General features: G+C 41.5%; 1 protein-coding gene across 1 annotated transcript; it reads right to left on the reverse strand.

The window, feature by feature from the left end:
* Positions 1-11,874: 11,874 nt before the first annotated feature.
* On the reverse strand, positions 11,875-44,417 carry Hs3st1 (heparan sulfate-glucosamine 3-sulfotransferase 1). Its single transcript, XM_055624009.1, has 2 exons — positions 44,198-44,417; positions 11,875-13,211 (listed from the first exon to the last, which is right to left on the reverse strand). The coding sequence occupies exon 2, from the start codon at positions 13,104-13,106 to the stop codon at positions 12,171-12,173; it is 936 nt and encodes a 311-aa protein (XP_055479984.1). The 5' UTR covers positions 13,107-13,211; positions 44,198-44,417; the 3' UTR covers positions 11,875-12,170.
* Positions 44,418-72,089: the final 27,672 nt, after the last annotated feature.

Raw genomic sequence — 72,089 nt, forward strand, 5'->3', positions numbered from 1 at the left:
TTAACAGTTTATTAAAAAATGTACAATTCGGGAACAAAGAAAGGAATGACATCCACGCCAGGAAACTTACACATACTTCCAGCAAGTCCTTGCCAGTGACTCTACATTTTCACCAACACAGAACCTTTCTGGATTCTGTCTGTTTGGATCAATTCTTCTGAATGTTATAGTATTTTTGCATAGGAGGCTCAGGTAATTAAATTGCAGGTCATGATGATTCAGTCTTCACTGCCTGTTATTTGTACCCTAGAAGATCAAGAGAGTGGTAGTGGAAGGAAATTCAAACCTTCTAGTGACAAGGCTGGCCCCTCTGGCAACTGTCTTCCATCCTATCATTGTCCAGTGCAAAGTCTTTTCTTTCTTTTTTTCCTTTTTTTAATATCATTTTTTTAATTTATTACAACTTATTCACTGTGTATCCCAGATGTAGCCCCACCCTCAACCTCTCCCAATCCTGCCTTCCCTTCCTCCCTGACCTCCTCCTATGCACCTTCCCTAGTCCACTGATAGTGGAGGACCTCCTCTTCTTCCATCTGGCCCTAGCCTATCAGGTCTCATCAGAACTGTCTTTCATAGTTTTCCTCTGTAGCCTGGTAAGGCTGCTCCCCTCTCAGGGGGAAGTGATCAAAGAGCCAGCCACTGAGTTCATGTCAGAGACAGCCCCTGTTCCCCATACTAGAGAACCTATTTGGAGACTCAGCTTCCACAGGTCCAGAGTTTTTGGTTCTGCTGTTCTCCTTGTGGAGCTACAGACCCTTCCAGGTCTTTATATCTCCCCCTTGTTTCATAGATTGCTTGCACTCTGCCCAAAGTTTGGCTATGAGTTTCAGCATCTGCTTTAATACCCTGCTAAGTAGAGTCTTTTAGAGGCCCTCTGTGGTAGGCCCCTGTTCCTTGTGTTCACCTTCTTCCAATGTCTATCCCATTTGCTTTCTGAATGAAGATTGAGCATCTTACCCAGGGTCCTCTTTCTTGCTTAGCTTCTTTAAGCCTACAGATTTTAGTATGATTATCCCATATTATATCTTTAATATCCACAATTGAGTATATACCATGTGTGTCTTTCTTCTTCTGGGATAGCTCACTCAGGATGATCTTTTCTAGTTCAAATTTCATGATTTCCTTGTTTAATTGGTGAAGAATATTCCATTGTGTAAATGTACCACAGTTTCTGTATCCATTCTTCAGCTGAAGGACAACTGGGTTGTTTCCAGATTCTGTCTTTTATGAATAAAGCTGCTATGTACATGCTTGAGGACCATTCCTGTGGCCAAAAGAGCAACTGGAAAACATTTCTCCAAAGAAAATGAGGTTTTCGTTTGTTTGTTTGTTTCTTGCTTTATTTGCTGATAATAATTATAAATATATAAATGTCTATTAACTTTTTGAGTTTTTTTGTATGTATATTTGTGTGTGGTTGCATAGTCACATGCATGTGGGCATATGTATGTATACACAAGCAAAGTCTTTTCATTAACACACACTAAAATATGACTTGTTATGGATAACTGAAGACTTCTTTTTTATTATTGATAGTGCTTAGGAAATCCAAGAGCTTAGAAGTTATTAGTCAAGGAGATAGAGAGAGAGAAGAAAAAAAGAAAATCTGGGCACAGGGGTGTTTTCTGAGACTGATACTCCAGTCAAGTACGATTCATGGAGATAACCTAGAACCACTACACAGATATAGCCTGTGGCAGCTCAGTGTCCAAGTGGGTTCCCTAGTAATGGAAACAGGGACTGTCTCTGACATGAACTCAGTGGCCTGCTCTTTGATCACCTCCCCCCCACCCCCAAGGAAGGTGTAGCCTTACCAGGCCACAGAGGAAGATAATGCAATGAGTCTTGGACAGACCTGATAGGCTAGGATTAGATGGAAGGGGGGGTGGACCTCCCCAGTGGACTGGGGGAAGGGTATGGGAGGAGAAGAGGGAAGGAAGGTGGGACTGGGTGGGGACAAGGGAGGGGCCTGCTGCTGGGATGCAGGGTGAATAAACTGTAATTAATAAAACAATAAATAATTTTTTAAAAAGAAGTTATTAGTCAAGAATGGTATAAAACCAAAATACAGTATTTTCTGACTATATCACAAATATCCAGAACCTTAATTCAGTCCTGGTGAATATTCATATTTAGAGGCACAGAATATTTTAAAAATAAGAATATAAGTGAACTGGTGTTGATGTTTAGGGTGTTGCAATGGTGGCTAAAGGAATGTTGTATTGCTAGTTTCAAATGCCTGCTTAAGTACTATTTGAATGTTTCCATGAAAAGTATGTTAAAATAATAAATGTTTAAATGACAGATGTACCTGTTTGCCTGAATGTTCTCCTAATTCCCATTCAACAGACTGGCAGATTGACTCCCTAAAACGCTTAGTCTAACTTTCCGAGTAGCTCCCACATCTTATGTCTTTATGTCAACATTTAAAACCTACAGATTTTTGTGGTTGTTTGTTTCTGAGAATATTAACAGATAAACAAAAGAAAAATATAAATTACTGATAAACTGGATACTTGAAGTGCAAATCAGAATTAGGTAGTTTTTAATTGTGTGGAAAATGTAAATTGCTACTAAAATAGAACTTCCAAATCGGGGAGCTGGAAATAGAACCTGCCATGCATTCTCTTTTGAATGTCTTACACACACAGCTTTTAATATCCAGTGTTAAAAGTCTCAACAACACTTTTTAGTGTATGACAAATTGTCTAAGAGTTGGGGTAGGTCTGCCAGGCTGTGTGCTTCCATATAGCACTGTTTGCCAAGTGGATCTCAGCCTGTAATTTGTTTTAAGTGTGTCTTTTCTTCAAATGGTTCAATGGAATCACACAAAAAGCAACACAATAAACAAGCCTGCATTCTACTTATGGCATTAATGGATTTTTATAAAATCACTTAATCACCATCAATATCATCAACAAATTAGATTGAAAAGAGTCAAATGACTGAGGCCAGAATAGCTGAAATTACATAGAAGGTACAAGAACTTAAAATAACATACATTAGTATAATGGACTTTGATATCATGAAATCTTAAACCTATATGAATCTCCCCCTGGAAGCACGGAAATGATCCCTTTAAGAGGGTGTGCTGTCCACTTTGTTCTTAAAGAATACATAGTAGGCTGAAAAGCAGCTAGTCTCTACAGGTGGAACGCCATGAACCACAGCTCCTATCATTTGGTTCCTTATGTGGTCTTTTCCCATAAGGAATACCAGCTGGTATTTCTAGAACATTAGAGTGAGACTACACTTATATTTTATTACCTGATAACTTTCAATTTCTCCTTTGGAACTTTCTAGAGAAAGCCAACCATATGAATTATCTACCTACTATTCTTGTCCTGTGATGTTATGAACAACCCAAGTTGGTGATGCAAAAAAAAAGGGGAGAAGAGAGAGAGAGAGTTGGGGGAGAGGGTGGTGGACCATTCATCCCTACTTAGGATTCATACATGTGATTCAATACATCGTATGGACAATTCATTCAATTCAGGCCTCCAGTGTTTTCTTTGATAGCCAACATTCCGATTACACATTAGGCTTTGCCAAGTCAGGCTTGAACAACTATGCTCTTCTAACCTCCAGGGTCTATGAGATTGAAGATTTGTCACTGAACCAGCAATGCTGGGACATTTTGTTACAGAGATGTGAATAACAAGTAAACTAGGACTGACTTATATCCCCTCCACTTCCAAAAACACTACTAATTAAAGAACACAGCTTTACCTGGAAGCCTCTAGCTTTTTGTAGAGATATGGATAAAGTACTGTCTTCGTTAAGCAGTATAGGGCTTTTACTAGGAAGTGATTGATAAAATTTTAAAAAAATCTATACATACATAGCATGTTTGAAAAAAATGGAAGGATATAAACACAGATATTGGCAATTACAATAGTTTGTGAATACTCAAAAATGAAGACTCTGGTTATTATACAATGTACATGTATATGTTTGGTAACAAGAAGAAAAAGATCATGGATTTTGTTTGTTTTGAAAGTTGATAGAGAAAAGTGAGCACAAGCCATTTGAATGGACTAGAAAAAATGGACTCAAGTCTTTGCATTAACATAAAGGCAAGCACATTACTAGATACATAGCAGGTTAAACCAGCACAGTGTAGTTGACTCAGGCGACCAAGCCTGCCCTGGGATGATCTCCCCAGAAGAAAACTAGATTTCAACCAGAATATTTTCTAAGCAATCTCTTCTTCCATGCTCAACAGTGTTGGAAAAACTGAGATATTTGCAAATATTCCTGCTGGATGGATCTAGAAATAATCTTAGCTACTGCTAGTCACAGTGTCCTTTGATTTGTCATCTTCTCAGAGGCCTGACATGCATAACTGGCAAAGCTAAGAGGGTCTACCTCCTTCTCTTTGATTTCCTCCCTCTCTCTTACCTTTGCCATACAGAGTAGCCCACTTAAGATAATTAATCACACATGTTGTTTTCAAATGCTACTAAAAGGTGAGGGGCGGTTGCTAAACAAGTTATATACACCAAGACGTGTGTATGTTGGGACCATTCTGGAATTCCTTCTGCCAGAGACTTCTGGGTGGTGTTTTCCCTGAGTTCCTTCCTGATCTGCCTTTGAAGTCTTTGCACTTGCTCTTGCCATTGGAAAATCTCTCTATTCCTCTTTGAAATGGAGAGTAGCCCAGAGGACTAGAATGCTAGAGATCACTCAGGCGAGAGTTCTAGAAGCCAAGTGTGCTATAGACTACCAAAAGGAGACTTCCTGGTGTGGAAGAATCTTCTCAGGGGATAATTATGGAGGCCAAATGTGTTAGTAACCACCCAGGGCAAAGTTCTGGCTCTCTCTTACTAGACTGGACTCTGGGCTAATGCTATCATTGTCCTTTGGTTTCTTCATGCATAAACAAGGTTAATAGCCACAAAAGGCCCATCATTTGCTGTGAAGACTGGAGAATAATTCACCAAATGCTTATGAAATTATGAGCTTAAAAGTACTCATTATTTATGTATTATGCACAGCAACTGTGGAAAAGGCATTATATCTCCTACTGGAAATTCAGAGAGATTAAGATCTTTGCCCAAGTTCAAATATCTATGACCAAAGCTTCTCTAAACCTCGAAATTTGGGACAGGGAGATGGCCACATGGTGGAAGGAGAGAGCTGATGCCGCACAAGTTGTCTTCTGACCACCACACATGAACTGTAGCATTGCATCCTCATACACACAGTAAATAAATGAATAAGAAAATCCATGAATAAGTAAACATTAAACAATTAAATCCAGCTGTTTGAAATTTAAGGAACAGTCATCTGTAGAAAAAAACGGGGAGAATCTACAGTATGTAGGTCCAGGAAGTATAAATGTCAATATTCAGTTTGAAGGCCTAGGAAAATTCAAATATTCAAGAAGATGCTGCAGCATAAATAAAGCAGCGTGGAGGGAAACTGGGCAGCAGGAAGATTTGTTTAGTTAATAAACATTTGAGGTTCCAATGTCAAGTATTGTACTATTTTCTGGCTCTATCTTAATAAGCAAACACATGGAACTTAGTTTGATTATTTCCCCAGGGGTTTTCAGGGATCAAATAAAACACCATATTGTTAAGTACCTAGCAATTCCTGAACCAAAGAAAGCACTCCTAGGGGGAGGCCACACTGTGAGGCTGGGGTATGATGGAGAGCATTTTCAAATTAGATTGACAACTAGACAAGATTTATCATCCAATCCATAAACAAGTACTTTTTGTCTACCTCCTACCTGGCAGACACAGTGCAAAGTGCCACAAGGTTACAGTCAAGAGCAAGACTCACCTTGTATTGACCCTGAGAGGAACATTTCCAGGAGAAATACTGTAGAAATAGTGTGCTGTGGAGCAGAAGTAAAACAGAGCAACACAGTTTTATCTGTGGGTTCCACAAAAATTTCTTAAACAAAACCTGAAGCTTCATATTGATGCATTGATAATATTTTTTTTTCCTGAGGTGGGGGTCTCCCTATTTAGACCATATTGGCTTTGAACTAGAAATCCTCTTGCCTCAAACTCACAACCATTGGGCTTATAGGTGTGGGCCAACATGCCTAGCTGCATGGATAAGGTTTTGATGATAGTCTAATAATCCAAAGAAAAGTTTACTTGGTAACAGTTTCATCTATCATGGCATTTAACCCTACGTGCTAGTCAATAACATAGACTTGTTTTCTACTCGTTACTGAACTAGAAAAGTGACATCTAAAAGTTAGGCATATTATCTATCTTGTAGACACAGAACAAGACATGAATGTAGGTTTGCTATCTGACACTAGGTGTCCTAGAAGCAAAGGTCGAGATAAGATCCATTCACGGATGGGGCTACACACGAAATCACCACAATAATGGGAGGGTAAAACTATGGGGAAAAGCAAACTGGCACATGCTTTAGAATGCCAGACCCAGGCTGATGTCAAGAAGTGCTATGAGCAGAAATTATACTACCAAGTAGCCTGTGCAGAGGCAAGGAAGCTGAATGGTTTCACCGCCCAGTGAAGTGGAAGTTTCTGATTTCTTTGGAAACTCATTTGTGTCCTGTGACTATGTTTTTTGTTTGGGTCCCCCAAGTGTGGGATGCAGGAATGTTTTTCCTCTTTGGAAAACAGTCCCCATTAAGAGGCTTATGATGTTGGTCTGCTGAAACCTCCCTTGTGCAAGGATTGCCCTTTTTGTGAGCTACAAAACATCCTGGTGTGGACTCTGAGAAGAGTCCAGACAGTAAGTCAACAATTTCTGCATCTCTATGCTTTTACATCACAGGGTTCACATCCTTTGCTGGTCTTCCCAGAGAGTAATGCTCCAGAGAACTTCTCCAACTGCTTTGGGGGGGCTTGCTGTTTCTGTGGAATTGTGGCTTTTGGGTGGAGTCTAGCCCTTTCTACTAACTTATTCCACTGCTATTGATGCTTGTTGCTGTTTGACTAGAGTCCTAAGGATTGAGTTTGGTAATCCCACTAAGGACCCATCTACCCTAATCAACAGTAAGTAAAGAGATCGACAGACTCTTTCTCTATTTATCTCCTATCTAAGGTTGGGGGAGGGGGTGTTGAGAAGGATGTAAAGATGTTAAGAACGTTAAATAAAGTAGGTGTTTGAAAAATATAAGCTTTCAGCCCAGTTCATTCCCTTCTTATCACGCCAGTCAATCTGATGTGACTCCCTCCTCCTGAGAAAGGGGGCATCACTTCACAGCCATTTCTGGGTAACATGGCTATTGCTAAGATAAGACTTGAAGAACATTGTGTGTGTGTGTCTGTATGTGTGTTTGTGTGTGTGTGTGTGTGTGTGTGTGTGTGTGTGTGTGTGTGGCTATTAGTAGTCTGCCTTTTTGAGAGATGGAAGATGGAGGAGCTTTGGTAAATCGGATCTGCCTGAGACAGTAAGAGCAATGACTAGTCTCGTAGCTCGATAGTGGGGGACAGAACAAAAACAGTGAGTTTTTGCTGACCGTGTTAAAATCAGTTCCTTCCTGTCTCCTAAATTCTGAAGCTGTTCACGCTAAGCCCTAGGTATGCCCTGATCTGATGGTCTTCGTACTTCATCTCATTGACTTTCCTCCCAAGCTGAATAAAGTATCAGCCTGTTTTCACCAAAGAGGAAATTAAGGTTCTGAGAATTTGAACGGAAGGCCACATGGCCAAATTAGGTTTACACCCAGGTCTCTTGACTATAATTGCATTTTCTTTCTTTTTACCTAACTGTGGAATTTGAGGAAAGGAGTAATCTTGGTATCAGTGTGACTGGAAGACCTGGTGCTACTTCTTATATGAGTACACTACAGCCAAGCAACTGATGAGATGATGTGTTATGGATCCTCTGTGCTATTGAGAGAAACTTGTTCTGGCCTTTATCTCGTGCTCGCTGATATATTTGTTTTTTAGCTTCTGCCAGTTACAACACTCTTTAGAACATCCTTCATGTGCAGTTCTATGAAAGGCAACTTTCCAGATTGCCTGTGTCCAACCTCATACCCTATAACTTCCCTTTTAGATGTTGCCTTCTTGACTGAGGCCTGCGCATTATTTTTTCCCCATTTATTCATGGGGATAGGTGTAAATTGACCAGACTGAAGACACTAGAAAAAACAAACATGCAAATGAAATAAATGACCTTTTCTGTTATTACAGACAAACCCTTTAATCTCTGCTCTTGAGTTTCTTCTTATGGGAAACTAGAGCACTATTTCCTACTTATTATAGTTTTTATGTAGGTTGGAAAGAACATATTTAAGATACCAAGAACCTAGCAAGAATGCACTAATAATGCTTATTCTTCTGCAATCAATAAACCTGCACAGAAGTCAAAGACACATGGGAGTTGTGAGGGTTTCAACACCTCTACCATGGAAACCTGCTACCAGGGCTACAAGTGGCTGACAGGTCCTGGTTGCTTACTGTGTTTAATCCATGCTACACACTTGTTAGACATGACTTTTCCCTATACTCTTCCCATCTCCTTTCTCTTCTCCAACACCACTTTCTGATCCAAGACATGTCCTTATGTGGACAGCTCCCTTTGGTAACATCAATGGCTTTCATTTTCTGCCTCTCGGGCATTTCCTCCACAAAGCCTTCCTGAAAAAGGGCAGGGTCTATGTGACCCTTCAATTAAATGGTTTTGGTCGTAGCTCTAGTGAAACCTTTAGGAAATATTTTTTTTTCTTTCTTCCAAGAAAATGATTGGCAATCAGGAAGATCTCATACCTTATTCTTCATTCATCCTATTCATATTGGGCTATTGGATTCCTTCCAAAGATGTGGCTGAATTGATGACAAATGGTGGGACATATTGTTCTTTTCAGTCTGTGCACAGTTCAAGGCCACTTTTCTTTGTTTCTTATTAAAACTGCAAACACTTAATTCTTGGGGCTTTTTACATTCTTAAAGAATTAACACTATGCTTGCTAAATAATAGGAAGTCAAGAAAATATAGTGACCTTTGTTCTCACATCTATATGCAACAGACATGATGGGCACTGACCTATTCTACCCTCTCTGTGTCCTCTGCTGAGGATAGAAAGAACATCAACTAGGTTCAGAGGTATATCAGAATTTTGTTGTTGTTGTTGTTGTTGTTTTCTAAACTAACCAATTTATAGGCTCTTAGCTGATAGTCACATAGCATCAACAGGATTTCAACACTGTTTAATTCCTGAAGGAAGAAAAAGTGATGCTATTCTTACTTTGGAATGGCAAATGAGGCATGAGTCCAACCCCACGGGAGATAGTTTGCTCAGTGAATCTCAGCTGCTTCTCTTGAGCTCTCAAATGGCTATGGGCAGAGCTGGGTTTAGAATGTACACCTATAGTCAGGGAACTTCCTTGTTAATAGGATTGGCATTCAGCATGGTCAGGAGTGACCAAATAATATTTGGCTCCTGCCTCACTGCATTTTGTTCTGACAGGAATGACTATGAGTCTATTTTGTTGTCCCCTGAAGGTAGCAGGGCTTGGATAAGGTCTAAATATCTAAGGAAAAGTAGGAAGTGATGTTTGTTTGTTTATTTGTTTTTGCTTCTTAGAATGTACTGATGACCCATTAGAGTTTTATTTTAAATAAGAAAATATCACTGTAACTCCTGACATCTTTTCTGGTGGTATGTGCAGGAATAGGATTTGCTGAGTCGGTACTTTGTGCTCTGAGTAAAACAATGAATTGAATTTACATCCACCGATCATTTACACTGTATTACCCCATTCCATTAGCTATGCTAGTTATAAGAGCTCAAGCTTACCCTTGGTGCCAGTTCTGACTTTCCTCCTTTCTAACCAGCACACCTGGATGCAACAGATTACACGCCAACCATATCAGCTCTACCCAAGCGTCTTCTTGGACACCAAAGATCCTCACTTGAGATTTCCTTTAGCCACTCCATTCCTCGGCAGGTTTGGAAACTTGATTTAATCTTTCTGGTCCCTCTTATTCTTCAGGTTGAATATCATAGAAGACACAAGGACACACTTCAGAGGGAAGCACTCTGCATATCACAGTCTACGGAAATCTGCCTTTAATATTTCTGTTTCTCTTTTGGAGGAGACAGTGGCTGAATGACAATCCTAATGGGTTTTGAAGAGGAGTGCATCCTCTTTGCTGTCAGGGTCTAGCAAGAAATGGGGTGTGGGCCAAGATAAAGTCAGACCAGGCTGAGCCTGCTAAACACAACTATGGTGACTCATTTTCCTAAGAAGATTGCTAAGAAAAATATTGGTTTCCCCTTGCCCTTCCTCTGGCTCAAACACAGATCTTTGAGTGGAAGACTTTTGACACCAGGAAAAACATGTCAGGTTAAGTCTGAAAAACACGACCTCTGAGTTTGAGCTTTCCTTTAGAGTTCACATAGAGCTGGGAGGAAGTAAATAAAGAAATAGCGGATCACTTGTGCTTTTGCTGCAACTGGACTCCAAGCCTGATAGCCAATGTGACCTTCTCTTGTGTTTTGGGGTCTATTTTCTATTCTTTGAACTTGTCAGAGCAACCCCTTTATCTTGAATTTGCTCAGAGGAAGTTCCAGAGTGCTCTTAGATAGAGAAGCTAATCAATGATGTCTATTTGTGTTTCATTCCTTCAAAACAAACTGTCAGGAAATGGATTTGTTCTTCTGGCTTCCATTCTCTCCCACTGTAATGATAGCACTTTACTTTCTTATGGAAAATATCTAGTCTATTTAATTGTATGAGGATGATTGACAGCGGCCAGGCATGGGGGCACAAGCTTTTAATCACAGCACTTGGGGAAGTAGAGACAGGTGGCAGAGGCAGATCTCTGTGATTCAAGACCAGCCTGGTCCACAAAGTGAGTGTAGGATGACCAAGACTACACAGAGAAACCCTGTCTCAAAAAACAAAACGTAAGAAAACAAAAAACAAACAAAAAACACCATAAAAAATAGAAAAGGACGATTGACATTTATATTTGACAATGCAGAGGATTACAGCTGGATTTTGTGACCAGCCTCTGCTATGTGGCACTTCTAGGGAGAAGTGAAACCCCCATTTAAGTGCACAGGTGCACAGGTTTCGGTTGTGATTTATTTTTTGAAATTTTAACTTTAGTCCTTAGGAATTTTAGTTTTCTTTTCCTTTTAGGACTCTAAAGTTGGAGCTGATTTTGATGCATACCATCTTGATATTTCTATGAGTATGAAATAGAAGGCCATAAGTGCATAACGATATTTCAGAAAACAAATTCCTGAGAGAGCAGGAATTCCTTACTCTTCTCTTCATAAAAGCTACAGTATGGACACACACACAAAGAGACCTTGCATAATTAAGACTTCTCTCAATTAGCTTTTCAGAGGCCAATTGCCCCCAAAGGCAAAGTTTATCGCCCAAGATCATTCTGAAATCCAAGGATGTAATCTTGTTTATTATGGGTTTTGCTCATTGCTGAGACCAGAGGTATCTGCAAATATCCTCTGAGACAAAATTGGATCTTAGAGAACCACTTTCCAGTTATCATACCCGTTTCCATCCTCAGCACCATCTTCTTCACTTAAAATTCACATGACTTAAATCTACATGCTGGCTGTCAAGGGTTAAATGTATACGCAGCTGGCAATGGTCAAACCCATGCACAGGCTACAGGGGTTAAACCCACAGGCGGGCTGACTCAAGAATGTATACAACTGCCACTTCCAAAAATAATAGACTCTCAGCGAGGAGGAAGTTTAAAGTGCAAGGAAAATCCAAATCTGACGACCACAGCAAGACATTAAATTTAAAAGAACAAAACCAGAAAGGAGAGGAGAGGTCGATAATAACAATATTTTTTTTAAGCAGAAAAAGAATATAGATTTGACAAGGAGGGTGCAAACAGAGAGCTATTTTGAATTGGAGGCAGGTTAATTATATTAAAAAAAAAAGACGTCTCCAGAAAAAAATCTTTTTTTTTTCAGTGCAATAGTTAAGTTCCTTCATATTATAGAGACATATACACAATGTTAACAACCATGAAAAAACAATACAAAACGCCCTCCGTTTAACAAGTAGAAAAATATAACTACTATATATGGCAACTGTGAATCTAATACTGTACAGAAGTCATTTGTGGGTTTTACAAATAAATTATAGCTTAAATGTCTTTTTAAAATTTTCTCCTCCCCCCCACTTCAGATGTACACCAGAAGTTACAACAGGAAAAGTTCCGAGACTAACTGACGGCAAATTAATGCCAGTCAAATGTTCTGCCTACTAGCTCAAAGAATTTCTTATTTGGCTCATGAAAATATTCGTGCAGTTTATCCAGTAGCTTGGGATCCACTTGGGGGTGCGCCCGGCCTTTGGACTCGTGTAAGCAGCGGTCCTTGCCACTGTCCCGCAGGCAGTAGAAGCCCTTGGTTTTGTTAAAGTAGAAGTTCGAGGCGTTGATCTGCGGTGACAGCTTCAGGAACCTTTCGACCTTCTGGATCTCAGGGAAAGGGTCTCTGATGAGGCGGTCACCATCCACGATGTGGATGTGGCCCAGTGGGAAAAAACGCAGCCAGTTCAGCATGTGTGCGTGGTACAGGCTGCGGTTGAGAGCCTTGTAGTCCAAGTTGAGCCGGCTGTCCCGCATTAGGAGATCCTCGATGGGTCGGTAGGGCTTGTGCTTCTGAAGGTGGTTGTACAACACCTGGGTATAGTCGGACAGCACGCGCTCCGATGGGTCTCTCAGGATGAGCAGCAGGCGGATGGCAGGGTTCATGCTGTGGATTCTCTCAGGCACTTTGGGCGAAGTGAAATAGGCAGGAGTCTTCTCCACCGTGAGCTGATGCGGGGAGGAGAAAGGCATCTGGGTGAGGTACCAGCCCAGGCCTTGGCTATAATGTTCCTCCCAGTCAAAAAAATGGACCTCATTCTCAGCTGCGGCCACATCAGGATGGAGGCTGAGCATCTCTAGCAGCGCGCGGGTACCACCCTTTCGTACCCCGATGATGATGGTCTGTGGTAGCTGCTGTGTGGAACCATTGGCTGCTGCACCTTCTCGGGTGTCCTCCGGCAGGCTACCCACCTTCCTCAGAAGTTCCTGCTGTCTGGGGCCCGGGCCAGGAACAGCCGGGTGGGAAGGCACGAGCTGGGGCTGGGCCACCAGCAGCACCGCACCGAGGAGCAGCAAGGTCATGCTGTACACCTCAGGAACTTCACAGAGCCTCACGCCCCTGGATCATGAAGTGCGGCAGGGATGCCTCCTGATTACTGGAACATGAGTATATCCAGTTTCCAATTACTAGGGAGGAAAGAAATAAACTGTTAACCCCAAGCAAACATGGAAGTAATCAATAGTCAGTGAGTCCTGCCTTCACCTCATCCAAACTATCTCTTTATTCTATAAAGGAGGGGTAGCAGACATTTTCTGTAAAAGGCCAGAACATAAATATTTTAGGCTTTGTGGGACATATGGTTTCCATGGCAACTCAGATTCCAACTGCACTTTATAGAAGTGAAGCAGCCAGCGACAATAGACAGAGGCAAGGGTGTGGCTCTGTTTAAATAAAACTTTGTTATGGACACAAAAGTTTTGTTGTCAAATAATTCCCATGTAGTATTAAAAATTACTCTCTGTTTTAAGATTTAGCTCAGCTTTAAGTCTTCATGTGTGTGCATGTGTGTGTGTGTGTGTGTGTGTGTGTGTGTGTGTGTGTGTTGAGCTCATGAGTGCAGGAGTCAGCAGAAACAGAGGCCTATGATGCCCTTCAGGTTAGAATTGCAGGCAGTTGGGAGCCACCCTGCAGTGTTAGGAAGTGAATTCAGGACTTCTGCAAGAGCATTACGTGCTCTTGATTGCCCAGCTATCTTTCTAAGTCTTTTCCATATTAATTGTTACTTTTCAAATAATCTGTATATTTGGTTGTGCAGTTGGGAAAGGGAAAAGGAAAGGGGGCTTTCCCGATTAGTTGTTGACTACCAGACCCTGGTAAAAAGAGCAGAAGTAGAAACAGCCTTTAGACTCCAGAAAGCAACTGAGAAATCTCTCGCTCCTGTCAGCCTCTGAAAGAGGCTCTGGTGATAGAGAAGCAGGTTGACATCTGTACCCCACATCTCTCACCAGGGGTTTCTATTCCTGGGGTGGATAGGCCTACGTGGAGGAGTATATGAGTAGTTCAGTGCTACCCCCAGCATCAGACTCTGGGTGCCGCCTCATCTTGGACAATGTGCTTCCCAGCTTTGGGTCTGGGCAACAGTATACAGGCCTATGTGACACTATGGTGAACCTATCTCTGCCTCACATATTTATCCCTGTAGCTACGCCCTTGCAATAAGAACAGATCTGGTCAGCCACAGGACTGTGTTGGAGGAAGGACAACCACCCTGGCTCATGGGCAAGAACCAACGGTAATGGTTCAGTCACTGGGTTTGGGGGGTGGTGGTTTGTTGAGTTAGGCAAAAGCCATTATGTGTACACTGACTGCAGGCCGCAGGATGCTGACACAGGCTGGGGATGTATGGTAGGTTGATATTATATGGAGAGATGTTTACTCATTTGCCTAAAACATTTGGAAAGTCTTAGTATCAGAAAGACACTGAAATGTGCTTAATGGGATTAAAAACACAACATTACTGGAAGAGCACAAAGCTTTCTTGGGCACAAAGCAATATTTCTTATAAGCTGGCAGAGCTCATGTCACCACAACCACACAGTATGGCATAGAGAATGAGGGCTACCGTCACCATCAATTTACAGTTGACAGTCTTAAAATGTAAGGACATAAAAAAGTCATAATTCATTTCAAAACTCAGGGCCCGAATTAAAAGCTCTAAATGGAGACCTTTATGCTAAGAAATTTTCTCCCTTCATTCCTCTACTTCTCTGATCTGCATCACCTGTCGGGATAAAGTTCTTCTGGGCCATCAACTGCTATCCTAGATGTAGGCACTCAAATGTATGACAAGCCATGGATGCTGCTCTGAAGAGTGGAAACAAGGAGCCATGTTTGTAATTCTCCCACAAAGAAGTAGAGGCGCTAACTTGTTTTGGTCATTCCCAAAAGGTTGGAGAAGTCCCAGCATGAGTATTATTGGGTTTCTCCAGTCAGTGAAATGTTTGGCTCTTCTTTACACCAAGCTTATCATGTACTTGACCAGAATGCATGGCCAAAGAGCAAATCCAGGGCTTCCAATTTTGTGGTCATGCTAGTTGATCTGTTTCCCTCAGACACCAAGTTATGTAGTTTGAAAAGTGTATATTAAAAACATGAGCACTGGCCTCTTCGGGAGGATAGATCAGAAGTTAAAAGTTCTTGCGTCTCTTCCAGAGGACCCAGTTTCATTTCTAGCACCAGCTGCTAGAAATGCAGTGCAACTCCACTTCCATGGCATCTGAAGCCCTCTTCTGATTTCTGCAGTCACCAGACACTCTTGTGGTGTACATACATACGTATACAAACAAACATTCATAAACATACATTGACAACTAAAAAAGTAAACTAAAACCAAAGCAAAAATCTTGACCATTGAAGCAGACAGAAGGCTCTACAGAACCAAACACACAAGAAGATGGATGTATGGGCCATGGAACACTGCAATAAGAGACTTGAGGTCAGTGAGGCAGGCCTTGGGGGAAAAGTGTTAGTGGTAGGTGTGACTAAGCAGTGTGGGTTGGGTTGGTTTGGCAAAGAGGGTTAATGCAATGTGATAAGATTGCTTTTCTCAATGAAAGAATTCAGGAAGCTTCACCAAAATTTTGTTTTCTTCTCCACTGTTCAACTGGATGGAGCCAATGAGCTATTTATTCCTGCCTGTAACACATTTGAAGGTGGTATGCACAAAAGGTCAGGGTGGAAGAGTGAAGCACAGGTGAGGCACGGAGGGCACTAACTCTGACATGCTAGAGTGTCTTGCTGTGTGTGGTGGCAACTGCTGGCATCTTTAGAGCTCTGCCTTTAGATTCAGGACTGAGGAACAGCTAACATTCACTGCTCATGTAGCAGAAGTACAGGCTTCAGCTGAATTCTGTATTATTTGGCTGCTCATGCTTTGTCTCTGTTTTAGTTTGAAGCAATTTGGTCGCCACAGAACAGGCCTGAGAGTTCTTCTTAACAGAGAATTACCAGCAGAAAGCAGAGAAAGCACTAAACACAGTTTGTCTGAAACGTTAACAGCAGGTAAAACAGGCCAATTGGTTATCCAAAACCAAATGGTTAGCCCTGAAAACAAGCAAACAGACAAACAAAGCAACAATAACATTATATAGACTGGACAGGTTATATTTAGGGACATATAAATATAAATATATATATTTTATATATGATTATTTACATGTATATACATATATACATAAGAATACAACAACAATTAATGGAAAAAGAGACCATGAATTTGAAAGAGAGCAAGGTTTTAGAAGGAGAAAATAGAAAGGAGAATTGATGTAATTATAACAACAAAAATAAAAGAAAAATGGATGCTTAGGCATTCAAAAACTCCTTGCTTATTTCTGCTTTCTAAGAATGAACTTATTTATGTCTAGATATTTTTCATTCTATAGATATTGGTGGTTTACAGGTAAAACTGACTGCATACACAACACACACACATACTATATATATATCATATATTTATTACATGTTATATATTATATGGTATATATGGTATATGTTTATGATGTACACATACATATATGCATAAATATATAAAGTGCATACGTTTATAGCTATGGATATGTATATCTAAAATGTATACATATATATTTGTGCACATTACATATATAAATATATGGAATATCACGGGGCTATGTTAACTCATTTATGTATATAACAGATATGCACATGATAGCCTTAAGTTTCTTGTGCTTTAGTATTTCAGACCACCATTGGCACAACCAAAATTACTTGGTCCTAGCAGCCTTGCTAGGCCACAGAGGAAGACTTTGCAGCCAGTCCTGAAGACACCTGATTAACCAGTATCAGATGTAAGGGGAGGAGGTTCTCCCTTATCAGTGGACTTGGAAAGGGGCAGGGAAGAGATGGGGGGGTGGGATTGGGAGGGAAAGAGAGAGTGGGACACAGTAGGGATACAAAGTTAACAAACTGTAACTAATGTTAAAAAAATAAAAATTAAAAAAAAGAAGATCAAAAGACATTTCTACAAGACAAAAAAAAATATATTACTTGGTCCTTTACTCACAGGAAAGAGAAACATGTACAAGTTCACGTAAACCTGAAAACAGTCTCTGGGCCATCCTGACCTTGACAATGGGTTTTCATACAACAAGGAAAAAAGTCCTTCAGTCTTTGCCTTTCATTTCACACATGAGGAGAGCCTGAGATGAGTTGGCTATAGCCAGATGAAAACGCTGGACTGAAACTTTCAGCCGCTGAGTTCCAGTCTAGTGGCCTGGGTGTTATTGTAATTGTCTCCCAAACAGGTGATCTTGATATATAACAATGATAGTGCTGGGGTAGGTGTTACAAAACAAAGACCCAGTGCAATACATTCAGCTATGACAACCCCTCAGCTCCCAATTCTAGATGTCAAATACACACAGTACATTAGGCATTGTGTTAAACTCATTTATTGCTTTTAGGCAGTAGATAGTCAATAGGATCTGTGCAGCCTTTGGGCCAGAAGCCCTGACTCTAGTTTTGAGTTTAGTCAAAGTGATTTTGCCACTTTGTCTCAGTCTGATCATCTGTGAAATAAGATTCTACCAAATGATATTTTTGGAACATGAATGAAGAAGTGTGTACCAGAGAGAATTACCTACCAGAAATGAGCCATTTTTGAACTTTAAATTTTCCTAGAAGCCACATGAGAGAAATCCATTTTACATGACTCAATGTATACAGAGTGTCATTGTTCCAGAATAAAATCATGAAATGAAATTAATTAGCAATTTTTCAGTATTTTGCAATAAGCCTTGATTAGTCAGTGTGTGTGTTTCTGACAACAGCAGTTCATTTGCAGGCCCTGTGTAGCTGAGGACAACTGAGGTGGGGAAGGACAGAGGCCTGTGAAAGCTGTAGTTCTCCACTTGACACCTTCATAGAGAGGTACCCTCCCCACTCACAGAGGAAAAGTTCTTGTGCAGGAAAGGAAGAAGACAGGCAAGCCTGAACTTGCAGGTGACATAAATACATTCATATTCTATCTGTTGATAACTTCATTATTCTCCCACAGGAAGTAAACCAGGCGACCTTGAACACAGAGGGTTATCTGAATGCTTGGAGCTGTCAAGGGCACAGACGCAGACTGTTCCACAGCACCTGGACCTAAGGCCAGGCACCCTGGCAAGCGCATTGACAGCAGCCCCAGCTTCCATTGGCACCAGACTCTGGGCTGGCAGCTTCATACATAGCGTGCCTGCAGTCTTGGTGATGAGCCCTCAAGACAGGTATCATTGCTGTTGGAAAGCTGGGCTTGAAGGAATCAGGGGCTCATCAGGAAAAAGCGAGCAGGGCTAGCATTCAAATGGAGTCTGAGCAAAGAGACCCAAGGCCTTGCTGTGCCTCTCACTACCTCACAGTGCCTGGGATTAGTGTGGGTTCTGGGAATCAAACCTGGGTGCTTGGAAAGAGCAGGAAGTGCTCTTAATCACTGAGCTACTGGCTTTCCAGCTCCTTGGTTGGATTCTTAACCAAAACATGTGTATCTAACAGGCCTTTTGGTTTGAGGTCCTTTTGTGTAGTCATACCTCAAATGGAGGACAAAATTTCTATGAAGACTCAGACTGCCGAGGATGACCAAATCAACCCTCATCTTTTATAGATGGATTATGAGTTCCAAGAGGGAAGTCATCCACTTCTCCTTTAATCAGACCATTTTTCTGTGTGCTGAGATTACAAACTAAGACTCAGAAACCTACAAGTCTCTTTGTCCTCTGCTCCTGCCCCGATCCCCTGACAGTGCTGAATACCACGTATGAGAAGCCAAGAGTCCACAGCTCTCCCAGATGGTGGCCTCCATTGTCCTTTGAATTCAGTCCAAATTGTGCAGGCTGGGACACCCTTAGCATGGGATCTATACACCTCTTGGGCTTCAGTTTCTTACTTTTGCCAAACTCTAACTACACTAGCTTCTTTATTGCTCATAGACCATCCAGTTCATCCTCGCTTTGCGCTTGGCAGTCACAGATTCCCGTTTGCAGAATACTGCATGCCAGGCTTTGTGAAGCTGTTCCATTCTTGCTGTTCAGATTTTATCTCAAATGCCAGCATTCCCTCAATGGTTTTCACTTTATCTCATTTTAAAGTCACCGTCCATTGTACCAAATCACATATGCCATCCACCTCTCCACCCCGTCATGCATACCACTGAGTCTCTTGGCAGTGACTTGTCTTCCTCAGATGCTCGCTCCAGATAATAGCATTATTTCTGGCACATTGTAGGGGGCAGAGACCTATTTACTCCATGAACTTGTCAAATGCAGGGGCCAATAAGGCCAATGGCTATAAGTTACTGTGAACAGATTTTAATTTAGCAAAAAGTGAAACTTAACAGCCTATTCTTTGGAAAGACTGCCAAAATGCAACGTCTTTTCCTAGAGAGCCAAGAGGAAGCCAGATGTTGAAGGGGGGCTTCATATTCTTCCATGATGAGGCAAGCTCACCCAGGAGTCTAGAAAACATATTAATTAAAAAGCAGGGGTAGCTATGAAATACCCTTCAGAATTTTCTCCTTAAGTTTTCTTATTACATAATTCACATTATGACTCAGACTCCAAATATAATTAACTCTAATACACCCTTGCAGTCTCGCCAGTAGGACATATTCACCATCAGAGAAAATAAGCGGAATATTTAATGTGAGAAACAGTGAGGCCCATGTGCCTCCATCTTCACGATACCTTCACAGTCCTGCCACCTAACATGAGCACACAACTTGTTCAAAGCAAGCATTTCCTCTAGGGTGAAACACTTTGGAATTTAACAAAAGAGAGGGGGGAATTAACATTGTGAAAATGGCCATCCTGCCAAAAGCAATCTACAGATTCAATGCAATTCCCATCAAAATACCAACTCAATTCTTTACAGACCTTGAAAAAAAGATTCTCAGCTTCATATGGAGAAACAAAAAACCCAGAATCACCAAAACAATCCTGTACAACAACAGATCATCTGGAGGTATCTCTATCTCCGATCTCAAGTTGTACTACAGAGCAATAGTAATAAAAACTGCATGGTATTGGCATAAAAACAGAAAGGAGGATCAATGGAACCTCATAGAAGACCCAGAAATAAACCCACATGCCTATGAATACTTGACTTTTGACAAAGAAGCCAAAACCATTCAATGGAAAAAAGACAGCATCTTCAACAAATGGTGCTGGTCCAACTGGATGTCCACATGCAGAAAAATGAAAATAGAGCTATATTTATCACCCTGCACAAAACTAAAGTCCAAGTGGATCAAAGACCTCAACATAAAACCAGATACTCTAAATCTGTTAGAAGAAAAAGTGGGGAACAGCCTAGAACTCATTGACACAGGAGACAACTTCCTGAACAGAACACCAACAGCACAGGCTCTAAGAGCAACAATCAATAAATGGGACCTCATGAAACTGAAAAGCTTCTGTAAAGCAAAGGACACTGTCATCAAAACAAAACGCCTGCCTACAGATTGGGAAAGAATCATCACCAACCCTTTATCTGACAGAGGACTAATATCGAGTATATACAAAGAACTAAAGAAGCTGAAAAGCAGCAAAGCAAGTAATCCAATTAAAAAATGGGGAACAGAGCTAAACAGAGAATTCTCGACAGAGGAATATCGAATGGCAGAGAAACACTTAAAGAAATGCTCATCCTCATTAGCCATCAGGGAAATGCAAATCAAAATGACCCTGAGATATCACCTTACACCCATCAGAATGGCCAAGATGAAAAACTCAAGGGACAACACATGCTGGAGAGGTTGTGGAGAAAAATGCTCATCCTCATTAGCCATCAGGGAAATGCAAATCAAAACAACCCTGAGATTTCACCTTACACCCATCAGAATGGCCAAGATGAAAAACTCAAGGGACAACACATGCTGGAGAGGTTGTGGAGAAAGGGGAACCCTCCTCCACTGCTGGTGGGAATGTAAACTGATACAACCACTCTGGAAATCTATCTGGTGCTTTCTAAGACAATTAGGAATAGTGCTTCCTCAAGACCCAGCTATACCACTGCTAGGTATATACCCAAAGTTTGCTCAAGTACACAAAAGGGATATTTGCTCAACCATGTTTATAGCAGCTTTATTTGTAATAGCCAGAACCTGGAAACAACACAGATGTCCATCAACGGAGAAATGGGTACAGAAATTGTGGTATTTTTACACAATGGAATACTATTCAGCAATCAAAAAGGAGGAAATCATGAAATTTGCAGGCAAATGGTGGGATCTATAAAAGATCATCCTGAGTGAAATATCCCAGAAGGAGAAAGACAAACACGGTATATATTCACTTATATAGACCTATAAGATATGATAAACATAATGAAATCTATATACCTAAAAAAGATAATCAAGAGAGCGGCCATGGGGTAAGATTATCAATCCTCGTTTAGAAAGACAGATGGGATGTGCATTGAACATATGACAGGAGTCTACTGAGCGCATTTGAAAGACTCTAACTAGCATGTTTTCAAAGCAAAGACTCATGACCAAACCTTTGGCAGAGTACAGGGAATCATAAGAAAGAAGGGGAGTTAGTCTGATGAGGAAAGGATAGGAGCTCCACAAGGACCAAATATATCTGGGCACAGGGTCTTTTCTGAGACTGACATGCAACCAAGGACCATGTATGAATATAACCTAGAACGTCTGCTCAGATGTTGCCTGTGGTAGCTCAGTAACCAATTGGTTTCCCATAGTGAGGGGAACAAGGACTATTTCTAACAGGAACTCAATGACTGGCTCTTTGGCCTCCCCACCCCCCAAGGGAGGAGCAGTCCTGTTAGGCCACAGAGGAGAGCTTTGCAGCCAGTCCTGAAGATACCTGATAAAACAGGATCAGATGAATGGGGAGGAGGTCCCCCCTATCAGTGGACTTGGCAAGGGGCACAGTGGAAATGAGGAAGGGAGGGAGGGACTGGGAGGGAAGGAGGGAGGGAGGGACTGGGAGGGGAGGAGGGATCGGGACACCGCTGGGATACAGAGTTAATAAAATGTAACTGATAAGAAAAAAATAAAATTCAAAGAAAAAGGGGGGGGGGAAGAGGTTATTTGCTAAGCAACCTCTGTGTGCCAGACAGCAGGCATCTAAGCAGAGAGTGGTTGTTCTCATCTCATTTCATAGTTTTAAGCAATGAATGGGTGTTAGAGAATGATGAAAAAGCAAGGAATCTCTGGTTATTAGACAGGTCCAAATAAGAATCCTTGTAGGTGAGTAGTCCTTGGAAAGCGTATTATCTTTTAAGGACTAGTGTACCACCCCTCTGCTCTCTAGGAAGATATATGGGACCATGGCTATCAGGGAGTAGGTGTTGTGGCAGACAGATGAGAGGGGCCCTGAGAAAGCAGCATTAAGATTGACGTGTGAAAGAAACCAGGTAGCAGGAAATGGCTGGGACTACTTCTTGAACTAGGGCAGATGGAATTAGCAGAATATGTCTGAGAGAAGCCTGAGATTCACAAACACGTGACAGAGGCAAGTCTTATGTGGAAAACTAGTAAAGGGCCATGAGCCTCAAATCCCATGCCCAGTTCCTTAGTCTTAAACACAGGACTCAGAACACTTTGCTGAGTGGCCTGAGTCTCAGAGCCAATCCAATACAAATTCTACAAAATGGGCCTAAGTCCACTGTGTATGTGGCCGATCAGTATTAAATCATTACTCTTGCTAAAGATACAACACAGTGAGTGTCTAGCAAGCAGTAGGTCCTCAACAAACATCAGTGTCTTGCTTCTCTCTCCATGGCACTTATGGAAGTATGTCATTAAGGTTGAACAATTCCTTCAAGGCCATAGAAAGAGGAAGCAATAAATTAAACTGCAGGGTCCTTCCCCAAAGCCCTCATGTTGTTGTCCTCAACCTTGGACAGGAAGCTTCTCTGCTGACAGTAGAAGCACATGCCAGGAAGAGGCAGAAACTCCTAAAAAAGCCAGAGAAGATGGGAGAAGGCACTGACTCTAATAAACTGCTGTGCAAAAACTGCTTCTTTCAAGTCTCCCATGGTGATGAGTGATTTAATTTTCTAGAATGTACTGAAACCTGAGTGGAGACAGTTTGAACAGCAGAACTGTCATTTTTTTTTTTTTAATGCAACTAAACTGGGCAATTGAAAGCATCAGGTTATTTGTTCATCCTGAAGAATCAAAAATGTCTTCACTTTTATCTTTGCAAAATGATTTAAAAGTCTGTTGCTGTGGTGTCAAATTTCCATCCTTGGCACGACGTCTTGGAAGGCAAGGAATAGGAAACAGATTCAGTCTGTGCCTGTCAGCATGTGAAAGGACATGGGTATTTCAAGACCTCCATAAATATTTATTTTCTTGAAATTTCCTTTACATGACACTCTTCAGCCAACATTGACATTCAGTTTTGTTTGGAATTATGATAATTGCTGTGAGGTAGGATGAAGTAAGAAGGGTTCAGGGTAGAAAGGACCAAAGGACAGCTCACATAATGCTAATAAGTGTTCTCAGAGTACATTTACTGTCTCAGGAAAACAAGTAAAAGTGGGCCCAAGTTCCCTTCAAAGTGATTCATACTCTTGGAATCCAGTTCCTCTGTGAGCTCTCTGAGTTTCCTGGAATCCTCCATAATTCTGGAAGGTTCCAAATCTACAAAAGTTTACCTGGATAATGAACACTGCTGGAGAGGACTGTGGTGGGGGTAGAGGATATCTTGGCAAGGACAGGAAGGCATCATGCTGCCCTTCCAGGATCAGAGAATCCTATTTCCCTCCACAGTGTCGTGGAAGACAAGAAACACAACAGCTTCCTCCCCTCAAGGTAGAAGACCAGAACACAAGGACCCTGAGGAGGTGTTAGAAGGAAGTGACTGAAGCTTTTCGCCCAGCAGTCCATGCTGTCCATCACAATCTATCTGAAGTACTACGGATGTCCAAGTGGAGTCTACATGGCAACCTTTTGGGGTCTAGTAAATGAGGAAAACGGTCCTTTAAAAGTTCGGGGAAGGTACGAATTTTTAGATCCTTAAATTCTCAGGGACGCTGTCTTACTGACAAGTCCATGGAACAGGCCTGGAATCTTAATGACCACTACAATTCTCACTGCTTTGGCCTGTGAAGGGGCTGTCCTTTGTTTCCCATTTTCTTTTCACTGGAATGAACATAGCTTGTTTTTAAACCCAGGATTAAGAACAATCCTGGTGGACAACAAAGAGAAATAAGTCTGGCCACAGAGGTGGAGTTATCCGAGAAAGAAGATAACAAAAAGTTGGAATTAACAAAAGATTTCCAGCCAAAGCTTAGGTTCCTCTCTAAATTCTGTAATTTAAAACCTGCAGGAAAGGCCTGAAACCCTGAAACTCTCAAGAGCTTTAACCTTATATTTGTATTGTAAGGATTAAATAAAACAGTATGGATGGGGCTCTTAGGACACTGTTTTATTGCATAGTTCATATGGCCAGCCTTCAAATCACTGTAGCTATTTTTATCCCTAAAAATGCTGCATGGTATAAATAGGACCTGGGGATGACAATTAGTCAAATGCATTTTCTCGTGAGCCAAACTGCTGCAGTGACTCAACCAGACAGAAGCTCAAGGAAGAAAGGACAGTGTGACAAAGAGATAGGATCAGGCTCTGTTTTTGAGGGCAGCACAGAGTAGGGCCTTGTTAAGACCCCGTCTGCCCCCAACAAGAGTGGAACAGCATGGGCCAGTTGCTGCAGCCCTGGAGAAGGAAGGGAGGCAGTGTTCCTTCTCAGTGTGCTTCGTGTGCCGTTGTTGGGCACAGAAGGCAGCAATGACCTAAATAAATCCTTCATTAGACACAGAAACACACTGGCATAGGCAGCACACAGCAGAGCCGTGTGACAGGAGGGCGGACAGGGCCTTTTCTATTACCATGTAGCTGAGTGGAAATAGGGCCCTGCCAGCAGATTGGGGACTGGAACTGGATGATGCTGCAGTACTCTTGCTGCAGCTGTAACTCAACCTCAGACAGCTGCTTTCTGAGCTGCAGGAACCTTCCTGGGTAGGCCAAAGGCTCATTCATCATGCCACATGTGGCGAGCACTCAAGAGTGCTGTGTAATTTCCCAGAAATGCCAAGACACAAGCAGTATGGGAGGCACAATGGCCATGTACCAAGATGCTTACCTGTCATCATATGTCACCATCTCACAGAAAGATAAACTGAGATAGACAAAGAACAAGAACTCCAAAGTCATGCACAAAGAAGCTATAAAGGGTAGGGCAGCCTGGCATTCACAAACCCCATGTCTGTGAACACAGACTACACTATGTATCTGTGCCTATATGGTGTTGGGCAAGAGAGACCAGAGAAGTTTACAGATATAAACAAATATGTGTAAAGCAAAGCAAATTCTTCCTCCACTGAGACAACGGTCAGAAGTGGTTGTGTCTCGTTTCTTAAGCCATCTTTAAAGGAATGAACATCCACATCTTTTCAATATTTATACTTTGAAGCACTGTTGCTCAATATGATTGTACTTGCAGTTCAGAGTCTTTGAGGAGTGATTTGGTTTAGGTGAGATAATACAGTTGGGGTCCCAATCTGAAATGACAGATGTCCTTTAGAGGAGAGGAGACGAAGAGTTCTCTCTGTGTTCAGTGTGTGTAAGACAAGGAAGAAGGAAGCTGTCTGTAGGCCAGGAAGAAAGACATAAAGAACCAAGTCCTTCAGCACTTCATCTTGAGGTCTCATTCCCCAGGATGGTGAGCAATCAATGGCTGCCTGTTCATAGCATCTGCTTGGAGCAGCCTCACTAGCACACAAGTCCTCAGGGGCATGATGGCAGAACTAAGCTCTTTGCTGGAAGCCCTTCTGCTGTGTAAGCACAGGACTGTCTACTGGATCCAGGCATGTGACCTCACAGAGGAAGTCAGCTGGCGATTAGGGGCTGTGGCAAGCAAGCTGTGCACATGGCCTGTCTAAAGAGGTAGCTGCTTCAACTCTGGCAGATATCATTCAAGTCCAGGAACTGGAATGACCTGATGCTCGGGTCATTTTTCCAGACTTGACTATGGGTTTTTACGTGAGATACCCTGGGTTTTTATTAATGTAATACATGAATATTTGTTGTCAAATCAGGAGAAGGTAAAAAAAAAAAAAAGATGGAGAGCAAAGGAAACCTGTACATTCTGATGCCTAAGATCCACAGTTTGCCTTCAGGTGCACTCTCGCTGTTATGCAGTGGCTTCTGTAAGGTTTCTGAGCATGCACAGAAGTCTGGAGGCACAGAACAATCAACTCATTGTGCTTAAAGAGTTACATCTAACATAAAAGTTACACATAAAGGGCTAATAGCAAAGTTTCTTAGTGAACAGGAAGGGCGTCATGTAAATAAGAGGCTCAGATGAGAGAGAATTGGAGAGAGGCAGAGAATTCCTGAAAGGGAGGTGATGCCTAGGCTCAGTGATGGGGGAGACATGGGGTTTCCTTTGCAGAATCCTTAACAGGGCATCCACTCTAGGTTGTTTGGAGCAGAAAACGGAGGTAGGCATGTGTAAGCTCTCACCTAGCGTTTGCTGTGGAGCTCACATGCTTTTGTTGAGTATTGATAGAGATGAAGCTTCAGGAGTTTGGAGATTCACAGTGTCCCCAAGAGGAGAACAATCACTACATTCTGATTTTTAATTCCTGCAAGGTCACTTTATCGAATAGATTCCAACTTAAGGAATATTACTGAAAATTCTTGGAAATTTCTGCTCTGAGATTATATATATATATATGTATGTGTGTGTATGTATATATGTACATATGTAATTACAAGCATATATATGTACACACACACACACACACACACACACACGGGTGCTTGATTTATCGTAGACATTTAAAAACAAGTATTTAGGCCAGGCATGGTGACACATGTCTGAACTCCTAATTTTTAGGAAACAAAGGCAGAAGGACTGGACTGCATAGTGAGATCCTACCTCAAAAACATGTAAGAAAGTGAAAACTGTGTATTTTATATGCATGCTTCTACACTGACAGTAGAGCTTCCCCGACACATGCCTACAAATCAAAACTACCATAAGTCAGAAAAACACCGAATACATATAGCCTATAGAATATCCCGGCTGAGCAGCAACGTACACCACAGTATGTTGGCAGTTTCCCTGGTGACCTCACCTGAGTGTGAGGTAGAGCAGAGAGCTGCCTAACATCCCAAGAGAGAATGGTGCCAAGCATTGTTGGCTCAGGAACAACAATTTCTGCTGAGTGCATATCGCATTCTCAGCATAGTAAAATTGAAAAAATCCTATGTTAACAACACAACTTAGCTATATTGCCAACTACCATGACTGAACCAGAGAGGGAACAATGCCACGGACACAACTATATGCTGGAGAGATTGCTCTGTGCATGAAACACTTGGCATGCAAGTTGACCTCTTTGAATCCCGAGAACCCATGGAAACCTTTGCGTTGTCATGTGCAGACTAGTGCTCTAACAGTGCAATGGGAGGAAGACTTCGAAGGAGCTCAAAGGCTAGGTGGCCTGGCATACACAACTATGAACAACAACAGAGGAGAGAGAGAGAGAGAGAGAGAGAGAGAGAGAGAGACCCTGTCTGAAACAAGGGGGAAGACAAGATTCTACACCTTAGGCGGTGCGCTGACCTCAGCATACTTCTTTTGGCATGTGTAGAACTGAACACATCTGCATGTGTGCCCACACACAGAGACATCACATACATACATATCATAGACACAAATGAATTCACAGTAAAAGAGAGACAGAGTCAGACACAGATACACACAGAGCGAGAGCAAAACCAAGCAAAACAGAAAGAGAAAGAGAGAGAGAGAGCGAGCTTTTTAAAGACACAACCGTATCCATGAGGAACTCAAGATGGAAGTTGGAATTAAAATAACCAAGGCCTAGCATTACAGCAGGCACAGATTTCATAGTGACCGTATCGTTTTTTTCTGAATAAATCTGTGGCAATTAGTGGAACAACATTCTTTGACCTCTCTTCCTACGTATATATATATATATACACACACACACACACACACACTCACACACACACACACACACACACACACACACACACACACACATAAACAAACACAAACCATGAATCATGAATCATACTTTAAAAAACAACAAAATTTAAATGCCATTTAAGTTCAATATGCCTTTGTTATGATTATCAATCTGGGTGCTACAAAATTAGATAGTTCCTCAATTTTCTCTGATTCGGACTTCAATTTATCCATAATGAATCTACTGTAAACAAAGGACACCTGTTTTGTTATCTTGCTCATCTAAAAGCCATATCATTTATCCACAGATGATGTTTTTGACGTAACTGTTGGAGGCCTCTTATTATTTCTTACTATAATTTCAATATCTTCAGATCAAGTATGATGGCACCTGTCAAGAAAGATCATTAGGATTCTTGTCTTTCATTCTTTCAGAATGCGAATACAAAATGACTGACTTGTGCTTTGTACATTTAAACTATTATTTATTTTTACTTAGACAAGGCATTTGAAACATATTGGCATTAACAGGAAACTTTTTTAGAAATAAGGTGGATGAATCCTGGCACTCACAGTGGGAAGGTTTGGGAGTTAAGAGTTTGTCTTTGAAACCCAGCTCCACAGACTTTCTTCTGTTTAGCCCAGAAAATCCTGTGATCTGTGTGCCTCGTTTTCTTATCTGAGATGTGAAGATTGTAACAGTACCGACTTTGTAGGATTGTCTGAGAACCAAAGGAAGTGTGAGTATAGAAAGGACTAAAGAGGGGCCCTGGCATAGAGAAAACCCTCATGAAATGTCAGCCATTGTCACTCTCTGACTTGTGCCTTCCATTGTAGCAGATAAAGGCTCTATTCAGGTGGTCTACGTAACTAACCTAGATAATCTCAGACACGTACAACAGGTCTCCACAACATTTCCTTTGCTTGAAAGGGCCAGTACATGGAAATGAAGCCATGTTAAGCTACTGTTGGGAGCTGGGGCTTAGTCCAGCATTGTGCTATGACTTCTTTGTGACCTTGTTCAAAACTTGGAAATATTCTAGACCTCATTCAAACAGGGAAGTAATTAAGACACAGATTCTGACCATTTAACACACACCGTAAAAGAGAAACATTCAGAAAATTAAGACATATTTTCATGTATCACAATAATTTCCCCAGATTCCAAACAGGATGATGAGTTAGCCATAAAGCCTTTTCACCATCCATCAGCCTAACACACACGGCTCAAATGCAGCAACACATACCAAATTTCCAAGCTGCTAAGGTGTTTTGGTGAAAAAAAATGTGGGGATACAACACCATTTTTAATAGGAAAACCTACTGTTTTCAGATCACAGCTTACACTTATTCAATTAATATTAATTGGACCAAAGATATGGTCTAGAAGAGATCAAATAGACTGGAGAACTGTCTCTAAGTGATGCCTAGTTATTTCAAGGATGAAGAAAGTTAGGACAGCAGTGGTATTATACCGTTATAACAGGTTGTATTTCAATATCTCTCTCCAAGAACACACTGCAAAGAAACTGGACAGAGGACTAATCCCTTTCACAATGAAAGGCAAAAGACCAGAGGTGATAAGAAATTAGCAACCGAAAGAAGTTTTCAGTGTGTTCCTTGGAGAAGATACTGAAGATCACTTAGTGTCTGATGAGAATCAGAACAAAGGTCAGCACGTTTGACTGAAGTCCAGGCTACAGCACAGGGATGAGGAAATGTGAAAATAAAGTAAGGTATACTAGGCGCTTCATGTTTAACTCCAGGCTCGGGTCTGTCTCCTCGGAGGCTATCCTTTTCCATCAGGACCTCCACTTTCCATTCAGAAAGTTTACCCTACTGTCATGCTTGGGTGGATATCAGAATTAAATGAACTATCATAAGCATCATATTAACTTTCTTGATACAAGGAAGACTTTCAATAAACAGGAACTTGGTAAGATAACAGGAATTTGCTGTCATAACCTAGACAAAAGCAATAATAATTTGGATTTTAAAAGAACCATATTCTATCTCTTTAAATAATTGTCCTAAGTTTGAGAGGAAATTTCACCATTCCAAACACTAACATTTGGCAAGACGAAAAGCTTTTTTCCAAAAATAAAAAGGATCATTTCTTAGTGTTAGTTACAGATGAAACAATAACAGAAATAAAGATAGGCATAATAGAGAACACAAAGGCTTCTAGCATGGTATTTATGAAGGACAGCTATTAAGAGACAATTTGTTGTTATCAGAGAACCTTAAAAACTACCCAGGTAAGGAAAGGGAGAAGGTGACAATAATCTCACACACTGATCTGCCTAACCCTGCTGGGCCCAACCCTAGTGGGCTTTGCAACTAGATTCCTACCAAGTGGCCAGATGTCAACCCAAGGTCTTTACACAACTTCTTTTGCAACAAGCGTGATGAAGTTTAGACTGTGAATGGGATCAGGATGAGCTGGCTCAACCTGCAAGACTCAAAAATAATGGTCTACTACTGGGAGCAGGAACGTTGGAGCCCAGGGAGAGCTGTTTCACAGAAAGGCTCTGCTGAGTGAGCCCAACCAAAGACAGAGCACTGGGAACAATGACCTTGACCACAGAAGGAACATCTGCAAAGGGTGCATTAACTCCCTTAGGAGGCAAAGGGCAGCTGTGCGTCTGAACTCAGGAAGTGTGAAGTAACATATGAGCTTGCCCTCAAAGCTGATGTTTCTATTTATAATAAATGAGCTTTGAGTTCATAATAATAGTACTTTCACTTTCCAACTACAAGGACCACATCCTTCCCTTGAACCTTGAGCAACAGAGCCATCTACTTACATTTCATTTTCTACTGCCTTGTTGCACCTGTACTCAGGGCAAGGCATCAATCAACAAGCAGAATTGGTTGAACTGTTGTCTGGGACCCAAGTCCTCAGGGACGTAGTCAAGTCAGCAGTGGTCATAACCATGTCACCTGGACGAGCAGTGCTTTTTCAGCACAGGAGAGGTGCCCTTGCTTAGTCAAGCTGCCCAAGCTTGAGATGAGCACCTACTTCTCGGCATCTCTTCCTTGAGTTGCTTGTTTCATGAAGGCTGGTGGCAGGCCTCTGCACACTCAAGTCTTTCAGATATCCTGAAAGAGAGCAGCTACTGTTTCAAGCAGAGCAGGAAAGCCTGCTTGAAAAGCCTGAAGGGAAAGTGAACACAGTGCAATGAAGCACACACAAGATGGCTCCTAAATTCACAGGCCCTTTCTGCCACCCGAGACCTTCATGTAGATAACGGATATTCCCTATTCTCCAAGTGGGAAATAATTTGCCATGGGATGAGGAGGCTGTGTATCAGGAGATCATCCAGAAAGAACTAAGAATGAGCCAGTGTAAACCTGATGAGAAAAAGGCACAGAGGCACCAGCCAGGAAGAAGTGTGCACCCAATCTGGGGATATTCATGCCACTCATCTATGTGAGGGAAGGCACAGGGCTCACCTCATCAGATTACAGAGAACAGAATGGTGAGAAATTTCAGTAGGCATACTGGCTGCCCAACTTGCAAGCTCATTAATACTTTCACTTTTTAAAAGAAAAGCGGAACAAGAAGAGAGAGCATTTACACACCTCCTATATGCATTAAATGCTCCAACTAATTAAATGGACTGTCATTAAAATCACCATTAAATGCATCATTGAACTTAATCTTGAAGACTGAAAAGGGGGGTGGAAGGGTCTCTGGTGTTTTCATTCAACAGTTATTATGTGTCAACAATAGTCTGTTGGGCTTTGGGGAACTCTAGGCAAATTCTCGAATCTCTGTAACTTCATCCCCTGAAATAGATTTAATATTAAATAAATGAGCAAAGAGAATTGTATAATTAAAATTATGAGGAAGAGTGAGATGATTTACCTGCTCAAGGTGACATCTGTTCTGAAACCTTCTGTTGTGGAATGAAATCACGTCTATGTCTAAGAATTCAACACCACAGTCCCTTGGATTCCCCATTGCACTGGGGGACAGGGAGGTTTCTGTTTATCGCTGAGTTTTGCAATGATTGTCCAAGACATCAGGAGAGACTAACAGAGAAAAATGTTGCAAACTGCAAACGGCTGCAAATGTTACGGAGCCAGAGGAGGGAAAGAGAGGAAAGCAGGAGGATAAAAGATCTGTATTTCAGCTGAAGATAGCAATAAAAAAGAAGTTATGAAATTCAGCCTGATCAATCACTGACTGCCGTGGATAAACACAGCTGTAATAGTTGCTTAAAGTAAGAGGGATCGATTCAGGGTTGCCATAGCCAATTAATTTTCTGCTTTCATTGTTCCAAGTACCTCTGTGCCTCAGTTTCCTATTATATTTGTGCATATACACAGACATATACACACATACATACACATAGACATACACACGTACACATACACACACCCACACACACACCCACACACACACACACACACACATACCCACACACACACCTATTTACCTTTGGGCTAATTTTTGGTTGCTAGGAACGATTGGGACAATCTAGAGGTTTTTCAGGTTTCTCTTCTTGCTTAAAGGACAAAAGCCCCCTCCCACCCCCCAGTCAATAATTTCTTACTTTAGAGAAACATAGTGAGAGCACTTGTGTGAGGGACACTGTGACCTTTCATTAAGCTGGTGAGGGGCACCAACCCACAAAAACGGGCAATCTGCTATACTCAATCAAGATGGCATTCTTGATCTGACTTTCAATCAAAATCTGCCGTTCCAAAAATCAGAAACTAATGAGGAGTATTAGGTGCCACGATATTGATCCTGTCTATGTGCCAGGCTTTGTAACAGATGCTCTACATACGTTACAAATAAGGTAACTTGTGAAATAGAAAACATTTTACAGATAAAACAATGAAGGCTTTTAAAAGCAAAAGCACTTCCCAAATATGAAATACAATGGAAAACCCCTTCTTTCCTGGTCGTCGATATTTTCTTGTGCTCAGGGTCACTGTGAACTCCGACTACTCTCAGAAGAGAGCTTTAGCCCTGTGTGTGGTCTTACTTCCCAGGAAGATTGATAAAGGATGGATCTGGTATTCCCTTGAAGAGATCATTCACACAAGGCATGTAGATGGGGCTTACAGTGGCAGGAGGAGAGAGAATTCTCCCAGAACCCCCATTCCCAGGGAGGACAGACCAGACAGGATGCCACTCTGAAAGGCTTTTCCAAGGGTTACTTCAAAAACTGAAAATTGAAAGTTTAACCGGAAGAGAAGCCCACCTCACCAGAGGACCAGCAGAGGCACAGTGGCTGGTCCCTCCACAAGGTGGCACTCAGTGCCCTTGTCTTTTCATCTGCAACTTGATGCTGCATCAGGATCCCCAGCTTCTCTCCTGCTTGATGATTACAGCTTTTTATACCTTCCCTTCCATATCAAGAGCATTACTTTGGGATCCTGAGCTTTAGCCTAAACGCCTGCGTGGGGATGAAAGCAGGGTTTGCTGAGGACAGTCCTGCCACATGTTACCAGATTCCCTGCCCTTGAACTCTGTTTGTCTGCTCCTATTGGCTTTTCTCTTGTCTCACCTTCTTTTCTCTCCCTTTGTTCTCTGCTCCTTCCTGTCTCCACTTTTCTCTTGCACAACATATGCTCTTGGTCTTCTCTTGTCCTCATCCTATACTATTTCATCATTGCTGTTTCACATGGGTAAGATAAGTTAAGACTGGTAAAACAAAAGGCTGAGACACTGCTCTATTAATATATTGTATGAGCTTTAGTTCTTGGCCTCCATGATACATCATTCAATTTCCTACCCAGGGAAATTGTCATCATATGCTGTCAGATTCATGTGACACTATCTGACAAGCACTGAATATCTCTTGACATAGTTTATTTGGTTAACTTTGCACTAAACAACTGTCTCTTAAATATTCAAGCATGCCCGTTTTCCAGATGGGAAGACTGAGGCTTAACATCATGTGGTGCAACTTACCTTCTATGGTATGGTTTATACATAGAAAAGTAAACGTCAACCAGATCCAACTGGCTGGGTAACTGAATGCCATTCTACCCATATTTTTCTAGACAATATTCTATAGAAACACATTATTAGAAAGTTCGTGTTACACAAGGAATTAATACTCTATGCAACAGAATAAATTATTTTATCTTAAGCAAGGAAACTTTAAAAAATTGCCTTAGAAACTAAATGTGCAACAACTCCTTGCAGATCTGATTCCCTATCAAGTGCCTGCCTGATCAGACACACTCACATCTATTTTCACAACATGCTCCAACAATCTTTGTGGCATCTCCACTCAGTCCAACCAAGCCCAGTACATCTGAAAGGCCTCTACTGGGCTGCCAAGCTTTGCAATCATCTGATGGAAGAAGAGTTTCAGGGGTGAGCTTGTAAAGTGCTATACATCTGGAATCAGCGGAACCCCATGGATATCTAACCTTTCTTTCGTTATTAATTTTTCTATTTGACAATGGCATACGTGTCTATAAAGAATTGTAAATGATATGCTCCTTATCTCCCTCTCAGCTGTATAGAGCAGCATCCACCATCTCAACCCTAGTTTCCTGACTTTTGGTTTGATTTTGTGACTTAGTTGGTTTAACCAGGTTCATCAGTGTGGCCACTGGATTGGAACCAGGTACTGGAGCCTGCTGAGGTCACCGGTGGGGATTCAAATAAAGAAAATGATTCCCTCCACTCCCTAAATCTATCAGCCAAATAGATCAACAGTGAAGGACAGGGCCCTCTGAGTCCCTCCTCCATTCAAGCTCCACTTGTGTTGACCCAGTGTAGGTATCTTCAGCTACTGTTAGGCCACGATCACAATGGGTATATCTCAGTAAAAGATAATGTGTCACAGCCCTATTCGTTTCCTCCTAATGTTCCCTTTGCCTCATAGAGGTTGGTAGAAATTATTTAAGAGGTAAACCCTCATCTTATCTGTCACTTATTCTCAGCACCTGATGTAGCTATGAACCTCTGCGTTCACTGGCAGGAGAGGATTAACATCTATGGTTATACACATAAAGGTTTAGATGGAAGCTTCACACTGGCAGTTTAGCTGAGCAACAGTATTTGGTTCCATTATGTCACATTATCTCCCATGCCATGGGTTTTTGATCAGGTTTACTGTACACAAGGCATGGATTCTCTCTCATGAGGCAAGTCTCAAGTCCACCCAGAGAACACCAGTTGATTACACCCATTCCAGTGGTGACACTGTCACACAAGTAGATACATCTTGCCTGGCAGGCTGGTTTTACAGCAGGATCATAGCTGTCTAAGGCCATTGGCTGACACCTTCCTCCTCACACTTCCCCAGGAGCCTGTCCAGCACCTTCCAGAACCATGAAAGCTAGCTTGCAGAAGGGATGATACTTCCATTTCTATTCCAGCTTGACTTCTCTGAGTTATACACCCAAGGGACATGGTGTCTTTAGCAACCTTGCCTTACTCTCCGGTTCTGGCCGGGGACCATGAAAATGATAAGATCTGGTACCGGATTGTGGATCCTTTACCAACAACTCATAAGGACATATCCTATCCCTGACTCAGGGCTCTTTTTTTAATAACCCATGACTTCTAGGGGCAACATTTTCAGCTATGCTGAGTATCTCCCTTCAAACAGTTTATTAAAAAAAATAAATTTCATATTTTAATTTGGTTACAAGGTAACCAAATTTTCTATTTTTTGTTAATTTTTTATTAATTACACTTTATTCATTTTGTATCCCCCCATAAGCCCCTCCCTCCGCCCCTCCTGATCCCACCCTCCCTCCCCTTTCTGCATGCATGCCACTCCCCAAGTCCACTGATAGGGGAGGTTCTCCTCTTCTTTCTGATCTTAGTCTATCAGTTCTCATCAAAAGTGGCTGCATTGTCCTCTACTGAGGCCTGATAAGGCTGCTCCCCCATGCTTTCATCTGGTTAACCCTCCTACCTACTGCCTTGTCTTTCCTATTCCCTCATACCTTCTTGCTTAAATTTTCCCTCTATTTCCCTCTACTTTCACATTGCCTATGTTTTACTATCCTCCTCTCCTTTATGCCATAATCCTCCCAATGGCCTCTTTCTAGTTTCCTGGGTTCTCCCTGTATTGCTAGCTAAACACACAGAATTAGGGATTCTAATACTAGGTCTACAGAGATGAGCTTGGAGAGATATTTGCATTTAGTAAGGCCCCATCTTGATGGACTCAGTACCCCTCTGGAACCTCACAGGTTGAAATTCCTTCTCCCACTGATGGCTAAGAAAGGCCTGGCTTATGATATCATGTTCTTAAAGAAAGAACATGTGTCTCAGTTACTAAATACATTCCAGGTCTGTCTCCCTCTTTTTAGCAGGTAAATAAGATCTCCTAGGCTAGGCTGCTCTTTGCTTAGCTTACCAGAGAAAACAACATTTCTTTTTCATCTTGGACCAGTCCCTCAGGCCAAACCATTTCACCTTTGAGATTACAGTATAACCCTTTCCTTAGCTTCATATTCATATGGTTTGGAGTTTTCAGAAAAGTGATTTCTCAGACGACATAGGAAGTTAGTGGGACTTAGAAAGATATAGGATAGCAGACAGACATGATCACAGACTGATCCCAGTACTCAGGGAGACGAGGCACACACCCTCCCACTAACCAATACTCTCAGCTTACAGTAAATACATTCTTAAGTATCTGTACTATACCTAAACAGTTGTTTATCATTTGTCTAAAATTCAAATTTAATTGGCACTTTTATATTTTCATCTGCAAAACCTATCAACTTTATATAAACCACTTTCTGAACATAGCACTAGGCACTTTTATGTCTTTATATCTTCAGAATAATGTTGAGAAAATTCGGGCCCAGAAAAGTCATCCATTATTGCAAGCCAACACAGGCACATGATACCAGGAAAGCAAAATAATTCAGAAATAGAATCTTGGATATCTGTCTCTGGCACCCAGTTCCTCTTTCCTTCCTAGTCAGGGAAGGGTCTGTTTGGAGAAGGGCTGGGAGTCAAGGGCAAACCAGTTTTCTAGAGGAGACTCTCAGCCTAATCTGTTCCTGTTTCTGAACTAGTTATTTTTCCAAGCACAGCGAGGCAAGCATGCCTTTTCATTTCAGCTTCATCTGCAATCACCTTTCTCTCACTGTATTCTAACTGCTGATACAGGACTTTGATTGACTCTCCTAAATGAAAGAATGAAGACATTTACATAAAACAACCCACTGCAGGGCTCACAGGCACTGAATCTGCAGGAATTCCAGGGGAAAGGCGACAAGATGTAAAACGCTGAGGTGGAAGTTCTTGACGGAGAAAGGAAGACGTGAACAGTTTCCAGTCTATGTGAATTTCTTCACTTACAGAGTGTGTTTAGTCTTTCAGTCCTCTGGGCTGAATAATCTCCAGCTATCTGCTCAGCACAGGTGGAGGATTCTGGCTGCAGGTCCAGGACCTACCCACTTCACACGGGGAGTAGAAACAGAGTGACTGATTTCCACGCCTCAGTTTCCTTAAACATAAATGGAAGAATGTCTCACCTTTGCAGGACTGAGGGGACAGGGTGAGGACAGCTCATATTATCATCAGCTGTCAAAGTAAGACCTTATCAACTACATTCTTTCTGGGTCAGAGAGCTTCACGTGGCTAAGAAGGCCTCAGCAATGGGCTCCTGCTAAGGGATCAGATACTCAGCTGAATTTATACTTTGGAGATCCCAGAATAATTTGTTGGGTTCTCAGTAATTGGATTTATACAAATTTTGACTATATTTGAGTATTATTGTTTTCTTTTCTCTCTAATATGTTTCTCTTTTTTCTTATGTATTTCTTCCCCCATGAAGCCCTCCTTCGTTTTACCAGATGAAGACTCTCAGGGTTTCCTTTTTGTGTCAGTAGTTGGGAGCAGACACAGAGTTCCGGAACCTGAAACAAACATACACCTCCAGGTCTTTGCTCTCATGGAGCGTATCTCCTTGTGGGGGAGTTGCAGCATAGTAAGCAAGTGAGTCAGTCAAGTAGCAGGATAACCATAGCTAAGCACACTCCAGAGCTACACATTGTCTTAAGAAAGGCCTTGTGAACAAAGGGAACAGTGACGAAAGAGGCTTATCTCTGAGATGAGCCCACTAAAGACAGTAGAACACTTCCCACATTTTATGCACAACCTTGCTAATTTATCTTATTGTTTGCTAAAGTGTAAGTTCGTCAGGAATGAAAAATATTTCTTCATCTCCTGGACAACTGCCTATCAGTAAAAGTCAGGCGGGTTTAGAAGATGGTCTCCAAGGGCACAGGCACACTTCATACTTTGAAAAAAATTTAAATATTTTGCTCCCAAGAGACAAAATAATAACAATTTTTAAGAAAAGTTCGTGTCATTCAAAGAAGCTACAGCTCCAAAGAAATTGGCACTATGGATGGAATCAAGGCATGAAAAACAAGTCGGAATGCACACAGGTAAACTATTTCTGGCACATATATGTATTCACTGTTCAATTAAAAAGGTGCTGAACACCAATGTTCTAAGCATGGACTATCTACAAGGACATCTTCTCCACTCCCCTTCACAGCTCTGGTGATCTAATCACCTGTGATCCTGTATTGATGCCTTCCATGTTGGTCTATAATATCATTGATGGGTTTGGTGGTCCACCATCATACCTAACACAATGTCTGGTGCAAGGCAGATGCTCAACATGCCCACTTATCACTTAAAGAGAAATATGCAGAGAAATATCAGAAGTTAATTTAAAATTGCAGGATACAACCAAGACTCCATACTCCCACACTGAAAACTGTTGTGTGTCAGAGAGTGAAACTTTATATTGGTTACCTGCCCAAGGCTTTGCAACTTATCCACTACCCTGACATTTCATATCAAACTTCCCTGATTTTTTTCAACCTTAACATACCCCACTCTAAGTAGGTGAGCTTTCCATTAGCTCTCTGTCTTTGCATTCTCCCCTGGAAGATGTGAGCATGAGTACGGATTTCCATCTGTTTTATCCCCTGCTGTGCTTCTGGTAGGAAGACTGTAAGTGGCACAGGGCTGAAACTCAGCTAATGAGTTAATGGTCTAAATGGGATTCTGAAAGTGCTTACTGAGACAAGGACCACAGGCATCCCAATCTGGCTGAAGCCGATGCTCTATCCACATGAAAGGAAGTGATCACAGCAGTCTTTCCCCACAGTCCTGTTGTGATCTTACTTACAGGTAAGCTCTTTAGAGTCACATTCCAACCCGAATTCCCTTCTATCCCAAGCACCCAGAAGCCACATAGTCTGCAAGTCTGTGGGAAGGCTCCAAGGCCCCTTTACAGAAAAATGCTCTGTTGTGCCCGCATGTACTATTTAGACATGTTGCGTTAGCTGCTAGAACCTGATGTCAGTAAATTTTACTACAACTACAAACCTGCAATTTATATTAAACAGTAAGTAAAACCTGGCAAGGTTAGGCCATAGGTTTCACTGGCAACAAAGTGTTGGATCTGAGCTCTAGGCCTGGCTTTCTGTCTGTGCAGGCTGAAGGCATTGCGACCCCTGCTGGAAAGCTACCAAACAGCTGGCAGTATGCAGGAGAAAAAAATTTAGGAAAGATGTCCTTTGGGATCTATTTCTGTTATGTTTAAGCCTTTTCTTAGAAGAATAATGTATTCATTTTTCTAGTCCTCTCCTGGTAGCACATAACTATTGACAAACTATGGCCCAGTAAATATTATTCTAACGGCCTACAAAAGCTATGGACTTAATTCCCTGTGGGTGGAAGGAGCTGAGAAGGCTTCATGCCAGAGGCAGTCCTGAAGATGGATTGTAGAGGCTGCGTGCATCAGCTGCTTGCGATGCTTCTTAACTCAGAAACAAAAAGAAATTTGTTTGAAGACTATGTGTTGCCTCTAGGAACTAGTGAGATGCCGAAAATCCAGGGTTGGAAAATGAGAAGGAATGAAGAGAAACAGACTCTAGGGATCATGTCAAAATGGTACCCAAGGAATGGTTCCACTGGGAGCACATCCCTGAGACTTGGATGCTCCTGCTGACGCCAACCACTTGATCCATGACCCAAGCTGGCGATAAACACTCCACAGTTCCTGTGTCCTTAAGTTGCTCCCTCCTGATTCCAATCCCCTGGTGGGATCTTTTAACTGAGTTCAGGGCTGCAAGATACAAACTAGGAAATGAAACTCTGCCTCCAACTAGGAGCATCTCTCTGAAGCAAGACAGTGAGATTCCCTATAAAAGAATGATATTTGGTTGCTTGGTACCTTTTAGATATGTAGTGGTGATGGAGGTAGAAGCACCCAATGCAGTACTGAAGGATGCAATGGGAACACATAGATCTGCATTCCAATCTGGAATCCTCTGTACCTTCAGAAACCGACAACGTTTCCTAATCTGCAGATTCTCAATTGTTAAAATAGAAATGATGCCATCTGTTCCCCCGAATAGCTGTGAAGATTCCATTCAATCATTCATTCACTTTTCTGAACACATTTAGGGACTGCCTATTTAGTGCTTGATACTGAACTAGGCTCTGGGGACAAATTCTGAAACATCGATAAAAAGAAAGAAAAGCAAACACTCTGTGCAGATGACCAAGTTAGACAAGGGAGATGCATGAAACTGGTCATGCATCATGTTCCCCTAGCTGAGTCATTGCTCTTTAACTTTTCTCTGGTTTTTATTAAGCAATATTAAGTTCCTCCCTCCAAAAACATCTTGTTAAGACATATGTACATACTGAACTTAAGAGCATAGCTGCAGCAAAAAACAGTGAAGGGCAAGGCATGGAGGTCAATGGGAAGAGTGCTTGTCTAGCACAATGGTTTGAACCACAGCCCTATAGTAACTGGGTGCTATGGTTCGTGTGTGTAACCCCATCACTTGGAGTTGGGAGCAAGGGGACCAGATGACTCCAAGGTCAGATTTAGCTGCACAGCAAGTTTGAGGTCAGCCCAGGATAAACAACCCTGTTTCAAAGAAGACAAAGAAGAAAATCTACTCTAAAACTTAGTACTGATCCTGAATATTAAAATGATAATTCTTAGAAACAGTGGGGCTCAGTGCTGATGTAATTCATGTAGAGTGCACATAAGACAAAGCTTATTGAAATATGCCCTCATTTAATGTTTAGTACATGTGATGAACTCAGGCACACCCCAATTACAATTAACTTGGACATTAAGTAGATATAAAATAAAAATGCCAGAAGGACAAAAACAATAAACAAAATTTCACAAGTGTTCTACAGTCAGTGAAATGTGTTTTATGTGTATTTTATCTCTTCCTCTTAATCATCTTCCAGTCACTAATCTGCAGGAAAGACTATATGAGTTTTAGAGAGAGAAAACAGTCAGCCTAAGGTCATGGGGCCAGAAGTTGGTTTCACCCCTGTCTGTGGTCTCAGTCTCTTACTTTCCCTTTCAGGAAAGCCAGCATGGGTAGAAAGCAGAAGGCCAGAGCTCAGTTTGAGGACTCCGAAACAGCAGCATTGGTAATTTCTAACCTTAGCTACAAACTCCCTGCCTTCTGTACCTTCTAGGAAGCCAGTACACTTGCCACAGAGCAGCTGAAGAAATTTCTACACTTCCCAGCCCAGGCCCTGAAACGGGTGCCTAGACAATCATGACAGGCACTCTATGTTCCATTAAAGCATCCACAAGTTTGCCTATCTCTGCCTCTAAATCTAACCACATAAGAGAGAGCATGGCCCAGTCCTGCTGGTAGCTGTGTGCCACCCAGGGTGCTTGCTTGGTCTCAGAAAGGCAGAGCACAGAGCTGAGCAGCATAGACCAGTGAGCCTGTCCCCAGCTGCTTTGAAATGGCCACTGAATTTTAACTTAAGACAAGAAAAGCTCCCATGAAGCTTTTCCCTTCAGAGAATCCCTGGAATTTTCAAGGCTGAGAATTTCTTCTTTTGAGGATGAAAACACAAGTCCCAGCTATATAAAGGAGTTCGAGTAAGGCAAAGCTCATTCTGCTTAACAAGGTGCAGGAAGGCGATAATCTGCTGGAGGGATAAAGCCTTTGCTCCCCCACCAGGGGCAAGGGCCCTCCTCCGCGTGTCCAAAATTCCCTTTGCAAGACCAAGGCATCGTTTCGTCCCCAGCTTCCCTGTTCAAAACTTTCCATCCGAAAGTCGTAGTATATTGCAGGCACAGCAGCTTGGTGGAGGATGTGAAGCCCAGGAGCATAGCTCAGCCTTGCTCACTAAGACATCCTCTCTGGCTGCTGGCTAATTAACTGCAGAGACTTTAGAGTGCTTAGTCAGGAAGTTGTCCATCCCTGTCGAACCAGAGCTGGATGGGTAACTGACGCCAAAGAGGCTCTTTTAAAAGTTCACCTTCTCATGTCTGGCTGTGTGTGTGTGTGTGTGTGTGGTGTGGTGGGGTGGGGTGGGTGCAGGGTCCCTGGGGGGCCGAACGGTCGGTTTCAATACCGTGAATGGAATAAAAACTAAGCACTCCGAAAATACAGAAGGACAGCACGGCGATTTGAAGCTTAAACGTTCATCTGGATTTTCAAAGGTTGGGCTAATTCTAACCTTACTCACTGTGGCTAGAAAAGTAGAAAGCAAGACTAATTCCCAGTGTCAAAAGCAATTAGAGCTTTAGAAATGCGGGGGCTAGGGGTGCAGAAGTTGAGCTATTTCTATCTTTTATTAAAAACTAAAGTTAAATGTGGGATTCCTGGAATTAACTCCTGGGTGGAAGCTGTTAATGGAATTTCAACAAATACAGTGAGATTTGGGAGCAAAACTGAGACCGCAGGACTTCCTTTGGGATCCACCAGCTGGCCATATATACCCAAGGCTGGGGCACGTGGGGAGTGGGGAAGGTGCTAGCGATCTGGTGATACCTGCGAGGTGGGGCAGGCTGGGTCCTGGTGGAGCTTTCCTTAGAACGGTGAGCTCAGGCGGAAGCGGGGGCTCACTCCCTCTCTCTCTCCTGTCCAGTCTCTCCTTTCTTTACCCCAGCTCCTGGCTAACCAGAGACTGCTTCTGGGAGACCAGAATCCAGAGTTGCCTCCTCGGATCTCACCCCCAAAAAAAGCATCATAGCGGAGTTACAGATAAAAATAGCCCAGGACAACACGGTGGGAAGAGGAGAAGTAAGAGTCAAGCAAGGCAATGCAAGAATACCATAGCTTTTACATAGTGGGGGTTGGACAGGAAGGGTGCTACTCCTGGTCCAGTGGAGGGCCCCGCGTGTGCAAATAACATCAGGCTCGCTCTTAGCTTAGGCTGTGCCATAAAGAGCACCCACAAATAATTGCTGAGTCTGGCACAGACCACCAATCCCTGGCAGGCAGCTGGCTCTGGAGTTTTTTTTTTTTTTTTTTCCATCCTGCTACCGGCTTGAGCCCTAGTTTCAGAGATCTGACCCTCCAGTGCCAGGAAAGGCAGGGTACAGAAAGGAAGGCAGTGGAGTTCACTGCTGCAAAGGCGGGTGTGTGGGGCGCACCTGAAGAGGTCGGGCACCAAGTAAGTGGTGCTCATTCTAAGCATAGGCTTCCCAGGTTCGTGTCCCTACATCCTTTATCCACGCCCCCCCCCCCATCCGCCTCCTCTATCGGTGGTACCCAAAATAGAAACTGAGGTGGAGAAAAGTAAAAAATAACATGAGAAATCAATAGACGTATGTAACTGGCTTTCTTAATACTTAAGATCCTGCCTGTAGCCTTCCTCTTCAAGTACCCCGGGAGATGCTCAGTCTCCCCATTACTGCTACCAAGTGCAAAGGCAAACCAGACCAAGACTTCCGCACCCCAGATGCCAAGTGACTCCAGTCAGATGTCCCCTGGCCCAGTTCTCTGTCCCAGGTTGTGCCCTGGTTCCAGAGCTCCGCTGCTCCAGCTTCAGATGCACAGGGTCCTGGAACGAAGGTGCGTCGCGTAGCAGCGGGCAGCGATAACTCTCCCGAGTCAACTAAGGACATAAATCCAGTCTTTTAAGAGACGGAAACTCGCTTCCCTTATACTCCATCTCGAGAATTCTAGAGATGAGGTTCCAGGACAGGACATAGCAGGATCAGAAAACCCCGAGTCTTTCCTCCGGTAGAGTGTACTCTCCACTCTACCTGCTTCGGCCTCGACTCACCTTGGGCTCTGCACTTGCCCCAAGTCGGGACACTAGAGGAAGGTACCAAGGCAGCCCTTACCGGCTGCTTCCATGCCTGACGCCCTCACTCCTCACGCGCAGCGCTCACCTGAGTCGCGTACCCGTCCAGCCGGTCCGGCGCCTTCAATCGTCTCTCCGGCCGGGCCATGGACAACACCGCCGCCGAGCACCCGCGCCCCTTGGAGCAAATTTCCAGCCACCCCAAGGCAGGCGAGCCGGGAATAGACACAGGCACTCAGCGAGAGAGACCCGGCTCTGGCGGCAGCTCCTGGCTGCAGCGCGCGGAGGACCTTACAGACAGCGTTTTGGTGCCTGAGCAGAGGATGGGAGGAGCAGGAGGAGGAGCAGGAGCCGGAGGAGGGGACTTGGGAAGCCGGCGCTCGCAGAGACCGCAGAGGGCAGAAGAGGATCACGAGCGCCCACTGCTGCCCAGTTGTCTCCGGTGCTGCCCCGGGTCCTGCCTCCCAGCGCGTCCCTGCGCTGACTTCCAGCTACTCAGCTAATAAGCACGCTGTGTCTGCGCTTCTGAGTCCTGGAAGGAGCCGGTTCGGCTCACCTAGTGAGGACTCTTTGGATTTCAGTCTGTGGGGAGAGACGGGCGGAGCATGTGGGTGGGGTGACTTTATCCACCTTGCAAACCTTGAACTTCTGGTGTGCTCCCAGACCCCTGCTGGATCCGAACCTTGGGTCTATCTGTCCATTACCCCTTTTCGTAAACTCCTCATGGCCCCCAACACCTTTGCACATGTATTCGGACCCAGCGTTCACTACCGGCCGGTGGGCAGATGACTCCCTTTAGGCTCCCGTGCTGTGCGCGCAAACCAGAGGCCTCAGGAGCCTCTTGCGCTGCAGCAGGGACAGAAGCCCCTTGAAGAGCTGGCTTCAGTGTGTGCGGTGTCACCATGAAACACCCGCACTCCTCCTTAGGTTTTGCCTCAAACAGATTGGAGTTTAACAAGGCAAGCGCGAAGGATTCAGCTCTCCTTTAGCAAAACTAAGCAGGTTGGCAAACCTCTGAAACTAATCAAGGTCTTCTGCATTCCAAAGCGGAGAGGTTTGGTGTGAGAGCCAACCTGCATATTGTGACTCAATCTAAGATTTGGAGGGCAAAGAAGCTGGAATCTCCTTGAGACACTGGGCAGCTTCAACCCAGAGCAAGTCGCCTTCCAAAGCAAGTTACCAAAACAAAAGAGGGGTGGGAGGGAGAGTGAAAGGAAGGAGAACGAAAGACCCAAATACAAATTAAAATAATTTCCTTTAACTATTTTAATATCAACCATATCTTAAAATCGGGATATAAATATTTATCATTTGCATTTCTAGAATCAATACTCTCCCATCTAAAGGAGAAAATTCCTCTGAGCAACTGGCCACTTAACAGGTGCAAAGATTAACCTCAGTCCTCTCAGAAGGCAAAATATATTGTGGCTTATAAATCTAGAAGCACCATAGAGACTTAGACCAAGTCTTCCTTTTGGATGGTAAGTTCTTAGAAATTTTAATGACAGTGGCTACTTAATCTTTAAGTAAATGTAAAGTTGGCTTGCAGATTTCAGGTTTAAAAAAATGTGCGTTTACAAAAATCACTTTAAATCTGCATCTTAAAAAGTCTGAGCACTTTAAAGTTTACATTAGGTGTAAAGACATGCTTTCTCTCCTATGCTATGAATTTGTGTAACATCTTGCAAATGGTTGTTGTGGTCAAAGGGACAGCTAAGATTGAAGGGTTGCCAATTATCAACTAAGGTCTCCTTAGGCTTCTGCCAGACACCAAGCACAGTGCAAATCAGAAGTCCTACAACACAGGGAGGGTGTCGATGCCCTAAGTTGTTTGAGGTGTTTTGTTTGTTTGTTTGTTTGTTTGTTTGTTTGTTTTTCTTCCTTCCTAAAGGGTCCAATGTGTTTCAATGCCCAGTGCGTGGTATGACAGGGAGATTAGCAAGGATTCTTCTGTTCACACTCTGGAAGTCAGAGGACAATTAACCAGCTTACTTAATTACCTATGACAAAAACTCAAATCAAAGAAAGTAAAATCTCATCCCTGAGCTCAGAGTCTTTGTTAGTCACCACCTTCTGCAGATGTGACTCCAGGGATGTCCAGCAAGTGATAAGAATAGGAGCACTGGCCCTACAGTTGCCCGCCCACCCCAGTTTCATCAAATATTTATTGATCAATAGTCACTGTTCTTAGATCTAGGTAAATAAAAACACCAATGATTTTTTTTTTCTGTTCGTTGGCTTTATGTCTCTGCTTAGATGTTGACCCCTCTCCTAGAGGTCTTCTAGACCTAGCTTCTGCTCACTAGGTGTAGATCTTAGCTCTAATAATATACCATCATATATTACAACAACAATAATATAAGCTCTAATAATAATATAATATCAGCTCTAATGTTGTACAGAACAGAGATGCATTTGCATCTGTCTTCCCCAGTAGATTAGAAGAGCCTTGGATATGAGAAACCATGGTATAATTATCATTTATCAACCTTTTGTAGCTTGTCTGACAGTATAACTGAAGAAGAAAAAGAGGAGGAGAAAAAGGAGGAGGAAGAAGAAAAGTCATGTATAGTGGCACATGCCTGTCATCTCAGAACTCAGGGGAGGCAAAGGCAGGAGGACTTGGTCTGCAAAGGTGAGTCCAGCACAGCCGAGGCTACACAGAGAAACCCTGTCTTGAAAAACAAAAACAAAAACAAAAACAAAAACAAAACAAAACAAGCAAAAAAAAAATCAAATGAAAACCAAAAACAAACCTAAAAAACCTAAAACCCAAATAACAACATAAACAAAAAAATACAACAAACACACAAACAAATTTGTAAAAACAAATTTGTTTTAGGGGCTGGAGAGATGGTTTACTGGTTAAGTGCCAGCATTACTCCAACAGAGGACCAGAGTTCTGTTCCTAGATCAGAGGACTCACATTGCCATCACATTTCACTTCAACACCAATGTGTCTTCTATTCTGGCAGGTACTAGTCTCCCATACAAGTGTACATGTGTTTGTGTATGCTCGTGCACACACACACACACACACACACACACACACACACACACACACACATAACACACATCAAAAATTAAAAATAAAAATAGTTTTATTAATTTTACTTATTTCACATTTTAAATTTGGTTTGATTTGGTTCAGACAAGTTTCCATATCAGTAAAATAATAGTGAGTAAGAATTGAGGCTCATAAGAAACATAGTAGCAACCAACCAGAAAACCAGCTGTCACTCAGTTCTATAACCCAAGCCAGCCAGTGTCCTCAACTAGAAAATGAGACTGTATTGCAGATGATTTCTGCACCACTAGTACTTAAGCTATTAGAACAGTTGCTGGATACTTGATATGAAAAAGAAATGGAACATTAAGATGTCACTGCTGCTGGCAGACACTCTTGCTTCAAGGAGCTGTAAGGCTTATACCCACAAGCCACCTTTACAGAGACTCATTCATCTTGGCTAGACTGTAAACTCTGTTTACAGAAGATCAAAGCTAAAGCCAAGAGAAGGAAACCGAAGCTGGGGACCCATGACTATGGTCAATAATCTGCAATAATGGCATCTAAGATAGAGCCAAGATTGGAACCAGGTTTGGGGTAAAGTGAATTATGTACACTGGATCTGCTGTGTGTGTGTGTGTGTGTGTGTGTGTGTGTGTGTGTGTGTGTGTTGTAGTATGATACAGCTGTACTTGTAATATATGAAGTTTAAAGGTTGACTGGATTGAATATCTTCCTGTATATCTCTCCAGCTTCTTTCTTGAGATAAGATCTCTCACTACACTTGGAAGTTACTGTTTCCCTTGACTGACTGGCCAGTGTCCCCCCTCCCACACCACACAGAAGATTTGCCTTTCTTCTCCTACCTTCAGCACTGGTGGCACAGATGTATCAAAACTCAGGTCTTTATACTTGCAAGGCAAAACCTTTACTTCCTGAGTCCTCCTCACAGCATGAATTTGCTGTTCTTATAACATTGTTACAAACAAACAAACTAAATAAATTCTGCTTTACAAGTAAGATAACTTTGTCCACACAGATAATAATTTGTTTCAGGGGATATACTACTAACATGTTTTTCTTAATTATTCCCAGGGATCATTAACCCTTCTCTATTTTGAAATTAAGAGAGCTCATCAGTGCTCCAGGTAAAGTGGTTGGATAATGTAGACAGCCTCCCTTCTAGTTCAAACTAGATTCCTTGTCTAGTGCTCCCCATACCCAAATGGTTTGTTCATGTTTCTTATTGTTGGTCTACTTTTTCTTTCTTTCAGAGGTGTGATGAGCAAAGAGTAGGTCAGGGGAAGAGGAGGTGGGGAGAGGAGGAGCAGAGTGAGGCTGCTTCTTCTGTAGACTCTGAGGATTCACACTCACCATCTGACCAGACCCAGAGGGATCTTCTCTACAATCCCTGCCTAAAGGGTTGCCCTATATCTTCTCTTCTCATAATGGATGCTTGAGTCTTTCAGGTTAATAGCATGAATTTTAAGGAGTCCAGTGGGATTCTTTACAAGCAGTAGAAATTGGGATCAGGTTAAAAATCCAATTTTAATAAACTTTCCAGGTCCTGATTTAGATGGTGTGCTAATGGCTCTCTGTGCTGAATCACCTTAAAAGTCAAATGTATTTTTAAAAGGCTCTCCTTGTATGGGAGGCTTGATGGATATTGCTTAATTGTGCATTGTGCATTCATGTCTTCATCAAAAAGGATCATCTAAAATTGAAGAGAGCTGATAGGAAATGCAGCCATCCTTTGAGCTGGTTGGTTACAGGGAAGGCTTTGGGGTTGCAAGATAATTTTCACTCCTTTTGACCACAAACAAAGAGAGCATGATTGCACTGTGTGACATGGCATCCTCAAATCACTCCACTAATTTGATTGTGCTGGGGTCTAAGACTGTTTCTGTTTCCTTTGATTTGCTAATTAGCCTGAGTTATCTGCTTGGAAGAGAGGAAGCCAGGCTCATGTCCACAAACATGAAGGCTGGGGAGTTCTTCCAATTCAGCTGGCCTTCACATACCTACCCTGAACCCATCCCAAATTGCGAACTATCTACTCTCATGAGCAAACAATCTACCTTTCTATGATTAAAAGATTATGTGATAATTTTCTTTTCTCTGAAAACATGACCTGATTTCTTCTTGTCTTGTGTGATCACTGGGCTAAATTTGGACTTTTGACTCTAAGAGTCCCTTCATTCTCATTTGCTAGAATTTAATAATGATTGGAATTGCCACCACCACTACCAATAACCCACTGTTAAAGGCTTAGTTTCAAAGGTGGCTTCATGTGGAGGAAGGGGGAGCTGTTTTTAATAGGTGAGGCTTAGTGGAAGGTCTTTGAGTTACTGAGGTTGAGCCCACAAAAGGGGTTATGATGGAGACACCTTAGTAATTCTACAGAGAGTGGTTATAAATGCAGTAAGCCCACATAAGCTTAAGGACATGAGTCTGAGTTCTAGTTCCCCATATCACCCACATAAAAGCTGGGTATGACTGTACCTACAGTGCTGGGATGGGGCAGGGAGAATGGCAGAGGAGCAGCCAGTGTGGCTGAAGTAGCAAGCTCCAAGTACAGAGAGAGTCCTTGTCTCAAAAAATAACATGGGGAGCAATGGAGTAGGATACCTGATGTCTTTTCATGGCTTCCAAATGAACACACATAAGCGCAGGAAAGCATATCTGCGCGCACACACACATGCACATACCATGCCCATGCAGAAGTACACACACACACACACACACACACACACACACACACACACACACACACTAAAGCAAAGGAAACAAAAAAGAAAAAGAAAGAAAAGGAAAAAGCAGCAAGGCTGTCCAATCCGTTTAGAGCTTAATTTAAACTGGAGTTCCTAAGACCTTGCTCTGCAATCCAGTACAGGTGATACAGTCTAGTAGGTATCCTTGGAAGGTGAGATTAGCATAAAGGTAACTATTTTATGTTCATTTATTAAAATATCTTTTTTTTAAACTTCACATCTTCTTTTCTTCTAACTTACATTAAATTGTAAATTTCTTAGAGATTCTGAAAGCACTCTGGACTATAGACATTGAGCCAATAACAGCTAAGGAACAGGTGGCACTGAGCAGAGGGAATACCACAGCACTAGGGTGCTTAGCTAATGAGGATAAATTGTGACTGCTAAAGAAGATTTCACACAAAATGCCCCTTTCCTTGAAAGCCCCTTTGTTGGGTTGGATAAACAGCTATCAACCTACTGCTTTGATTTGTCACCTCCTGTCAAAGTTTGCCCCAAATTATACACACTGATGGCATGGAAACTGCCACATTGTAGGATAGACGTGGTCTCCTTGTTCACAGTATTCCATTCTGCTTCAACTGCAGTTCCTTCAGGGCACAGAAAACTATGGCACTCTTTTTGAGTTTAGATTTGCTGACCCTTTGAGGATCTTGATAGTGTTTCTTTTTTGAAGCTCATTCAAAGATACTGGAAACTTTCTTGTATTCAGAAAAGAAAACAGCAATGACAACATAAGCAGCCATCCCTCTCCCTATAACCTCATCCATTCAGTCAAATCAGCTTTTACAGGCGCCCTCCTCTGCAGCAGCACTGTGCTGGACATGTGGGCAGAGATTTATGGAGGAGATGAAAACCAATTCCATTTCTAAAGGAACTCATAGATGTGCATGGTAGCATGGTACGAACAGAAAACTATGGTTTAATTTGTTGAGTCTCCCAAGCTCTTGACCCTTTCAGTACCAAGAAGGTAGAAGGGACACTGAGCCCTCTGTCCTCCCATCGCACCTTCAACTCCCAGCTTCATGCAGCATATAGAAACTCGGCAACTCTTTCTTCTCTGAGGCTCACTGTAAAGCTCTCTCTCTCTCTCTCTCCATGTGGTTCTCAGGTACCACAAGCTGATAAAGCTTCTATTTGCCTTCTTCGGGAGCAAATTTCTTACAAAATAATTTATAGTGACATTTACATGTACTACTGTCGATAATCTCTCTAGAATGCATCCATCTGCATACCAGTGTATCATCTGTCTATCACCTACCTATCAGCTATCTCTATATATCTGTCTAGTATCCATTCATCTGTATACTAATCTATCATTGGTCTTTCATCTAAATACCTATATGCCCAAAATCTATATATCCTCTACCTCTCAATTACTAATCTAGTTACACATCTATCATCTATATATTTAACTATCTACCTACCTATCATCTATCTATCTATTTCCCTACTATTTACTTATCTTCTACCTATCATCTTCCTATCATCTACCTACCCTTATGTGTGTATATCTATACCTTTATACCCTTTATTTATGTATATCTATACATATATATAGATATATGTATATCTACCTTTCTATTTTCAGTCTATTCACATGTCTACAATTTATCCATATGTATATCTGTTTGTCTGTCATTTACCTCTTTGTGATGGGAATAAACACTTCATATAATGCTCTGTAGATTAGGCAGTTAGTTCCTAAATAGAAAATATATGTATTTCATTTGCTATTTAAAATAAAAGCTACTTTCAATATATCTCATAATATCATAAAGTAAGCTTTTTAATTAATAAAAATAGATACTTCAATGAAATTTTAAAAGTCAGTTTGACAATGGGAAACAAAACAAGAAAAGCATTTATTTAACCCATGTTACGAGATTTGAATACATTTTCTACGTATCTCAGTATCACACAGAGATATGGAGAAGTTGAGAATTGAAGGCTGAGTGTCCCCGCTACAAGCAGCGCTGCTGGCTAGAGAAGCAGGCCCAAGTCAAATCTGCCATTCTGTCTACTTTATACGTGTGCATCTTAGACCCAGAGAGAGAAATGAAGTATATTCTACATTATTTCCTCAAATGAAGAGACTTGAGTTCTTCAAGCCTTCAAAATGTACTTACATTCCAGGAATGTAACTATCCATAAAGTATTTAAATGCAATATTCATGATATTGTTGTAATTGCATTGCATAAACTAATTGACAAAAGAAAATGCTAGGCTTAAGAGCTCAGTTCTCTGTGTAATTGGGCTCCTCTTCCCACATATAATCAGCCTTTAACTAGAAAAGCTATTATGGTCTCCAAGTTCCCAGGCATACCCTAGCTACCTTTGAAGCCCTTGATTTCATGTGATGCTCTTTGAGCATCTGTGTCAAAGGTCATCCCTACTCAGCTCAGCATGGAAGGTGACAGACCACAAGTACACACGTGAACTAACAGTGGCACCCTGTCCCCATGGATATACATATCAGAGAGGTGTTTTCCCATTGTTTGCAGTATATTTAATGGCCTTCTCCAGCAGCTGTGTATTCTCTGAAGGGGGGCTGCCTCTAAGGGTTCACCTTTTCCTGGAAGCCACTTTGAGTTGGCAGGGGTACCGCCTGCCAGAGAGGAGGGAGAAATGCATTTATTGACAGATATAGAAAGGAACATTGCAGTTCTTTAGATCTTCCTTCTTTAGGGAGCGAAATGTCTTCAGGGAGTGGCCAGCTGGCGAGGGTTCCTGGCTGTTACTCAGGGACATTTTCCTGCAGGAAGTCTGCTTGGAGTAGGTAGCTCTTTCTTCCTGCGTAAGTATGGCCCCTGTGGGGTCAGCTAGAAGGTTTCTTGCCTCTCCTGTGGTGACATTCTCCAGCTTAATCTCCATCAATGAAAGGAGGGTGTTTAGCTGTTTTAGTCTTTGTTTCACCAGGACAGGAGAATGGTGCTATGACTGAGGCTGTTTATATCCCCATCAGCCCTCCTAAAACCCTGATGCACTTCTTTGATTCAGTTCATTTCCAGATCTTGATGCCATTTTCTACTTCACACAATTTGCAGCCCTTAAACACTATCCAGCTCTCTAATTATGTTCATGGCCCACAGTTTGCTGAGATTACTATAATTCCACTGTGTTCATAGCCAATGCCTTTAGTAGCTGCTTATATTTAGAAAAAGAGTAGGGGGTGAACTCCCCCAAAATGTATTTGAAGGAGATACCATGAGCCCCACCAGAGAGGAAAGGTTCTACTTTCTGTGCCTTGCAGTTCATGGTCCCAATGCAATATAAAATGGCAGCCTGGAAAAGAGTAAATATAAGCACAGAGTTACAAAGGCAAGAGACTTTAACAAAACAGGCAGACCTAAGCTATCTACAAGCTAAAGACAAAGGCATGAAGCCTTCTCTCTCAGATCCCTCAGAAGAGCCAACCTTCCCAGACCTTGACCTTGAAGCCTTTGCTTCTAGAATTGTAAGATAACAAATGTCTCTTATATAGGTCATCTTTGTCTATCACTCTGTGTTAAAGCAGGCAACCATTGCAGTATAGTCACATAAAACATTTGCTTTTGGCTTGGCAAAATACAGATTTCCTGGTTACTGTTATATCTAAGGACATAAGCCATAAGTATTTCTTTTTAAAAAAGTATTATTATTATTATTATTATTATTATTATTATTATTATTAACTTTATATCCATTGTAGCTCCCTCCCTCATCTCCTCCTGGTCCCTCCCTTGTACCCTTCTGCCCTCCCAAATCCCTCCCCTCGTCCCCTGAAATGGGGAGTGCTTCTCCCCTATTGTCAGACCCTAGCCCATCAAGTCTTATAAGGACTGCCTGGATTCTCTTCTTCTGTAAACTGGCAAGGTCAGGAGGAAGTGATCAAAGAGCAGGCAACTGAGTTCATATTAGAGAGAACCCATGCTCCCCTTACTAGGGAACCCACTTGGAGAATGAATAGCCTATTGGCTACATCTGAGCAGGAGGTCTAGGTTATCTACATGCATGGTCCTTGTTTGGTGCATCAGTCTCTGCAGGGCTTCCTAGGTCCCAGATTATTTGGCTTTGTTGGTCTCCTGGTGGAGCTTCTGTGCCCTTGGGATCCTTCATTTTATCTTCACTCTTCTTGTTATTTCTGCATAGAGGTTCCTATTATTCTTAAGTCAAATATGACTATGTATTTTTAAAGATGTGCTAGTGATTATACTCTACAACTATACTTCAAGACATGCCAGTATCTCGACTGTGTCTAGGTTACTACACACAAACTGGCTAGATATTGCTGCATGACAAGTAACCCCAGTGCTTTGTCCTAAAACTAGAAATGCATATTATCTCATGGTCTCAGTTGGCACAGCTAGGTCTTTTGGTTCTGGTACCTCAGGCTGTGTATAAGATGTGATTGAGGCTACAGAGGCTCTGTGGGTGGGGATCTATGTCCAAGTTCATCCACCTGGCTGCTGAGAAGACTCGAGTTTTGACAGGTTGTTAGTGTGAGAGCTGAGTTCTTTGATGGCTGTTGCGGAGCTCTTCTTCAGTTCCTCACTATGTGTTCTCTTTATAGGGCAATTCATAGCAGGTAGTTGGCTATGAACTGAGCAGGTGACAATAAAGAGGGCACCCAAGGTAGAGTAGATGCCATAGTGTCTTTGTAACTGAATCTGTCGAGTGTCATCTTCTTGTATTTGGCATTTTCAGTTGTTGGAAATGAATTACCAGATCCAGTCCATTCTCACACAGAGTTACTTAGCAGCACAAATAGAGTTTGGGTCTTTGGATGGCAACTCACAAGTCCCTTTCCACAGGGAATCATCCTTCTACAGGGGAATATCCTCCCACAAGGAAACATCCTTCCATAGGGGATAATCTTACAGGAGAATATTTTTCCACTGGGGAACACTTTTCCACCGTGGTGGTGGGAATCCTCCCACAAGGGAGCATCCTTGCATATGGGAGCATCCATCCATGTGGGAGCATCTTTCCACAGAGGAGCATCCTTCCACAGGGTGAAGGATTCTTCCACAAGGGTGCATCCTTCCACAGGGAAGCATGTGTCCACAAGGGAGCAGCTATGGACTGGCAGCAGTGGCAGCACCAGCGTCATGTGACCATTTGGCTAGCATCAGGACTAAGTTACCATCAGTCATGAGGCATTTCAAAACCCTTAAGGTCAATAAATTACAATACATTATTTCTTAAAATCTTTGAAGTCATCTTTTAGATGTTTTTCTTGTGACTTTAACATTACATAATAGATAATGATATTATAACAAAATGTAAAATAATGCATAGCCCTGTATGAAAAATTAAGACACTAGTAAGTCATTGAGTCAGTCAAGATATAAGTATTCTATTTCCTAAGATTGTGTACCAGTGCAGTAAAAGTTGATCATTGCATAAAAAATATAATGTTTTTTGAAACAGGATTGCATGTAGTTTAGGCTGTCTGAGATTTCTCCATACAGCTAAAGATGAGCTCCTTATCCTTCCATTTGAGAGCACCACTTCCCTCTGGCTGGTCAGAGAAAGTAGTCCTCACAGCAGAGAGCCTTACTGATATGGAAAGATGTTCAAATACTACCGAGTATACCGCGATCTGACATGGGAACGGAAGCAGGTGCTACTGGAGTAACACCCAGAGCATTGTACCTTGCTTTTAACCCCCAGATCTTTGATTTCAAGACCCCCATATTGTCTCTTTTAAGACTTAATTAAACACAATGGTTGGTTTGTTTCTGCATTTGGTTCATTATAACATAATTCCTTTTAAACATTAAAGGTGATTGGGAAAATTAGAAATAATAAAGAAGAGAACAGCAGGAAATCCGCTACCCAAAGGCAACTATTGGATGAAGACTGGGGAAGCAGCAAGTCTCAGCTGAGAAGGAAATTCAGCCTTTGTTCTGCTGTACTTCAGGGTAAAGTCCTTAACACTTAAAGCAGCTAGCATCAAGCTTTATTAAACATAGTGTTGATTGTTTATTCAGTGTCTTGATTTCTTAGGTACAATTAGAGCAGAAATTTTCATTTAAGAAGCAATTACTTCAACACTTACTGTATAAGACAATAAATTTAAAAGCCATCATGACTGTACATGGAGATCTAAAAAGGACAAGATCAACCTCCATCCACTGTTGTTTTTGTATTATTGTTGTTTATCTTGGTATTGCCCTTTGAAGCCAGGCCCTCATGTAAGCTCAGCTACGGAGCTCTCTGTTGCTGAGTTAATTCCCCAGCACTCACTCCCAGTTCATGAAGCAGGATGAAAGAAACATGTGTTAGAGGTATAAACAGCTTTTCTTTGCTCACTCAGGTGAAGTGTGGAACACTGATGCCATTCCAGGAGGATCTGGATCCCTCTCCCTCACCAACGGTCTTTCCCTGTACCCCTGAAGTCTTCAGTTAGCCTGAGTTTTGCAATCAGTTCCTTGTTTTAAATGCCATCACATATTTACTCTCTGTCTGTCAGCCCCGCTCACCGCTGTTCAGAGAAATCACCTGTCTTTGCACATGGCTATAGTTTCTTTTTAATGCTGTGTGCCGTGGGCTGAATGTGAGGGGTATTCTTAGCTGCCCTTCTATGGATGGCATTTCTGTGCTCTATGGTTAGTTAGCACTTTGACAAATTCTGCCTCTTGGAGCGTTCTTATGTAATCTTTGGTGCAGAGTGGCAACATTTATGTTTGAGAATCCGTGCCGTGTGGCTGCTGCCTCCCAGGAGCTAGCCCAGCCTGGTGGTTAAGACTGATCAGTCTTCAAAGCAGGGAGGATCTACGCATGCCTCATCAATTGTGTTGCTTTGTCCCTTCTCCAAGACTGTCAACAGCACACCATTCATTTTGGACACTATTAACTGTGTAATTGGTCTGGAACTTATTCTCTAGACCAGTCTGGCCTTGAATTCATAGAGGTTCCCCTGCCTCTTGAGTGCTGGAATTAAGTGAATGTACAACCCTGGTATGTTGATTTTTTTAAATAATTAATTTCTGTACATTTTTATCTGTGTTAGCCTACCACTGTGGCTGTTTTCATTATCTGTAAACTGTGCACAGAAATAATGCCTATATCATGTGCTATCATTATGAGACAATCCAGGCAAGATCTGAGAGCTGTATGTGCTATGAATTAAGTACTTAGTACTTTTAGCATTAGCCAAGATTGAAGGGCTCCCATCAGAAATTCCACCCAGGCTTTGCAGTCTCCATTGGCCAGATCAAGATTTGACTTTTCTCAGTTCTGCCTATTCACCACTTTCATATTTGCCTGGGAGATGATGGCAGCTTTAGAGGTGAATTCTGCTGAGCTAGCTACTACACTACAATTTTTAAAACACATTTTCCTCATAGGATAGTAAGTTGGTTTTGAAACAGCTCCTTTGTAATCTGCATTCTCATAAGCTATGTGTACTGTAGTTTTGGACTTGCTTCTTCCAAGGATTGTGGTTTGGTTTACTTATTTGAAACAAAGTCTCATGTAGTCCATGATGATTTTGAAATCACTGTGTAGCTGAAGATGGCCTTGAACTTCTGACCCTCCTGCCTCCGGTGTGTAGGGACTGCAAACATTCACTATTGTACTTGTTTTATATGGTTCTGGACCCTGAACCCAGAGCTTCATGCTTGTTAGACAAGCACTTCACCAACTGAGTTGCACCACCATCCTTTATTATAAGAGATGAAAAAGAGTGACAACAGAAGAACGAAAGAAAATAAACAAATAAAACTACACTCTGAATGTCAATATTAGACCTTTTAAAATTTTGAGGGTGTGCTGAAGAGTGGTGGAGTATTTTGAGCCAAAAGTTCTTTTTGTCTCACTTGGTTTCCCCTAGCACTGTGGGTATACTGGGGAAAAAAAGAAAAGAAAAGAAAAGAAAAGAAAAGAAAAGAAAAGAAAAGAAAAGAAAAAGAAAAAAGAGTAATTTTTTTTTTCTATACCACTGGGGATTTTTCTACTTCTGGTGGCCAGACAATAATAAGAATTTCTTAAAAGCAGATAAATAAGATTTAATCACCCAAATTTCTTCCACCATCTATGGAGTTTGCACAGATAAATAAGTTCAATTTGGGGGAAGGAAACGTAAGAGGTACCACAATTTATGCCTGTGGTGCCCAACTCAGCTGTTTTCATTTATTATTCCTTATGGAGACTAGCTACTAATACTTTCTCTTAAGGTCCTTTAATTAAATTCAGCTTCTCCTATTTTTCTTTTCATCCATTCTCTCCCCCTACCCCCAGATTAATTTAGCTTTTCATAGTGGTGCTTTCTCAGCTGTTGAATTTCCTTTATAAGATTTGAATTTCTATAATTTTCTCTTCCTAAGTAGTTTATATCCTCCATTGCTCTCCCAGGCAAGGAAACTGCTCCACATAGACCAGAGCTAAGCAGTTTATAGGTGTTCATGGTAAAGTGTGTTGTTACTCTTTGTATATGTGAATGGAGGTTTCCAAAACTGGATGATTAGCCCAAGACTGGCAAGAATGATATTATTGGGCATTTCTTTGAAAGAGTTATTGCTTCCGTAGCATCATCTGACTTGTGTTGGAAAGGAGCACTTTGTCCTCTGAAGGACCCTTGACTTTCCCACTGCTGGGTGATCTGTAACACTCTGATTTCCACCTACGATCAGATTATGCTTCTCTCCTTCAAGCTGACCTCCTTGACCTCCTTCAGCCCATGGAGTGATCTGACTAATAACACCAGGAAAAGTTATTAACTGAGGAAAAGTCCAAAGGCATAAGCTCCCACCAGCTCCTTCGCTCTTCTTGTGTCTTCAGTTCTTTCAGTCTAGTCCCAAGAATGAGAAAACGTCTACAGTCATACCACCCTGAGTGCTCCCGATCTCCTCTGAGCTTAGCAGCTAGGCAAGGTTGGGTCTGGTTAGTACTTGGACTGTAGACCCTGTCTCAAGAAAACAAAACAAAACAAAACAAAAGAATAAGAAGCCTCTCAAAGCCAAAGGAGTTGATCCTTGGCCTCATGTATTTGACATAGACATTAAAGAAGCAACTGAGACTTGAGGAATGGTAGTTACTTCAACACTTAACATTTCCTTTTTTTTTTTTAATTGCAAGAGATTATTTATTTGTATTATTCAAGGGACATACCTGGTGACAGGGAATGTGTACCCTTTTTTGTCTGACATAACTTGTACTTGGCTGTCAGTGGAACAAGTACATGGTTCACTGAGAGCCTCCAATGAGAAGCATAGATTTCATGCTAGGACATCAGTGGCTGCTGGAAGAAATTTCAGCCTGAGCAAGAGCTGACCATGCAGGACTTATTTTTACTTATGCCTTTGAGTTTCATTGTCTATATATAATTATTTTTGGTGGTTAGTCTTCATTGCCAACATCTTAGGATCTGGAATCACCACAAAAAAAAAACATACCTGTGGGTTTTTTTTTTTTTTATGGAGTTATTTACAGAAAGACTTACCTCAGCAGGGAAGACTTACTTCATAAATGAGGCACCATCCCATGAGATAAGGCACTAGATGAATACAAAGGAAAAAGCAAGCTGAGTACAAGCATTCATCTCTCTCTGCTTCCTGACTATGTACCTAGTGCATGAATGCATCCAGCTTTATTTTCGTTGCTATGTTTTTTTGTGCCATGATAGCTTTTATCCCTTCTTAAAACGTGAGCCAAAATACCCTGTCCTTCTTCAACTGCTTCCTGTTAGGTATCTGGTTACACGAGGCAGATAAATCACTAATATGCCACGTAATTGTTCTCCTTGAACAAAGCTCTCTAGGGTTCAACAAGAATTTGGCTATGCACTGCAGGATTTAGTCTTTGAGAATTGAATATTCTCAGTATTTAGTCACACTTTTATCTCATCTGTTCAGTTTCCTGGGGCCTCTCCTTTCCAGGTGCTTTAATAGACCCATGTATCTCTTAAATGGGGAACCTATGATGTGAGCCATTCTCCATGTGTCTTCACAGTAGCACAATGAGGAAGGGTCATATCTATCCCTCTGGATGAATGAGGTATACTTGTCTAGCACTGCCACAATCACTTTGCTATTCTTGGCAACTACCTCATGCTGCTGACTCACCAAGTCAGCCAAATCCCTTAAGCCTTATTCACAAGCCTTTATTACCCAGCCCTGCCTCAACTTGTGAAGTCAATTTAGAGACCCAAATCTTGATCCTTACAGTTGTCCCTGCTAGATTACTCACCTCATTTCATCTTGTTTGTGGTTTCTGTCTATTTGAGGAAAGAAAGGCTTTGATTTCTGGGAAAGGAATTCACATAGGAGTAAAAAGAAAAGAGAAATAACCTTGTCTTAACTTGACATTGTTTGAACACCCCTATTTTCTCATCTTGCAGCCTGTAGTTAATTTTGTGATGTTGCTCCTTGCCACTGCTATAGAATCTTTACTTTGTTTTGAAGAGTTTTCCTGATACCCTGCACAGACGCTAATTGTCCCTCTGTGTGACAGACTCTAATGTGGCTCCCTTATCTCAGTCTCTGTGCTGCAAATGCATGTTCTGTTATTTGGTTCTAAACACCAAGAATAATGGTAGACAAGGTGTTGGAGTATGTGAGCTTGCACACCCATGACTAGATTACAGACAATAATATCATGGCATTGTTAGGCAGCTCACCTTGCTAGTCATGCATAAGTCAGTTCCCGTGTTAAGAGTTGCTTTCTGCTGGATGAGTTCACATGGATGAGAGCTGAGGGTAGTTACTCTCTGTTAGATAGCAAGAAGCTGAGGCCCTCACCATGACAGCTTGCAAGAAACAGCATACAGCCAAATAACCACAGGCTACGAAAGAGGATGATTCTCTAGTCATACCTCGAAGGTAGGCTGCAGCCCTGGCTCACTCTTTACTTCAGCTTTTGGAAGCAATTGGGACCAGAGGATAAAATACAATGAGGCCTCAGTTCCTGACCTGGAGAGACTGCAATATATTAAATATGTGATATTATTCCCCATCGATGCATAACTACTATGTATATAACTAGATAGCAGGGACCAAATTAAATTGAAAGCCTATCACATTGTGAGGCCATTACTGTATCTTTTCAGAGGGGTGGATTGACTCAGAGAAGTTGTGATAATTCCTGTGTTGTGCACTTCCTGGTGTCAATATGTGACTGGGTATTATTAACTAGTGGAATAATTTAGAAGCTTTACCGTCCTTCTGCAAACTGATCACCCATCTGCTTCAGTGGTCCTAGCTCTCATCCTTTTTTTCCTTTGAATTTCTTGATTCTCACCCAAATCAGAATATCTGCTCCCCTTTTCTTCTGACCCTTTAATTTTGACTCCCCATTAATGAAAGTTTCCCCAATGTGCTTTCCCCTGTGCTGTCACAAGAAAACAGTCCCATCTTGCTTCTATTCTGTGTCTTTCAGGTCCAATTCTCCCAGACTTTCTCTCCCAAGGAGAAACAATTCACCTCCTAAGCTGCCTAAACGGTGAAAAGCTGCAGACAAGAGCATGAACGTTAACAGGCATCAGTGAGTGCGGGCGAATCCCTGAGAGCACCATGTCTAACAGAGTAATTAATGATCTATAGGAGGCAAGAAGGCAGTTCATTTCAACATAACTAAGTTGCTGGTGTTAGTTCAAACTTTAGGAGTCCTGACCCAGAGTAGTTTATTTTGGATATATCTAAGCACAACACAATTTGGTAAAAGCTTTCATTTTGATAATTAACTCAATCCTGTCGTACAATAAATCACAAAGTAGGCTAAGTAAAGAATGGATGTGACTACATTGAGGCTCTTTGTAAAGTACACATGATACCTTCCTAAAGATGGATTTTGTTTTTCAGAATTACTAAGAGAAACAGGCTTATAATAAGGCTTCCGGGGGAGGTTTCAGTGTGGTCTCTGGCCATACACAGGCAAACAGGCTATTAGCCACATGTGATTCCAGCCTTCTTGTAGATTAACAGGTTATGCATTCATTAATTTAAAGGAACAGCTCCATGTGGTTAGCATTCTATGTTCCTTAGTGCCTACCTGTGAGCATAAGGACCTTTGTGCCTCTTCCATCTAAAGTTTAATTTATTGCCTAAATTGCTAGTCTGACTAATACAGGCAAATATAACAGAATTATAAGAATAGCTAACAGAGAACCAAAGAAAAGGATAGACATCTTAACCATGATGACTGTTCAAAGGTCACTTGAGAGATTTTGTTTATTCTTTTTTATGGAGATTATTAACTTAGCTTTTGATAGTATGAGAGAAATTTGACACATTAAAAAAAATGTTGACAACCGAGATTATACTTGAGCAACCAATAATCTATAGTAGTTCACTTTTGTAAAATTGTGGCTCTCAATTTGCCCATCTGTTAGTTAATTTCTGCTAATACTTTTTGCTACAATATTAGTGGATTTACTCATCATGCAGGTCATTTTTGAAACACCTTTTTTATTCCAGTAATCATTCCTGGGCCTGGTAATAAAAAAAACTCAGAAAACCAACCAACCAAACAAACAACTGCCCCAATCTTTACCACGGCAAAATAACTTTATACTGTCTACTATTACAGATTTGCCTTTTATCTCCCATAACAAGAGACATTTGGAATTTGTATTGACAAGCTGAGAATTAACATGTAAGATAGTCAATAAACATAACAGCATCATTTTTGAGTCAGTAGTGTTGTGTCCTTCTTGGTTCCCCTAGGTAGGCTTGATGACCTAAAGCCTTGTAGCTCCACTTGATTGGTGTGTCATCTATCTTCATACACTTCATTTGTCTGGTGGGCTCTGAGATGCTATTTTGGTTAGAAGCACTGGAGTAGGAGCCATCTGAGATTTCATTTATTTTTTAAAAGATATAAACATACCCTTATCCCAATGTGAGAAGAACTTCAGGCCCTTTCCATTGATTAATCTCTAGATTTTTACATTTAACATATACTTTTAGCTATGTCTCCTTTAGGGCAAAATGCCTTTAGGCAGCAGTATTATCCTTTAAAGTGAAAAAATTTAAAGCTAACATGGCTAAATGTAATGTACTATGTAGGTAATTAGGTGGGGTTATGACAGAGACCTCTGCAAGTGATATCAGAAGATTTACCTAAAGCATTTTTGTTACATACACTTGGATTCTTTCTCTTTATAGTCTGAGGCTCATCAACATTGTCATACTAAATTCTCTGTATATGATGGGACTCTAAGCACAGGGATTGGCTGAGAGTCACTTCTGGACCTAAGCTGATAGGCCTATGACACATGACACAGGCCACAGTTTGAAGGTTTTTGAAAAGTGGTTGATGTTATGAGCTAGTTTGAATTCTGCTTGTCATTTCTGTTGCCTCAGTGATTGGATATTGTGGCCTGAGGTGGGTTGTTGGTCTTGGCCTTTGTTTTCATACCAGGGACTTTAACAGGCAGCCGAGTCTGCCCCAAAGCGTTTTCCAAGTTTCCTTATCTCTAATGTAATTAAGCACAATGCATAAAGGCTAAAAAAGAAACTCCACACACTTGGGCTTCTTTAAAAACAAAGAAACTTTCGAGCTTAGGGAGATGAATGGTCCTCCTGTGCTAGACTTTTGGGTTCAGAAAGCTCCTTAATAAATTACATCACAGAGGCAAAGCATATGCTATGAACAGCTTGAGTCATGCAAACCAATGTCCCTAGAACCCCAGGGAAGGCAGAACCAGGCTGAGTTAGTGTCAATACAAACCCTTCATTTTACTGACAGTGAAATGGAAACTCAGAGCGGTTTAGTGCTTAAGCCCAATTTATGCCATTAATTAATGGTAACATCCATATCTGATTTCAGAGAAGGTAACCATGACATTTTCTGAAAGATCATAAAGAAATTGTAGCCCATAGGGGAAAGTCAGTCACTTTCAATTACTTGGAGAAAGGGTGAGTTTCCAGCACAGGAGGCTGTACCTTGGAGGGCAGGCTCCACATCCAAAGAGAATCATTGCCCATCAGCTTGTCTAGACTTGGGGGCGTCCAGATAATAGGCATGGATAAAAATAGCATCTGCTAAGTTAAGGAAGACAAGAGCCTAGAGGACAAGATGTCAGGCATGGCCTCCTTTCCGGCAAGTCTCCTGGGGATAGGAAAAACCTCTTAGATGAAGTTTTGGTATTATAGGACTGTTTATTTCCCTGTTTCTGCCCTTCAGCATTTAGTAAAAAGGCCTATTGATTTTCATTATTTTTAATTCCAGCCTCACCTCAGCGGTACAGTGGGGAGTTAAGTGAAAAGTCTTTTCTGTCTGGCTGGAGAAGTTGAGGATTATTAGGCTCTGAGGTCAGCAGATGACAGGTAGCTAGAATGAAGTCAGAGAGGGACACGGAGTAAAGGAGAATTTAAAAAAATTAGGCCAGAGGTTCAGAATCTGGTGTTTTTCCCACTGACTAATTTTTGTTTACAATTCATTCAAGGCCCTAGGCAAAAACTCCCTTTATCAGATCGCCATGCCTTACCATTGTGCTCATTCATTGCTTGTCACAGTAACAATATCAGGAAGAAGAAGGAGGAGGAGGAGGAGAAGGAGGAGGAGGAGGAGGAGGAGGAGGAGGAGGAGGAGGAGGAGGAGGAGGAGGAGGAGGAGGAGGAGGAGGAGAAAAAACAGTTAAAAAGGAGGATAGACTTAACTGGGTTTTATCCCAAGGTCAGCTAGATCTATTGTTGCTGAAGTAAGACTGAGCATCATGGCTGTGGAACAGTATGACAGAGACCACTCTCCTCATAGAAACCAGGAAAAAAAAGAAAGGAGAAAAGGAGGAAGAGGACAAAAAGAAGAAGGAGAAAGAGAAGGAGGAGAAGGAGGAGGAGGAAAGGAGAAAGAAGAGGAAAGTGGAAAGGAGGAAGGAAAAGATAGTGATGAGGAGGTAGGGTGAGGAAGAGTTACACTTTTAAAAGGCACACCCTCAGGACCCAACTTCTTTCTAGTTCATAATATCTGTTCTGAAATTATGAGTCCACCAGGGATCTATTTTTTGATAAAATTAGATAAAATTCAATCATTTTTCCCCAAACCCACCTCTAAAGATGGCATTTGGGAGCAAGTCTTCAACACCTTAGCTTTTGTAGGGACTCTTCATACTTAATCCATGACAAGCATCTCATCAATGCTCTTTCTCCTGCAGCCTTTACTGTGGCTCACAAATGCTTAGGATTCTCTCATTCTTTGAGTTAGCTATGAAATAGTCTGTCATCTAATCTGATTGGGATTTGTCTCAATGAAAGAAAAAAAATGTTTCTTCTTAATGAAGTCTGTCTTTGAACCAATACTCCAAGTGTTTAAAATTCTGATTGTCAGCAGTGGCTCTTCAGGTGGTAGCTACTTTGTCAAGAGAGAAGCAGCAACATGTCTGAGTGACACCATGGTCTCTGATGTGAGCATGACTTTGAGACGTGGCTCATAGGAAGACTCAGGGAGTGGCTACTATTGATACTTGACATTTTTGTGCCCCAGTTTTTACAGTCTGTAAGTAATAATGTTAACATTGTGCAGTTATTTGTTTAGTGTAGTGAGAGCTTGATTCATGAAAAAGCATTCCATGATTGGTATTGAGAGCCCCCCTAAAATTAATTATCATGTGTACATGGCTACTCAAACTTGTTCTGTCAGTCAATATTCTCCTAGCCTTACCAATTACATTCACCACCATTACAATATCTCCGGCATCTCATTCGCCTTCCTCCTAACACACAAATCTGATTTTTTTTTTTTTTAAGTTTCCTTGACTTGACTCTATCAGGGCTACATCAAGACTAAACTGTACAAACACTCCCTCTATAGATGTTTCTCTCCTTTCTCTTTTTTTATTTCTTTATTCACTCTAGAAGGGCTGGGGATTTGAAAGAAACTTCTGCTTTTATGTGGCAATCACACCAAAGGCTCCACATTCCATGTTCTGACACATGGGCATAGGTCTTGGGCTTGGTGATGAAGGGCACACAATTTTTAGTAGGGCATTCTCTCTCAAGCTTTGTGGACTGATGCCAGAGGGTAGTAGTGTTTTTTTTTTAAAGAATTGAGATATCGTTGCTTCTAAGGCCTGACTAGCAATGTTCTGAACATATGTGGACCCTCTGCTTCTCTGTTAGTACTTCCTGAAGCATGATTTGGCCCCACATAAACATGTACTCTCCTGCCCCTGAGAATATCTTGGAAATACAATTGTCAGGCTCTTGGGCACATAAAATTAGACCTTCTGAGCCTAGAACCAGCGATCTATATTTTGAAAGCCATGTAGCTCCAGCTGACAAAGCAACATTACAAACTGTCTGTCTAGAGCTTCAAATCGCATTTGTTTTTTTCTGAAATGGTGCCTCTAATGACTAAGGAAGTCCCTATCATCTCTTAGATATGTGCATCAGCTAAGGTATTGTATAGTTGTGTACCAATTTTTATGATTATAGGAATCATATGCTGGAGCTTATTTAATACTATTCAGGCTAGGCTCCAACGCTGACCTCCTGACCCAGAATCACCAGGGGCTTTAGAAATATGATTCTGAGCAAACCTAAGTAAGTATTATCATGAAGTTTAAGGAGCTTGGTAATGGACGAGCTTGATCTGTGATGAGGTGCATTTTGTCCCACCTAACATCTTGAAGATAAACTCTAAGTGGTCAGAATCACCTGAAAGTCATTCTTTTTTGTCTCCATGCAGTAAAAGAATCAAATTTCAGCAAAACTGACAAGTTCCATAACATGCCCCACCCCAGTACTCTTGTCATTGATTCCAGACATATACAGGAACAGTTTCTGTCTTTCATCTTTATGCTCCTATCTTTCTTGAATCTCTATATGATTTAATAATGTGCTAGCCACTCTCAGCAGCATTCTTTTTTTTTTCTCAGATGGACTACTTAATTTTGCTCTTATTCTTTCCAAAACAAAGTCCATTTATGCCCATGTCCTTCTTTCACCCTATGTTGAAAGGCATTGCCCTCACAGAGTAGTTTTCCATCTTTTTAAAGGTCTTTAAGTCTTAAGTTCTGACTATGGCTTGAACTTTTCTATCTGGTTCAAGCAGAGGCTTTACTATAGGCATGTATGTATGTTTGTGTAAGTTAAAAGTATAGAATCTAAAGTTTCATAGCACTGGTGGTTTTGGATATTTTCTAGAAGTGTTAGGACATATCTCTGAGCATGGTGTGGAATAGTGTACCCACATCACTTTCTATCCTCTAGGATCCATAGTAAAAGTCCCAAGCTATTGGCTCACAAGCTACCCACTCTCACACTATTGTTTATTTAGAGAAAAGCTGAAAGAAATGACACTGTACCACAGATGACATCAAAATATGTAAGAATAAAAAAATCAGGGTTTCAATGAAAAACAAGTATAAGCACTGCCTCAGTGGAGTGGGTTTAACGAAAGATTCTTCCATGTGCTTTGCCAGCAGCACAGAACAAGAAATAATAGTTTGTGGACATATACTAATTGCTTTATGATACTATATATTATGTTGAGAGAGAGGGGGGTCGTAAATATCTTGATGCCATTATTAATTCCAAAAATAAAGCAGAAATTAATTAAATAATGAACATCAATTAGCTTTAGGGTTCTAAAAGGAGAATTTGAACAAAGGTCCTAGGACCCTTCTTACTCAAAATGTAATGCACAGACCAAGGAACTAAAAAAAATTCTGGGAACTTACTCTGAATATAAACATTGTGAGGTTCCATCTTGCTCCTGCTCAGTCAGAATCCACATCTTGCAAATGATCTTTATGTAATTTACTGCTTACCAACCTTGGAAAACCACTATTGTACAATGATAAAGGTTTTCATTTCTTAGAATATACTTTGTCTATCATTAATTTCTATATGTGTACGATTGTCAGTTATTCCCTAGTTAGTAAGAAGTATACAATCATTGATGGAACTCAGCACAAAGGAAGCAGCACATTTAAAATTGGAGAATTAGTAATTGAAGACAATAATAGATGATAGCAGCTAAAAGATGAAATGATGCAAAATGTCAATCACTGGGAAAATGCAAATCAAAACTACAATTAGGTGAGAGGAAGCATTTTATTATTAGAATAATAATAATTATTTTATATATAATATAATAATATAAATATTATTTTAGAATAATAATAAAATCAGCACAAAATAAAACCAGCCGATACTAAATATTACTGAGGTGAAGACCAATGTGTAGTGCCTTTTGTTGCAGAAAAAAAAAATTGCAAAAACAGTACCTTAGCTTTCAAACATACTTGGGAAATTTCTTGTAATGTCAAAAACCTTATCTTCACAAGATTCAACAGTCTTATCTAGGTGAAAACATAAGTGACAAAAAGCATGCATCTAAACATTCAGAGCTATTTCCTGGCTAATCACCAAAACCTGGAAACATCAAAATGCCCTTTAGCTGAAGAACGTACAAGCAAGCACAGGCTTGTTCAAGTAATAGCAAATGCAGTAGTCTCATCAAAAAGAACAAATTACTAACACGCGTGCCATCTGAATGAATCTAGAATGCATTATGTGAAGTGAATGGAAGCAGATGTACATTTGGATGTTATTCTAGAAAAGGCAAACCTGTAAGGATGGATTGATATTGGTTCTATGGGTGCAGGGCTAGAAACTGTAGTAGTTGAACACAAATAATAGCTGTTGTTACTTCTCTATATTCTGGTTGTTCTGATGCTTATGCCAGGTATCTCATAAAAGTATACATTGAAAGTATATATAAATTAAAAGCAAATATTTTAATTTTATTTTCTCCTTTTCTGCAATTCTCCCGTATACTACTCCTTCTCTTCAAATTCATTGCCTATTATTTCACAAATTGTTTTTGCATGCAAATATGTATATATATAAACATAAATATTCCTAAATATAACCTGCTCAGTCCCTATAATGTTACTTGTATATATGCTTTCAGGGCTGACTACAGAAATCACTCAGTGGCTCAGCTTCACCCTTCAGCTGTGCCCCCCCCTCACAAAAAAAAGATAAAGTGATGATGTCACATGGCAGCAGTTATGACAATGACTTTGTGGCCCTTTCTCCCTTGCCACACTTCCAGCCACAATTGTTTGGGAAGAGTGCAGATGGTTTCCTTTGTCTTTTTTCACCAAGACTCTTTGATCATGCCAGCTTTTCTGAGCTGTGTGCTCCTTCCCTGTAAATAAGGCATGACCTGGAAAGCACAAGAGGCAAAGGGAGCATAAAAATTTGCATACGGTAATTAAACGGCTGCATCATGAGCTTCCTTTATTTGGTTATGTTGGAATGAGAACAAAGGTGTACCTCTGCCCAGAGTTTGGAGTATCATCTCTGGGAACTGGAATAAAGAGAACAACCCAGGAAGGTTTGCATGCCTCAGTCTAATTGCAGCCCTGAGCTACACAACAGAAAGGCAGAGCACATGGAATCACAGTCCTTGGTGGGCTGGCCTTTATCTCCAGTAAGTGAGGTCTTCCGGTTGGATCTTTTCCAGACAGGGGTGCAGAGAAAGCTTAGAGCCTGGCTCGCGGGTGAATGGTTGCATTTTTTTGTCCATGGAATTAATTTTCATATTTCAAATGCTGTGCAGCCTCATGGCAGAGCAATGAAGAATGCACAGACTTTAAGGACTTCACAGTCTTCACTGAGGTGGTCACCTTAACTGCCTTATGCTCAAATTAACCTATCATTTGTAATACAATTATGAAAACATGTACACTGTTTAAGTTTATAAAATGTCTTCAAAATATTTAGAGCTTTCAAGTTTCCAAGTCTATATAAGAAAAGTATGACTAAAGACTGTTGTTGGTTTTTTGCTTTTGTTTATTTGTTTTTGTAGAACAAGAGGCTTATGGTTTTCTTATCTTTGATTTCATGCTAATTCTGTGAAAATCCTGTAAAAATTAAATCCCATTTAATTCTAGACATATTTATTTCATTATGTATGCTTGAAGAGAATGAGTCAAACCCAAGGCCTATGTGTGAAAGGCAAAGTATAGCACTGAGTTATACCCCTAACCCTGCTTATTCATTTTTGAATCATGGAATCTGAAGTTTGGCCTTTTCATTTTTGTTCTTGTTTTATTTACAACTTTTTTTTAAAGATGCATTACTTTGATAGTCCGGAGGGCAGAGCCTTTCAGAGGCCCTCTGTGGAAGGTTCTTAGCTTGTTTCCTGTTTTCTTCTTCTTCTGATGTCCTTCCTCTTTGCCTTTCAGGATGGAGATTGAGCATTTTAGTCAGAGTCCTCTCTCTTGATTAGTTTCTTTAGATGTACAGATTTTGGTAGGTTTATCCTATATTACATGTCTACATGAGTGAGTATATACTGTGTGTGTCTTTTTGCTTCTGGGACAGCTCACTCAGGATGTTCCTGTCCAGGTCCCACCATTCACCTGCAAATTTCATGATTTCCTTATTTTTCATTGCTGAGTAATATTCCATTGTGTATATGTACCACAATTTCTGCACCCATTCTTAAGTTGAGGGGCATCTGGGCTGTTTCCAGCTCCTGGCTATGACAAATAAAGCTGTTACAAACATGGTTGAACAAATGTCTTTATTGTGTACTTGAGAATCTTTTGGATATATGCCTAGGAGTGGTATGGCTGGGTCTTGAGGAAGCGCTATTTCTAGTAAACTGAGAAAGTGCCAGATTGATTTCCAGAATGGTTGTATAAGTTTACATTCCCACCAGCAGTGGAGGAGTATTCCCCTTTCTTCACAGCCTCTCCAGCATGTGTTGTCACTCGAGTTTTTCATCTTGGCCATTCTGGTGAGTGTAAGGTGAAATCTCAGGGTCATTTTGATTTGCATTTCCCTAATGGCTAATGAGGTTGAGCATTTCTTTAAGTGTTTTTCTGCCATTCAATATTCCCTGCAGATTATCAAAGCAGACGCTGAGACTTATGGCCAACTGTTGGGCAGTGTGCATGGAATCTTATGTAAGAAGTGGGAAATAATAAGATCTGGAAAGGACAGGAACTCCACAAGGAGACCAACAGAACCAGAAAATTTGAACACAGGGGTCTTTCCAGAGACTCATACTCCAACCATGTACCATGCATGGAGATAACCTAGAACCCCTGCACAGATGTACCCATGGCAGTTTAGTGTTCAAGAGGGTTCCATAGTAATGGGAAGAGGGACTGCCTCTGACATAATCTGATTGGCCTGCTCTTTGATCACCTCCCCCTGAGGGAGGAGCAGCCTTACCAGGCCACAGAAGATGACAATGCAGCCATTCCTGATGAGATCTGATAGACTAAGATCAGAAGGAAGGAGAGGAGGACCTCCCCTATCAGTGGACTTGGCGAGGGGCATGTGTGAAGAAGGGGGAGGAGAGGGTGGGGTCGGGAGGGGAGGAGGGAGGGGCTTATGGGGAGATACAAAGTGAATAAAGTGTAATCAATAAAAAAAAGATGCATTACAAGTGAATGAAATGTAGTCCAACAAGGGGTAGGGCATAATCAGAACAGTCAAAGGTCATTCTGCTTGTAAATTGTGTGGTTGGCAAGTTGGGCCTTCCTTAAGATTGTGAAATTCAGCTTTATTGGGTTTCGCGGTGCTCCTGGGATGCTCTATACAAGAAGCTGAGTGCCTTGTGGACACACTGACAGTTAAGGGGGAATATACAGGAGCAACTTAGGTAGTAAGTGTCCAAAAAGTGCTTACAAAGTTATATTGTTCAGTGAGACATAAGAAAGGAAAAGGAAAAATAGACAGCTATGGCGGGAACGGTGGACTCCAAGCTACATTTTCAATACTAATGTTAAACTACTAACATACCTTATTAATCTTAAAACTTGATTACAATGCAGATGTAGACTTTGCCTACCTGAAAAAGTGTTTTCTGTTCTATTCCCAGAGTGGTGTGGCACAGTGTCCTCTGCTTTAGCACTCACAGTCAGGACAGTCACGTCAATTCTTCAATATTAATACTTGAGTCAAAGCAAATCAAGATCACTAGTCGACCAATTGCTTCAGTGTCTTAAGATGGAGAAAATAAAATGGAAGAAATTTTAGATGCAGTGGCTGCCAGGAGACAAGCAAAGAAGTCTATACACTTCCACCTTGAAGAGCCTTCCACCTTGGCCACCTTGAAGAGCCAAACTAGAAAGTTTTAGAAGATTCCCACCAGTCACAGTTTTTTATTTTTTAAATTCAGCATTGAAAGATAATATGCACTATAGCAAATTGCAATAAATTGAGCCTATAAGAAAACCTCATATTCAATAAAAAAAATAGTTCATTAAAATGTATAAGATGGTAATTATAATACAAAAGAAGAGTAA

This window comes from Psammomys obesus, unplaced genomic scaffold, assembly GCF_907164565.1.
Source record: "Psammomys obesus unplaced genomic scaffold, mPsaObe1.curated_primary_1811, whole genome shotgun sequence".
Lineage (NCBI taxonomy): Eukaryota > Metazoa > Chordata > Mammalia > Rodentia > Muridae > Psammomys > Psammomys obesus.

Coding starts and splice junctions, on each gene's coding strand:
- Hs3st1 (XM_055624009.1), bottom strand. CDS start 13,106: ATGACCTTGCTGCTCCTCGGTGCGGTGCTGCTGGTGGCCCAGCCCCAG.